The following is a 72,089-nucleotide window of genomic DNA, read 5'->3' as shown; positions in this document are numbered from 1 at the left end:
CAAGAAAAGATAAAATCGCCTCAAGGAACTCAAGTTCCACTCAAACAAAAGACAAAAATAAATGAAAACAAACAGAACAATTCTTGCCTCCCCGAACAGCGCCAAAATTGATAAGGTTGTTTTCAGTCGTTTGCCTTAATCAAAATAAATCCTATACTACTACTAACAAGATAGCTAGCGGTAAGTCAGGGTCGAATCCACAGGGAGGCGGTGATTATCTAGTTTGTTTATATTTAAATCCGTCTTAAGGTAACCAATTTTGGGGGTTTGTTTTATTTGTTATCTAATCAACTAATAACGAGTAAATAAAGACGAATAACAATAATATTAAAGAGTCTAGGGATCGGGTTCACTAGGTCGTCATCAAAGGGTAGAATTTAATTCATTGATTGAGCAATGTATATTGTTGAAAGTCATATGATCGGTCGATTCAATATTTCTTTTAGATCTAATTTAACATGCAGTCGCTATCATTAAATTATCTCTATTCAATTATCGTGGCCTATACTAGTCTTAACCCGGTCGGTGATAATCCTACTTTATGCAAGACTAATTAATCAATTCTGATCAGTAATTAACTAATTAGAAGTAATACGATAATTGAACAACAATCAAGAGCAATTTAACAATCAATTCATAATAACCCTTTTCTAATTAACCTAGATCCCCTTTCTCCCTAGATTATAGGTTTAGCTACTCATAAATCGAAATAAGCAATTACAGATAATAATTGAATGCATAATTAAAATAAAGATAAGGGAAGTACCGTAAATTCGGATGCAAAGAATTATAGATCTGAAAGCTAATGGAGTTTTTACTGCTAAAAGTTCTTGAGAGAAAAGTCTAACTGAATAATAGCGTACCCTAAATTAATTCGTTCGAGTACTTATTATAGAAATTAGGTAAAATAGAATATCCGGAAATAAAAGACACGTCAGCCGGTTCATGTCGTAACTCGATCGAGTTTATTGAAACTCGGTCGAGTTTGTCTCTGACAAACTTCTTTCGCTACGGCGTAAACTCCTTTTAATTTCCCATTCCAAACTAGATCGAGTTTGGTTAAACTAGATCGAGTTTGGCTTCTGGTCTTCGGTTCTTCGAACAAATCCATATCAAATCTTGTCTTTATCTTCCTAGAGATCCGTGCCATGCAGCGTGTGTCCTATATGCCAGCTCCGCGGTGCTCCGGTGTGCTCGCTTGCTCCACAAATGCATGATTCCTGCATTTAAACACCAAAATGCGGTAGTAACTAGATTCTAACTTAATAAGCATGTAAATGGCATAATATAGCACGTAAATCGTCTCAAATAATATAAAGGGGAGGCATAAAAGTGTATACAAAAATGACTCATCAAATGTCTAACAACGATACCAACATCTAAAACCAACTACCACTAACAAAGATAAGTACAAGGAGTATCACTCCTCCTGCTGCTGCTGCTGCTGCTCAAACATCATCTCATCATCACCACCACCCGAAGTACCTGCTCCCGATGACCCGATCCCCGTATCCACTCCCGCTCCTGCTCCTGGGCCCACGTACCATGGAGTCAAGCCACCGTAGGGGAAGGGACCGAGGTGCCCCCACGCCGACCGATCCACCCCGTAGAATGGAAAACCCCCGAGTAGTCCCCAACTCCACTCCACCACACTGGATGCGGTCCCTCGGTCCCTATCCCCCGAGCGTACGCCATCTCGTGCATGTTCCGGAGTGTCAAGGTAGATGACACTCTCTCCGCTGGAAAATCGGATCGCGTCTCCGGGGTGTCGAGGTAAGGGTAGCATGGAAAAGACTGCTGCTGTTGTGGTGCTACTGGCTGTGGCCTAGTCTCCGAGGCCCTCTCCCTCACTCGACGGGGTCCCCTCACCACTCTGGGTCTCTCCACCACCTGAACTCCCGCATTCTCACCCTTCGTCGGCTCCGACATCTCCTCGAGGATGGTGCCGTCGATGAGATAGGTCTGTAGCTGGCGGGGTCTGTCATCATCCTCCTCCTCCTCGTCATCGGAGTCCACCGTCACTACTGTCGGCTCCAAGGGCTCCGTGGGTGGGAGGTGCTCAGGAGCTGAAATCTTCATCCAACTCATCCCCCACACCCTCCACGCTAGGCTACCGTCAGCCAAGGTTCTCAACCATTTCAGGTCGAGATAGTAGTCACGATCCATGGTAGGCACTGGGGTAGCTAGAGGCACGTACGTCGAAGAGGCCTCAAAAGAGGTTAGCTTTTCAGCTAACCGAGTGGCAATAGCACCACAACTCAGGTACCGGGAAGAGGAAGAAGCCATCAAGGCAAGGGCAACACAAATTATAGAAGGAGCATTAAAGACCACTTTCCTGGTCCGCTCCGGGTTGAGGTAAGACATCAGAAGTAAGACCTCATGATTATTCAATTTACTGATATCCTTTCTGTCATAGAGGAGTTTCGAAAGAGAACGGAGAAAGACTTTCAAGGTAATATGCTGAACGTCATTAATCAGCATGTTGCTCGAGGTGGGAGCTTGCTTCCCGGTCAAGCAAGGCATTAGGCGGCGGACGCCGCACTCACCGGAATATCGGTGATGGAGTCCTTGGGAGGCTTGGCCAACCCAATGTGAGAGGCAAACAGATCCATAGTCAACGAGAAAACCGGTATTCATCAATCTAAACTCAACGATCGACCATTTGGGTCATAGTTAAAAGAGCTCATGAACTCCAAGGTAAGAAAAGGGTAAGTATGCTTCCTCAGCCTATACAAACCCGTAAAACCCAAGGTCTCGAATATGTGACGGACATCCGTCTCTATCTCCAACTCCTCTAACACAGTGGTGTCTATACACTTCGTAGGTCTCATCTTGCGTTTTTGTAAGGCTACAAAACGCTCCCTCTCGCTTAAAATCAACAAAAACAATCGTAGGGTATTCGGGACATGCGGGTACCACAGTCCACTCCCCCCCCGTCTCGGGTGGGTTACCCCTCCCCGCTTACTTTGGCGGATTCCAAGGTTCGATCTCGGCATCTCGCTTTAGGCATAAGTTTAACAACTTGCATAAACATTCAAGCATTTATTTCATGTAATTCGAATTCGATATACTCAGCTAGGCATACCAATTTATCAACAACTTTCAACATGTGAAGCACATAATTTACGCCTGTTAGCTTTGATCATTAACTAAGTACACACATTCACCAGCAGTTTCCAAAATTTGACATGTAAGCGCAGATTATTACTACTCATAAGCCATAGTTGTGAAAGAAATTATCATGGTGATTACATATGTTCAACAAATTCGAATATCCTAGCATGCTTCTAAATGTTGTTCCAAACACACTTCTAATCACATGTGAGTCATCTTTACTAGTTCATGGACAAGGATAGCTTAGAACATATCATTATCACCCTTCACTATTATGAACAACAACTCAACTAGAATTTTCAGACGGTCTTTACAGCTGTGATAATTTTGGCATATTTTCATCAATTATTGTTTCTATTTTCATATTGAAGTTCAACTCATACATATAATGTCAATTACAACATCAATTTTCAATTATAAATCACGAATTTCCATTTGAGGCACTTTTAAGACGGAGTTTTAAGGCAACTTTCTAAGGGTAAAATCATCAAAATCTATCCTCCAACATGATATAAACAATACTTAAGGCTCAATTCTACTATCTAACCATTGTAAAACAACCAAAAATTAATTTCAATTTTGGAAACCCTAGAAATTTCGATTTCAAATTTTGCAATTTCTAATCTAATTTACAGCAATCAGTCACCAACAAGCATGAAAAGGAGGCATGTGAATCATATTTCAACCATCAAAACAACAACTTACTCATGTGAACCGAAAATTTCAGATTATTTCACCATTCTAACACATTCAAAGCAATAAATCGCATAAATTAGGAAGGAAAGCATACCTTGATTGATTAACAAAGCAAAGAAACGAAATTAAGCAAAGAAAATCAACCCCAAGAATCACCACTAACCCAAGAAAAAGAGAGATTTGAGAGGAAATAAAGAATTTGAGAGAAGATTAGTTGTAGGTGTGTCAAAATATAGGGAAAGAAGTAGAAGAAATAGAAAGATTAGGGGTTTTAAGAAACCCGTAGGAATTTACTGCACAGTAACCTACTCGATCGAGTACCTGGGGTACTCGATCGAGTACCACCCTACTCGATCGAGTGCCTTGGATACTCGATCGAGTACCACTCTACTTGATCGAGTAGAAGCTATTTCGTCGAGTATCTGTAGGAAATTTCACCATATCCCGACGCCATAGCCTCCTAACTAGATCGTGTAAGGTCTACTTGGTCAAGTAAGCACTCGCACTCAGTCAAGTATAGTTAAGTACTCGGTCAGAAGTACGAAGTAAACCGAGAATACCTGCAAAACAACACCACGTGTCGAGTCCAAACCACGTTCGGAATTCGGCACTAATTATCGTACTTGTTCATGCACTATCATTACTACGCACCACCTCAACTATTAAAGCATGCATTACATTACACCATACAAATTGCCCAACTCGACTCATTTCTAAACACAATCCCGCCATCCTAATACACTCAAACTTACTTTACACGTTGCTACTAAACTCGTGTTTACCTCAATTTGAAGCGTATGATTAACATTAATTCTTTCTTTCACGCATTACACAAATGCATACTTTCAAAACAAATTAATCTACCATGCTTCACATTCTATCATAAGTAATTCACCTCGCACAAATCAAATATTACGCAGCGGAAGAATTTCGACCATCCTATAAAAGCATATATGCATTACTTCATGCTATGTCTCGAATTATAACTCACTATACTATAACTATCATCATAGCAATTACGTAAACTTTCATCACACATCTCATAACCATCATATAAGCTCACTAATCATCCAAAGAGCTTCAATAATCTCATCAATAATTACCATACACGGCCCAAATATCACTATCACATCTCTATTAATTCTAACAAAGACTTAACCGGAAGTAACCCCGGTACACTTAACATACACATCACACATATACACACGGACTCCACATTCCCATACCACGTGACTGGCTTAAGATCATGGGGCCAAGATTTTGAAATGAGGGCGCCTACTCACCCAAAATCTAGCATCAGCCGGGGCTCCCATGACACATACACCAGGTTCATTTTATTAGACTCCCTACGTTCATTATGTTCATTTGTTACAGGTTCCAAAATCGTCGCTCTGATACCACTTTGTAACACCCCCATATTCAGAGGAGCCTTAACTAGGCCTTCCTTAGGATATAAGGGTGTTACCATCTCATTGCTTGCCCGAGCACGGAATAATCAAACGTCAATAAAAGAACTACAATATTGTATTACAAGTGATTTAAACCAACAAGCTATATAAAAGATACAACTCAGAGACTACTTGCTATGACTACCGAATCTCGTGAAGACTCATCCCCGCCTGGACTCCAGCTATCAACAACATCAACACCTGCTAAGACCGACTGCTCACCATAGGGGATCATGGCAGACACATAACAAACAAACAACCATACAAGGTCAGTACTGAGATACGACACAACAATGACGACTATAACTATCAACACAATATGATGCTAGTAGTCTTACACGCACAATCACAACAGCCCAACCAATCTACGCTGAACAACATCACCGGGTGTTTGACGAGGTCCTCGCTGACGTATGATATCCCCAGCCCTCGCAATCAATGGGTCGATGTTCTTCATCATCTTGCGGAGGAAGGCAAGCTGTTTCTTGTCATCCTTAATTTTTTTGGCCTCGTAAAACTGAAACATTAAAGCACGTGCAATCTGCAAATTGACAAAAACAACTAAAACATTATAAACATTATCGAGGAACAAGAAGAAAGTTAAACAATTATTACAACAATCGTAAGTAATATTATTACCTCGGCGGAATATCAAAATCATCATGTGGCGCGGGGGCATCATGGTGGTCGGGATCAATGATGAACGGGTGAGAATTCCCATTATACCAAGCCTCATAATCTGCTCCGTCTCACCCGGAAACTAACTGGTCTCGATTTACGAGAAAGTCAACCACGTGATCCTGCCAAAGAATCCCAAAGATGATCAGTCTCCGCAACCCCAACCCTAACCTCGTACCCTATCCCCGAAGCGGGACGATGCGCTCACTCTCATAATGGGATTGGGTATGATCTCGCACATACCCAAACCGTCGTAAACACCGATCAGCCGTGTACGGCTCCGCTATGTCCATGAAACGAATACAACCGGCATACAAAGTACGAGGATGATACTCCTCCTGACGCGGCCCGTACGGATCCCACCTAATGGAAGCACAAGTAAGCCCATCTAACAACCTCCGATACTCCAACAATTTCTCCGCATTTTGAGCGAAGGGACCAAGGGATCTCCAAGAACACGACCGAGGCCGAGTAGTAGGGTCAATTGCCGAAGGTGGACCGGGTCCGAACATAGGAAAATACTCATAGATCCACGATTGCAACAAAGTCAAGCAACCACCAATAGTCTTCACACCAAAGACGTGAAGCCACCCCCAACTTGTCGGTACATGAAGGCAAGTACACCGCTCCCCCAGCGTAGTCGTGTACACCATCAGCATCATACACTAAAGGAAACAATTGAGGACGTAACCTATCACACGATTTGTCGACAAAAAGTGTCGACCCCAACACCACACCAAAAACCCCGAGCAAAAACAATATCACAATTAGCTCTCGCCGTTTCACAAACTGCATCTACCAATATACCCCCACTCTTGTAAATAGGGACCTTCTTCTTAGAGTTTAACGGCAACCTCAATCGCTCGATGAAATCCCAAAAAAGCCACAAACATACATAAGGGGATCCGCCAACGTCCCGTCATTACTCTCCACCTTACAACAATTACCATCAACCCGAACGCCTAAGATCTACGCAACATCGTGAAGGAGTATGGACATCTCCCCAAAAGGCATGTGAAAACGTTGGTGTCGGGTTGCCATCTCTCAACAAAAAGCGAGAAATAAGGGGCATGTTATAATTCTCGGCCATGGAATCTAATAGGTGAGAAAGACCAGTACCGTCATAAATAGTCTTAACGGTCGGAGGGAGTTGCCAACAACTCAACAACCTCGTCTTACCAAACCGGTGGTAACCCGTCAAAACTGGTCGACCGACCTCATTAGGAGTCGGCCATAAGGTGTTGGCAATGTGGCCCCCAAAGCTAGGAATCACGTGGGGAAAGTCAGGACCACCAGGAACACGATGATCGATCAACCAAGAGACATCCTTACCCGACTTCTTCTTCGGAGCCACCACACTACTAGAACTACCATCCGACCTCTGCAGGAAACGCCCCTCCTCATTCTGTCTACGTGGCACCCTACGCACTCGCTCATAACCCGACTCCTCCTCACCTATCACATCACCAGACCGAACCAGCTCCTCCTTCAACCGCTCATCAGTCCACGAATCGGTACTACCATCTCCAACCTCAGACTCAAACTGGAGCCCCTTTCGAGCTCGAACGTGACGGTCATTTCCTCCACCGACCATCTATTCAAAAAATAAAACAAAGAATTTATAAATATAAGTTTAAGTAATTAAAAATTAAAAAAAAAAAACAAAATAACCCGGAACGGGGTTTATTAATAATAATTAATTAATATTTTACGTAAACTAAACGAGACGCAACAAAAATATATTTACAACAACTTGATTACTTAAATTAATAAAACAAAGAATTTATAAATATAAGTTTATGTAAATTAAAAAATAAATAAAAAAACAAAATATCCCCAAAAAACGTTTATTAGTAATAATTAATTTATATTTTACATCGACAAAACGAGACGGAAAAAATATATATTTACAACGACTTCGCCACGAACGACAATTATTATTAATAATTTATTACTTTATAAAGATAACAAAACAAGACGGAATAAAATTTATTTTAAAAAAAAAAAAAAAAAAAAAAAAGTAACGAGAAATTCTAAAACAAAAAAAAAAAAAAAAAACACGTGAAAATGGGCCAGACGAAGGCTTTCTTCGTCCAACACCAAGCCCAGACGAGAAAATCTTTCGTCCACAGCCCATATTAGACGAGAAAAGCTTCCGTCTGGGCCTGGTCTTGGACGAAGAGGTTCCTCGTCCCAGCCCAGATTCCGTGTTTTCCTTTTTTTTTTTTTTTTTCAATTAATTGTTTCGATTATTCCGTTTGATTTTCGCGTAACACGACTAAATCCGATTGAAATCAAAGCATCTATCCTAATTCCGTCACAACTTTGGCATCTATCCTAATTCCGTCACACATTTACAAACTAAGCAAAATACTACAAAAAATTTTGAATACTAATCACATACCTTGTTGAATGTTTGAATTCGTGACGGAAATTATGCGGTCGATACGTTTTTTTGTTGAAATTTGAGTCGGTTTTTTTTTTTCAAAATTTGGAATGCGAAAGGTAGTTATTGAATAAAAATGAAAATATAAGGGGGAGTGTGAGAGAGGGGCAAAATTGGAAGTTCATTAAAATTGTCGACGATATTTAGTAATTTGTCGACGACCTTTAGCAGCCAGGTTAAAATACTGTAAAATTCTCCTTCATTTATTCTAGGGTTTTTGTTAAAAACTACCTTATATATAAGGGTATTTGTAAAAATAATACCTTATGTTATTTTTCTTGCTTTAGATTACCTTTGTTTTCTGTTTTTTTTTTTTTTTTTTGTCAAAACTACATGTGTTGAAAATAAGACGAGATTTGATCAATTTAACAACATTGACCTATCTCACATAACTTTGTTAAGAACAAACAACAATGACCAACTCCATTGCCTTGTTACTTTGTTAGTCTCCTCCTCCCTCCAACCAAAATGAAGAGTCGTTTTTTTCTTGAATTCACAAAGCTGTAGGGACTTGAAAGATGGAGATACATCACAGTATTCTTTGTATCGTATTTTCGCTGATATAGTTAGTCTTCATTAAAACGGTCATATTAATCGTAAGTGCAAACAACAAAATATTATTCATATAGGTGATACAGCTAGATGGAACAAGCGTTTGTCATTTTCGGGGAATTTTGATTTTTCGTCTCATCTATTTTTTTGACTCCTTTCTTATTCAAGACGGTTAAAGATAATATACCACGAATTTGTGCCGTTCTTGTCACCATTTATAAGAACTTTTCTAAGGGTTTCTCTCCTCCTCAACTAACTTCTCCATCAACAATTGCTAAAATTTAATGAGGAAAATTTCCAAACACAACTAAACTAAACTGTTCCATTTTCTAGAACATCTCTTTCATTATAATTTGCTATGTCATGAAACACTTCACTCATATATTTCAATGAAAAAATTATGACGGATATTACTTACTATAAAGAGAACAATACTTATTAACAAGCAATAGGTCTTGGTATAGACGGGTGGAGCGAATAGACGGGTAAAGAAAGATAAATAAATGGGTAGGGGACAAGGTGGACATCCCCAATGTCTTCCCACTTTATGGAAATGGGTATTTTGTGAGGGGAGGTGGTATCCGTTTATACGTATAGACGGATAGTGTCCGTCTATAATGAGAATTTGTGATTAACAAGTGTTTGGACAGAGCAAAATGGAGGATGATATGGACTGATGGACATGACCATCGTTTTAGATTATACGAGTAGGTTGGATCGTTGGGTGTTCAACTGTTCATGCATTGTAATTTTTGACTTCAAAAGTTTTACTTTCGCGAGAAACTTTGTTAACCCATTTTAATCTCAGTGGGTCCCACAAGTACTTATGAAAGACTGAAAGTCCGCATGTCTGATTTTTAACGGAAATGTGACGGCGTTGGGCAAGAGTTCCTTAACTGGAAAAATTTGAAGTTTAGGTCCTTGATGGAAAAAATAAGCAAAGTTTAGTCCCATATCTTAGACTTGCCTCGTTATTTTCATGTTAAGGACATCCTTCCCTACTTCCTTGAACATTTGTCATTAACATTTAAAGCAGCAAAATAAATTTAAGTCTTTTAATTCTCTCTTTCCCATCTCTTACCTGGAGGATTTGAAAACAACTAAACAAGTCCTCTATTCTATATGTATGATTAAAAGGTATCTATCTAAACTAGTACATTATAATTTGAACCACATTATTTTATAACCGTTCATCATGGACATAAAATCTGGTCGATAACAAAACCATTCCTATCAACAGGAAGAGGCTCTGAGCTTCGCGGGTCGGCAATGAGCAACTTAAATCAAATACGAGTAAGAAAGCAGAGCGTGCAACAGTTACTCATGATAAACACGAGAAACACCGTCAAGTGTCCACCATAGCTGAAAGTATCAGGAGGCAATACAAAATCACTAGAAAATTGCCTCAATAGATTTCCGAAACCGTGAAGTTATAAGTATACACTTGCATACAGCATACTAACCATTAGTTTAAATTTAAAAAGACGACAAGGAGAACAGACCAATCGCATTTTCATTGCACATCTTTCACAAGTTTAAAGAATTTTAATTTGCCTTGTAAGATCCATTTCCCTCAAACTCGACTTTCCTAACCAAAGATGTTCAAAAGATCATTGTCCGCTCATTCTGGCTCTGGCTCTGGCTCTGGCTCTGGCTCTGGCCCTGGCCCTGGCCCTGGCTCTGGCTCTGGCTGCAAAACAGAAAAAGGCATTTGAGATTGATTCAGAACAAACAATTTAGAGAAATGTAAGAGATGATATAACATACTAATTAAAGAATCATAACACAGTAATGACAGCAATCAATTGCGTGACATATGCACAGTCCAAACTCCAGATTGAATATTGAATGAAAGGTAACATATGCACAGTCCAGATTGTAGCTATGAAAGTTAGGAATGCAATGAAAGTAAATGACAAATGTTGAAGGAAGTAGGGAAGGAGTGACAAATATTAAATATTAAATATTAAATGACTTCAAGGAAGTAGAAACGACAATTTATTTAAGTCAGATTGTATCTTCTTATTAAGTCAGATTGTATCTTCTTAGATTGAATATTGAATGAAGGGTGACATATGCACACCTCCTTCCCTCGAACTCAACTTTCCTAACCTAAAATACGACATGCAATGAAAGTTAGGGATATTCGTTAACCTTGATTATTTCTAGACAACAATCTATTGAAGCCCTTGGAAGCATCAACAGCTCATTCCTAATCTTCTCCAGTTCCTCCGAATCCAATTTGCAGCTTGTAACAACGGTCATCTTCTTAAGTACACTCGCATTTCTAAGAAGATACCCGATGAGTAAACATGGCCACTCATGCCCACAATATTCAAGAACTTCGATCTCTTCGGCGTAACATGAAACAGGCATCAACCCAAACCCTATCTCCTCAGACGGTATCAACTCAAGCTCAGACTCAGACTCTGACTCTGACGCTGACAGGTAACAACTGTATCTGCTGTATCTGCAAGAGTCCTGCAAAAGAAATTCACGAATGAGAAAAAACTAAGAACGGTTTACAAAACACGTTTTATACACACTCATAAGAAATTAACATAGCGATTATTAGTTGTGATACTAACCATGTCAAATATGACAGTTTTGAGTTGAGGAGATGAAAGCAAGTTTGTCACATATTCACTCGATCCATAATCCCAGCGACTAAGCACTAATTTGGACAGGCAATGAAACACAGGCATCTGGATCTCTTCTTCGTCATTTAGGCTACGAAAAAGCTGTACCATAAAAGCTTATTTTTAATACAAACACTAAAAATTAGGTTGTAATAAGTGAATAATATGTGGAAAAAATAAATCATATATCTAGTAGTCTAGTACACACCTCTACCATGGCGTCTAACAAAACCAATTTTGTGGCTTTAGAGGCAGCGGCATTTAGGAGTTCTTGGTCAAAACCCCGAAAACCTAGAAAAATATCACATTCACTATACCTGTAATTGAAGGTTAGCTTGGCCTTCACAAAAGACCCCGAATCTTTCCACGACAGAACAACTTTTAGACCCCTATTGAACTTCCAATTCAGATATCCCAAATTAGGTGCATCAATCTCAAAGATTCCATCCTTAAAGTAACACTCTTTCACTTTTAACATTTTGAGTTTCTCAGTTCGGTAAATAGCGTGACCAAACCTGTAACTATAACAAGTACAACAAATGAGCGTCAGATTTTGAAGCATCCCACAGCAAGAAAACAATTGTTCCATTGAACTAAAATCACGGAATTCGATATATTCTAGATGAAGCTCTTGAACACTCTCTTGAAACCCGCTCCTAACCCATCGATTCAAATCTGAAATATCATAGTCGCCTAGACACACTAGAAGAAATTTCTTGATGGCTGGTGCTTGGTGCGATTCCAAAACCTTATCAACAAATTTCTTAAAGAGTTGAGTTGCTTCAATTATCTTATCCTCATCAGAGTCCGAATCATCAAAACAAGGCGTATCATCAAAAGAAAGACAACTCGTCATAGTAGACAGGTAGCGCCAACTTTTTGATAGAATACTTGTTCTGACAGCATCTCTTGTTGGCAAAAATGAAAGCATTTGACTAAGCACCTCATCAGGCAAAGCACTTATCCTATCCAAGGAATTCACGTGTTTATCCATCGACTCTCCCTAAAATGTAAGTGACCAAAGTTACAAACCCAGTTTCAAAAATGAATTACACATCAATTGACAGCAGTCCAAAACGTAATGGACCAGTACAAACAAAACAACAAAAGAAGCAATCAAGGATTCAAGGTCAATACAAAAAAAAAAAAAAAATAAGCAATCAAGATTCAAAGATACGTCTAATAATTTCACTAACTTGAAATCCCCAAAATTAAATCCTAATTTCTCATCCATAAACCCTAATTTCCGCTAACAATTAAAATGATACTTACAATTAACAATTTCACAAATGAATTACACATCAATTGACAGCAGTCCAAAACGTAATCGAGCAGTACAAACAAAACAACAAAAGAAGCAATCAAGGATTCAAGGTCAATACAAAAAAAAAATAAGCAATCAAGATTCACAGATACGTCTAATAATTTCACTAACTTGAAATCCCAAAATTAAATCCTAATTTCTCATTCATAAACCCTAATTTCCACTAACAATTAAAATGATACTTATAATTAACAATTTCACAAATGAATTACACGTCAATTGACAGCGGTCCAAAACGTAATGGAGCAGTACAAACAATACAACAAAAGAAGCAACCAAGGATTCAAGGTCAATACAAAAAAAATAAGCAATCAAGATTCACAGATACGTCTAATAATTTCACTAACTTGAAATCCCCCAAATTAAATCCTAATTTCCCATTCATAAACCCTAATTTCCGCTTACAATTAAAATGATACTTACAATTAACAATTCGGGCGACGTGGACGACGAATGACGATCTGCGCGGTGGTTAACGGTGAACGGCGCGGTGGTTGACGGTGGTGATTTGTGCGTGGTGACTGGTGAGTAGTATGGTGTGTTGTAGTGGACTGGTGTGTTACAATGTAAGGCTGTGTTTATCGGGGGTATGAAGCTGGGTATGAGTGTGGGTCTGAGGGTCAGATTTTTACTGGTTGAAGCTCAGACTTGGATAAAGTAGTGGGTCTGAGCTGAGAGTCTGAACATGAGTCTTGGATTTTCAAGACGCTTCTTCAGACGGATGAATAGTAGATTTGTATTATTCTATTAATATAAGTTGTAGATTTTATTAATATAAAAATCTTCTGCTCAGACGCCTAAAAATAAGACGGATTAAATGTCACCATTTTTTAAAAGAATGTAACCATTTAGTGACAAAATATTTTAGGAAGCTAACATTTTATCGTAAAATGACAACATTTTGTCCGTCTTATTTCATATGGGAGAATTTGCGTTTTTTATAGTAGATTATGTATTGTTTTGCTCAATAAGTTGAGTTGAGTTGAGTTGGGTAACAAAAATTGAGAAAAAACCCATCTTATTGAGTTGAGTTGGGTAACAAAAATTGAGTTGAGTTGTGTAACAAAAGTTGAGTTGAGTTGGGTAACAAAAATTGAGAAAAAGCCCATCTTATTGAGTTGAGTTGGGTAACAAATATAGATAAGATAAAAATCTACTTGACCAATTGAAATGTAGGAAAATCTAATTATAAAATTATATTTATTAAAAAAATCTGTGTAATAAAAAAAACAATTAGGCTTGTAAAAAAAGGTTTATAAATAGCTTGTTATCTTGTATGCTAGTCACATATATTTCTCAACTTAAACTTATATTATAATTCTCAACTACAAAAAACACATTATAAAACTTTTTATAATTATTTGTTACTTATGGATCCAAATCAAAATAAGTGAAGATATTGATGTAAAATGAAATATAAAAGTAAAATAAGTTGAGTTGAGTTGAGTGGAAAGCTGAGGTGGCAAAGTCTGAAATGAGTATGAGGATAAAGTGTATATTTTAAGTGAGTCTGAGAGTGTCTGAGTATGAGTCTGAAGAATGAAAAGTTAGTGGAAAGCTGAGGTGGCAGAGTCTGAAGTCTGAAGATGAGTCTGTGGATAAACATAGTCTAAGGCAGATAAATACAGTATGGAGTATGAGAATTGGTTTTGTGTCGTGTTTTTCTTTTTTTTTTTTTTGGAAAAACCCTACCTACGTCCATAATATGTTCAGGTAACATGCCTACCCAAACTTTCCTACCGCATTGCACCGAGCTAACATGGGCAAGCTCATGTGCGACATTATTATGTTTCCTACTCATAAACGACCATAAAACAAATTCAAACTCATGACATAACGAAAAATATCATCTAAAACTAGGTTTTTTGTCGAAAACTACCTTATATTTAGGGGTATTTATAAAAAGACTACCTTGTATTATTTTTCTTGTATTATACTACCTTTGTTTTGTCCTTTTTTTGTCAAAAACTACCTATGCTGAAACTAAGACGAGATTTGGTCCATTTAGCGACATTAACTTATCTCACATGACTCTGTTTACATCTAACAACAATAATCAACTGCGTCCAAACCATAATTTAACTTCATGTAAGCAAAATTTATATTTTCACATTTCAATAATAACTACGAACATCTACTAAAGCTAAAAGCATAAGTACATCATGACTTCCCAAATTTGGGCCTAAACAAGATTAAAGCATAAAAGAGTCATGTAAGATAGGTTATAGCCAAGAATTAGAACAAGTTTGTCTAGACTCTTAGCGTAGGTAGTTATTGACCAAAAATAAAGAAAATAAAGGTAGTTGAAAACAAAAAAAATAATATAAGGTAGTTTTTTTACAAATACCCATAAATATAAGGTAGTTTTTGACAAAAAAACCCTCTAAAACTAGATGTAAATCACTTTGACCCTTTGATCTCGTCTCCAAAGCTTCAATAAGACCCTTGCAATCATTCTCGATAATTATCTTCGAATGACCCTGTCGTCTTGCCTCCTTCAAACTTTCGAAGACAGCTATGGCCTCCACGATCCTCGGCTCCACAACTCCTCGCCTGTGCTCAGCCATTCCCCAAACCACGCTACCAGTGCTATCACGACAGACCGCTCCAATCCCCATACCCCATCCCTTCTTCGTTTCATCATCAACGTTCACTTTCATTATTCCCTCAGCCGGACACTTCCACATCCCCATCCCCGTATGTTGCTCCACACCCTCATCAGTCCTCGCCCTATCATCCAACAGCTCCCTCCTTAATTCCCCCACCCTTCTTGCGACTTTCTCAACCTCCACCCTTACATTATCGAACACCCACTTATTCCTCGCTTCCCACATCACCCAACAACCAAATAAAAAAGTATTTATCTCACTACTCTCCATCTCCCTCCACACATCCTACACCCACTCTCTCACCCGCTCATACCCATAAGACGACCGAACCTCCAAACCCAGCCTATCCCATAACGCACCCGTCCACCCACAACCCCTTACAAGATGAAGACTAGTTTCTGCATTGCAAAGACAAATAGGGCATTTGTCCTCTATCGACGGAATGCGAGCTGCCAAGTTTTACTTAGTGGTTATCCCATTATTGCATAGCTGCCACATAAACACTTTCACCCTTGGGAGGACATTAGCTTTCCAAATACGATTCCACAAAGACTTCTCCCTCGCATGAAATGAGGATTCAACTTCGTCACTTGACAAAGTCATCACTCGATATGCTGACTTGACCGAATAGTCCCCTGATTTTTCGAGGTCCCAAGCCCAAGTATCCTCCGATTTTGTCGTGCCAATGTGAATATTCACTATCCTATCTCGTTCGAAAGGGAGGAAATTTTTACGCACCTTATGCATGTCCCAAGAAGTACCATCCGGTGTCCACAAATCCGCCACAAGCATATCCAGCCTCTCGTCATTTCTGGGTGAAAGAACCATCCTTGACTGTGTATACGGTATCCATGGGTCAGTCCATACTCTTGTACTCAAGCCATTACCAACTCGTCTTCTTGCTCCCAGTTTCATGACCTCTCGAGCCTCCAAGATACCACGCCACGTATAGCTAGGGTTGGGTCCCAATTCAGCCGTCATAAACGCCCCATTAGGGAAGTACTTTCCCCATATCACACGCACCATAAGGCTTGAACGGTCGGTTAGACATCGCCATGCTTGTTTACCCAGTAGAGCCATATTGAACTTATGGAAATCTCGAAAACCCAGCCCACCCAAACATTTTGGTTTGCATAATTTCGACCAAGCGATCGAAGGAATATTACCTTTTCCATTCGCGGATCCCCACCAGAAGCGAGATACAAGAGTCCGTAATTCATCACAAAAGTTGGACGGGAGGTTGAAGATACTCATTACATAAGTTGGGATTGATTGGGCGACCGTCTTTATCAATACTTCCCGACCTGCCTTCGAAAACAGTTGCCCCTTCCACCCTTGTAGTTTTTTGCACAGTTTATCTCGCACCACACTAGCTACGACCTTTCGCGAATGACCTACCACTGTAGGCAATCCTAGATACCGCTCCTACACCTCCACAACTTGAACACCAAGACTCGAAACCACCTGCTCCCTGTCCACCATACGTGTCGCACGGCTAAAGGATACCGTGGTTTTCTTATAATTAATAACCTGCCCCGATGCATTTGCATAGTCTTGTAAAATCGATTTAACACAATTAGCTTCCATCACCTTCGCTTTTACAAAGAAAATACTATCGTCGGCGAAAAGCAAATGTGTAACAGTAGGATAATTAGGAGCAATACGAATACCGTGTATGGCTCCAACTTCCGCAGCTCGTCGCATCATACTAGAGAGAACTTCCGCGCAAATAATAAAGAGTTTGCGATAGCGGGTTTCCTTGGCGAAGGCCTCGACTTGGGCTAAACTTGTCTGTGGGCTGACCATTTATCATCACCGAGAACTTAACAGACGATATACACTCCATCACTCTCCCCACCCATTCGACTCAAACCCCATCCGACATAACACCTGCTCCAAAAAATTCAATTCTACTCTATCGTATGCTTTCGACATATCAAATTTTAGAGACATGTGTCCATTTTTATTCTTGGAATTTTTCAAAAAATGAAACATTTCAAATGCCACCAGAATATTATCCGTGATGAGTCTCCCAAGCGTGAATGCACTTTGGTTCTCCGACACGATATCTCCTAAGAAAATTTTCAGCCGGTTAGCCAAAACCTTTGACACCAATATATATATGACATTACACAAACTGATCGGCCGGAAATCACTCATTTTATCTGGAGCTTTCTTCTTTGGAATTAGGACTATATGGGTTTTATTAATCCCTTTCGGGAAGGGTGCACCACGTAGAATACTAAGGACTGTATGGACGACCGCCTTCCCCACAATATGCCCATACGTTTGGAAAAACAAACCATTCATCCCATCCGGTCCCGGAGCTTTAAGTGGGTGCATTTGGTTTAAGGCAAAAACCACTTGTTCTTCCGTATACTCACCCCGTAGCATAGCATTCATTCTTTCGGTCACTCTGCCCTCCATGCCATCCAAGAGATGTTCAAAATTATCAGGTTGTCCCGAGGTAAACATCTCCTCAAAATACTCTCTTGCAATCACTGCAGTGTTGTCACGCCCTTCCCAGACACGCCCTTCATTATCAACTAGTTTTGAAATATGGTTTCTTTGCTTCCTTTGTCCCGCTTTCCTATGAAAAAATTTCGTGTTCTTGTCTCCCCTCTTCAGCCATAAGGCTTGTGAGCGCTGTCGCCAAAAGATCTCTTCTTGCTTTAGTAACATCGCTATCTCCTTTACCAACATCCCCATCTCCTTTACCTCTTTTTTACTCCGCCTTCCTTCATTAAGCTTTGGCCACTTCTTTCTCTTAGCATTTAGATCACGCATAATCTTGGCTTTCACGGTATCGCGCAAAGGTTTTTGAACATCATGTAAAACCCTAATATGAATTGCTAGCTCTATCTCAGGAATCGACATCTCATCAACACCTATATAGTCTCCGAGCTGCATCCCAAGCCTACGCACATTCTCTAAGTTTGAACGACCACGTAATGGCAAATCATAGACCCTTGCCCACAATGGAACCCTAAACAACGGCGTATCTGATAGTTTACTATCGCATGGATCATTAAAACACCATATAAATTTATCGAAATGCCATGGTTGTCCGTCGACGATTTTTGTTTTGTCAAATTCCAGTTCAAATTTAAAGACAAAAATCTTGTTTTTGGCATCAATTAGATTTCCAATAACCGTACCTTTTGTATTCCAAAATCTTGTCATAGTTTCGATGGCCGCTTTTGCATTAATAGACTTCGACGACCAAATCCGTCCTACCAGCATAACCTCATCCTTGTCCATGTCTCTCGCATCATGCCCAACCTCCCACACGAAGTCATCCTCGTTAAGCATGATCCATTTTCCTTTATCGCATCTCGAATTCTGTGATGTTGACATAACTTGCAAACCCCTAGCACGTATGTTTTCCTTAGCACCAAACAAGTCCATGACTCCCACTAGAGCCGTAGAGATCACCCTTCAGATAACAAGGAGAGATCTAAAGACAAAGATTAGACGGGGGCTCTCATAGGAAAACCCTAGAGAGAGTATGGTATGACTTGTCTTTTGTATTCTGGTTTTGTGTCGTGTTTGGATACTTAGGCCCTGTTCTTTCTAGCTTATTTTCAGCTCACTTCAGTTCAGCTTAGCTCTATTCAGTTCAGCTTAGCTCTATTCAGTTCAGCTTAGCTCTGTTTAGTTCAGTTCAGCTCAACTTTATTCAGTTCAGTTCAGCTCAGATCAGCTCCATTCAGTTCAGTTCAGTTCCACTAAATTCTGGCCATTTCAATTTTACACATCTTAAACTTAATAGTTTTTATTAGTATTTTTAATATTATTTAGGGTTTTTTTTGTCAAAAACTACCTTATATTTAGGGGTATTTGTAAAAATACTACCTTACATTATTTTTTTTGTTTTCGACTACCTTTGGTTTCTTTATTTTTGGTCAATAACTACCGATGCTAAGAGTCTAAACGGAATTGGCCAGATTTCTTGCTTTAACTATCTCGCATGAGTCCTTTATGTTTCAAACTTGCTTAGACCCTATTTTGGAAAGTCATGATGTACTTACGCTTAACTTTAAGAGATGTTCCTAGTTATTATTGAAATGTTAAAACATAAATTATGCTTATTTGAAGTTAAATTGTCGTTTGAACGCACTTGATCATTGTTGTTTTATGTTAAGAGAGTAATGTGAGATAGGTTAATGTTGTTAAATCAACCAAATTTCACCATATTTTCAGCATAGGTAGTTTTTGACCAAAAAAAAAGAAAATAAAGGTAGTCTAAAACAAGAAAAATAATATAAGGTAGTCTTTTTACAAATACCCCTAAATATAAGGTAGTTTTTGACAAAAAACCCTATTATTTATTTATTTATTATAATAATTATTATTATTATTGTGACACCCCCATATACCAAGGAGCCTTCATAAGACCTTCCCTAGCATATAAGGACATCACCATATCTGTTGCCCGAGGAAAGTAATCATCAAAGGTCAATAAGAGAACATTTCTAATTATTTTACAAGTGATATAACATTATAACCCAACTAATAAAACAAAAGATACAACTCGTCAAAACTATATAAACTACTTCTGTCATTACTCGTGTAGACTCAACCCGCCAAGACTCCAGCTACCATCCAAGACAACACCTGCTAAGACTGACTGCTCACCATAAGGGATCACGACAGACACAACATAAACAAACAAAAGACAAACCACACAAGGTCAGTAACTGAAGAGACACATTAACCGCAGGCAAAACAATACAGAACAACAACATACACACAAGCCACAACTCCACCAAGCAATCATCGTCACCGACTGTCCACTGGACCAGCCCTGCCAGTGGGGGACCGCAGCCGTACCCACCAAATCCCCGCTCATCATACCGAGCGATAACCTTATCCCATTAATGTCCACATCCCCTATAGTGGCGGGTTCCACGGAGGGCGAAACTAGGGCGTGAAGCCACTCCCGCAAGTGACTCCACTCAGCCGAGGACGCGCCCCGAAGATCACAGACATATACAAACCAATCAACAGTATGAAATCAACAACCGTCTAACAACTTAACAATATAATCAATCTTTAATCACAATAACCATCACCACACATTATGTAACTAATACTGAGTAGGGAAACCCTACCTGGAAAGAAACACGAAATCAGACGATCAAACAGCTGACTCATAATCTCTCCTCAACAAACCCTCCTCCTATACATACATACATATTATTACTAGCATAATCACATAACCCCCAAATCACCCAATTAGGGTTTAACCGACATTAACCAAACGATATGAAAATGATATGTAAGGCTTACCCTCGACGCAAGGATCACGAATATGTAAAGAACGACAAAAACCGACACTCCTAGCTTCGGGATTTGATAATAATGCGGCGAGGATGATTCAACGTAAGTTTTAATCTTCTCTTGAGGGTTTTAGGTTTAGAAAAGTGTTTTAGTAAAAGTGACGAAGGCCTTATATATCAATCCCGCATTATTAACAAAATCCGTCAAATATCACCCGTTAACCGACTTACTCGATCGAGTAAGTCACTTACTCGATCGAGTGTTACACTTACTCGATCGAGTACCCATCAGGCAAACTACTGTTTTGCGTAAAACCAAACTTACTCGACATAGTAAGCCCCACTCGATAGAGTACCCCAAGACACATAAAACACTAGTATTACAAATACACAAAGCAACTGTCTTACAATCGATTCATCACCACTTGCTACTGATTCATATAACATATATTTCGTTCCACTCTATACTTTTAACCACACAGCACAATTCGGCCAAAGATAACCCCACTCAACATCCAATCTCAAGCTAACATAGCGACTAATTACTGGAAATAAAGTATACAACATGCTATTTTATTCATCAATTATAAATTCTTACTCAATTGCACCATAACCACTATGAAACTATTCAAACAATCATATAAAGCTATTCAAACAATTGTTCACATACTTTAAAGGGTTTTTTGATAACTGCTACCACAAGTAAACCACTTTTTGAGAACTGCTACCAAGGTAAAAAAAAGTTTAAAAATTGCTACCATATTCATTGGTTCGGTTAAAAGTTAGTACTAATTCATTAAACGAGGCTAAATGAAATCATCTCAACCATTCATTTCAAATCTTTAGATTAAGTTATATTTCATATTGCTATTATACCCTTCCCCCCTCTTTATAACATTCACTCTTCCTTACACATTAAACTCTTCAACTCCATTAATCCTTCTTCAATTTCTCATTTGTTTTTCCCTAATTCTTATTTCATCAATTAGAGCTATTCGTTCAATCTTTCACTTTGAATCTGTTATCAGGTAACATTTTCTTTCAATTCATTCATTCTCTCCCATTCTACTCCATTAATTCCGGTTAAATCCTTCCTTTGTTTTCAAATTAGGGGTTTACAAAATCTGGGTTTTTGTTATTTGAATCCTGCAACAATGTTTAGGGCTTTTTATGCTGAGTCCATCTACAGGCTGTTAAGTGTGGATATTGGTTTTCGGTAGCCTTATTGAAGTCATGTTCAGAAGAGAACTCTGGGAGAAGGTTCATTAAGTGCAAGTTTTTAAACCCGAATTCAACTTTTGAATGTGGATATTTTAGATGGTATGATGAAGAACAAATAAGTGGCAAATAAATACAATAAATCAGTTGATGTTGGAGAAGAAGGTACTACATTGTGATTTGATGATGATTAAGTGGCAAAGAAACCCTGCCTCCTAAACCATATAAAGACACTCAAATCCCGACTCACCACCTTTTTGGCTGATAGAGTGATGAAGTTGAAAATTTAAAGAGTGATGAAAGTGAATTTGATAGAGAAGAGTGATAAAGTTGGAAAGTCATATGTCTGGGTAAGAAAGGAAGGGAGAAAAGTTAAAGAAGAAGAAGAAAGGTTGAAGAAGGGGTAGTCTTTTCAAGTCAAAATTTGGGCTTCGGTGTTAATTGGTACTGACTTTTAACCGAACCAATGAATATGGTAGCAATTTTTAAACTTTTTTTTACCTTGGTAGCAGTTCTCAAAAAGTGGTTTACTTGTGGTAGCAGTTATCAAAAAACCCTACTTTAAAATATCACAAAAATACCGTAAAATTGTTATAATTACATCATTTTTCTTTTGCGACATTACTTTTCCCCTCTTAAAAGATTACAATTTTCACCCAAATACTAAGTTCTTTTCTCATACAAGTCTTTTTGATTATTCAATAATTAGGTTCTAGCCAAGCATGAGATTGGTAAGAAGGGTGGTCTTTAGATCTTCAAACATGTGGATATTTATACTCTTGAGCCTCCTTTTTAGGTCACAAACAAATAGGCTTTCGGAAGTAGGAAAAAAGGAAAACACATCGTAATGATCAGGGGAAAATCGCGGGCTCCGGTGTGGGCCGCAGGCTCCGGTCTTAGCCTATACCACAATCTCGCGAAAGCCATATCTCCCTCGTTTCTTGGTCAAATAAAGCATGCGACCTACCGTTGGAAAGCTAAGATCACAAGCTTTAACCTCCACTTGGTCTTGTGTCGATACGAGGTCTGTAACTCGAGATATACTCGTTTGAAGTTGACCCTTCTGAAACCGAGTTTTCAATTCTTCATTTTGGCTTTTGTTTGTCTATGACAAGGTATCAAATCTTCCATTAACTTACTTTTCTTGACGTTGAACTTATTCCCTTGGCTTATCTTTTGCTCTCCTTCTTCACCTTGGTTGACCGTGAGTCGGGTTTGACTTGTGAGTCGGCTTGTACAAAATGATCCATTAATCTCAACTTACTAATGTGAAGTATTTGAATTACCTTGAGATGTAAATACAACAAGTTCAAATGATCCAAATTACAACCAAAGTGGATTCACCGGAAAATACAACGATTAACACTCAAAATCGGCTTTATAACAAGTTTAGTGTGTGTTTGGCCTAGTTTGTAAAATGGTTTTTGGACTCAAAAACACTTTTTGGCCAAACACATCGTTTTCCAAAAGTTAAACAAAAATTCTTAAAAGCTAAAAATCTATTTTTTTTGCCTATAGAAATAGAAGCAACTATTTGTTGTTTCTGCTTTTAAAAAAAAAAAAAACACTTTTGAAAAATTAAGTTTTAAAAACAAAAACTCATTTTTGATAATGAAAGCCAAACATGTTCTTATTCAATTAAAAGTACCTAATTAGACCGACACTATTTAGGTGCTGTTTGGCCAAGATTTACAAGTGCTTTTACAACTTAAAAAATAGAAACTAGGTCAAACACTATAAATTAGACGCGTGTAAAACTATTTTTAAAAAGTTAAAACTTATAAAAAAGCCACTAAAAGCAGAAGTAGCAAATATCTACTCACAAATATTACTATACAACCAGTTGTATAATAAACATTGTACAACCCTATACATTAATCCGAGCTTATGTGCAATTTTATTGAGTTTTGTAAGAGTATTTTTTTTATGTTTAAGTGTGTGAGTTCAAAATTTTTAAAGCATAGCTCAGATTCTTTTAAATAAAACTCGAAAACTTTAGTACACAACTCGAATTCTACACCATACAACCGTATACAACTGGTTGTATAATCTATCAATTGATATCTACTTCTACTTCTACTTCTCACAATCCCTACTAGATAGGCAATTGTTTTGGTTTTTTTTTTTATTGTTTGTACTCTATAATTATAATATTTTTCACTCTATTATTTTCTATTTTTTGTTAATCGGTTGCTTTTAATTGTAAGTTCTTTAAGTCATGTAGGCATTGATTATTGCTATGTACTCCGTATATTGCTTATGATTTATCTTATGGTATTTTTTAAATATAAGCTCAATGTTAATTATATAAAAAGGAAAAATAATTGACGGTTTGAGATGAAAAGAGTATGAGACGATTCTTTTAACAATGTATAAGACCGTCTTTCAGTGTGAGTCGATCCTTTATATGTAAAAATTGAATGTTTGACTTATAAAAGAAATATCTCATAGTATATAAGACTATAAGACGTTTTATTTTATAATTATTTTTTCTTTGGCTAAGTATGTAGTAATTGTTCCGTAGTTCAAGTACCCACCAATATAAATGCTTAATGCTTTTGTTTATAGTTTTGATTAATTGATTATATTTGTAGGTGAGTTTCATCATCTTGCAACATAATAAGTTGATATTGCAACTTTCTAATCGAGGATATAACATCGGCTATGAATATCATGATTATGAGTATTACACAAGATAAAATTGCGCTTGTAACTATTACATTACATAATTTTTATTAGAAAAAGTGCGCTTAAAGGTGAAAAGTTTAAAAGTGTGACAGACCCAAATTATATAGTAAACAAAAAAATCAAAAAAGTTGAATAAAAGTAATTGGGCCAAACACATCAAATTTGAAAAAACTATTTTTATAAAAGTTAGGCCAAACAATCACAACTTTTTCAAAAAATAGTTTGTGGAAAAACTCATTTTAAAAAATAAAAACTCTTTTAAGTAAACTTGGCCAAACAACACCTTAATTCTATCACTCCTATATCAAAACCTGGAATTACAAGTTCCATCTTCTCACCACAAGATCACAACCAAGGTAATTTCAATTATATCTCATTTTTTTTTTCTTTTTGGAAATTTAGTTTTGTGTTATTCTACAACTGGGTATAGTATGTGATTGTGAAATTCATGATTTGGGTAGTTCAGCATTTGATTTTGTATTAATGATTTCAATTGTTTGAGACTTCATTCGCTTAAATGATGCTTTGGGTAGTTCAGCATCTGATTGTATATTGGTAATAATATGTGATATTATTCTTTTGGTTTGAGTTTATGAATTATTCCCTCAGTCCCGGTCATTTGTTAATCTTTGATTGATTAAGATATAAAAAGAAAACAAATGGTTGGGTCGGAGGGAGTATGTGACATGCTACTTGAAGCCTGAAATTAATTCAGTGATTAGGTATTTTGTTACTCCTAATTCCTATAGTAAATGCTGGAATCCGTTCATCATCAGGCTTTTTGGCAAGTAAGTTAGGGAAGGATTCGAGATCCTTTGTCTAATTTTCGTGTTCTAGTAGACAAGATTCATTCGTATAATAACTGCTTCTTGTTGGGACTTGGTAATGGGTATCAAACCCTTGCCTCGTAAATCTGTATAAATCAATGTACATTTGTACGGAGTACATTACTAGCTTGGTTATGTGTTAATTGAGCCTTCATTGCATTTCAGGTAGAGTTTTGTAAAGACCACGACACGACCTATGAGAAACGTAGTAAACATGTACAAGGCCCGGTAAGTGAGTATTGTTTGGATAGGATCAGTAGTTTACCTGATGAACTGCTTGGTCACTTGCTTTCGTTTCTACCAACAAGGTTTGCTGTTAGCACAAGCATTCTATCAACAAGATGGCTGTACCTTTTTACTTTGGCGACTTGTCTTTCTTTTAGGGTCCGTTTGGATACAATTTTAGGAGGGAAGGGAAGGGGAGGGGGAGTGAGGGGAGGTGAAGGGAGGGGAGAGAAGGGGAGGGCAAATGGGATGTGGATGTTTGGATAACAAAAATTATGAAGGGAAATGGAAGGGGAGGAAGGAGGGAGATGAAGAATGGATGGAGGATTGAAGGATGCTAGTGATATAATTAGAGTTCAAATAATGTTTTCTTTCCAAATCTTGCCACCATCGGAAAGATTATAGTTTGTTCTATAGGAGAGAAAATAAGTCCTCTCATTTCTCTCCCCCTCCATTTCCTTTCTCCCATATTTTTTATCCAAACAAAGTAAATTAAATCCCTCCCTTTCCCTCCCCTCCCCTTCTCTCCAATTCCTTCAATCCAAACGGACCCTTAAAGATGCAGATATTGATATAGAACAACATGACAGAACAGAACTTACAGAAGTAGCTCCAAGGTCTAAGGAGCTTGTTGATAAAGTTCTGGAATTGCACCAGGTCTCACCCATCAATAAATTTAGTTTACTCTGTCAAAGCACCTATGATAATTCAGATTTGAATCGATGGGTTAGTCATGCGTTAAAAAAGGGTGTTCAAGGGCTTCATTACGAGCTTGATATTTGGATCGATTGTGTTCCTGATATCTTCTTCAGGTGTGAAACACGAGTGATTTTGAAAATGGGAAGTTGTGGGTACAATAAAATTGAATCAGCCTATCTGCCTAAACTGAAGAGTCTTCATCTGAATCGCATCACGTTCGTTGATTTTAGTTCTATGGAAAAATTGTTTTCTAGTCGCGAATTGCTTCAGAAGTTGACTCTTGAATATTGCTGGTTTGACACTGACGGTCATCCTACTCATCGTACTGGAATACTCAAAGTGTTAACAATAAGACATTGCAATATTTTGGAGTGTACAATTGAGATTGACGCCCTAATTTGGCATATTTGAAGTACAGTTCAAATGAGGGCGTGAAAATAGTTCCCGTCGTGAAAAAACTCGTGCAATGCACATGATGATATTGGATATCAATGAAGATCCACCCAAGTACGACTGCGAGCTTCTAAATGCCGCTGCCTATAAAGCCGCTGAATTACGCTTTAAAATGCACACAATATAGGTATGTATGTTTGTATCCCTTTATATTTCGTATTTATTGGGACATTATCCAGTGTCTCCAGGGATCTCGTAAGGGGTGGTAGAAGGGTTGTTAGAACGTTACCCTTGTGTCAACAACACATAGAAAGAATATCTACGGATGATCCAGAAATTGCATCCAGAATTACGTGCAGTGACTGTTGCTTCATGATTAAAAGAAGTTCAACTACTTAAGTTAAATGACCCATTTTATTTTATTCTATCATAATTCACCCCTATTTGTCGAAGCCCCTGAGCTACTGAGGTATCGTTGTTGCCTTTATTGTATAATGATATAATCTGAAGCCAAAGAATAGTGAGTCTTTAATTTTAGCGGATATGGTTTCATCGTTTATAATATTTTAATATTGTTCATTGTACAGCTTTTTTTTCTCAACTTAATGAAGACGAGCATAAGCATGATTTCCCTAGCTTGTTAAGTGTACAAGTTGATAAGTGTCCTTATAATGCGTGGGAATATGTGACAAGCTTGATGAACAAATCTCCTCAACTTGAAACTATCGTCTTTGAATCGGTTAGCAATCTTTAGCATCACCTAATATTAGCTTTGTCTTTTCATAACCAACTCAAGTTCTTGTGAGAGATCACATTACACAAGAGCGTGTATACTACTGTTTTTTTCAGTTTTCTCACTTCAGGAATTTGTTTTCCAGTGCTTTCTTGGCTGGGATTGTTGTGCATAATACTACTATCCGGATGACTGCCACTGTTACTCTCAGTCACCAAATATACCTCTGGTCCCTTTTTCATGTCATGTCCAAGTGATTGAAGTGCACAATTTTTGTGGGCGTGATCCGGTGTCAATGTCACTTATGGAGCATCATTTTACAAATGCGAGTCTCTTAAAGAGGTTCTTCGTCCATATGGATGGCGGTTATGGTCATGATTTGGAGAGGGATCGGAGCTCGGTAAGTACTTGTTGATGCTTCCACGGGCTTCAAAAGACTGGCATGTAGAATCTAAATTTCGTACCGGGAACACCAGCTTAATTATTGTTCCAGATCGAGGATAGAATTTGACCTTTCATACCGACAAATTTGGAGGGAAAGGGAGGGTATAATTTCCCTTGGTCGGAGGATGTAGAAGGGAGCGAAATGGAAGGATTTATATATCTCACTTGATCAAAATAGGAAGGATGTAGAAACAGAACTGTATTCCTATTTCCTCTTATCTTGAAATATTTGGACATCCATAAATCCACACAATGACCAGTTTATCTATCCTCTCGTATCTATTAACGTTGAATCTTTTGCTTACTTTAACCTCTTTTCTTCTTTTTCTTCTTTGGTGATTAGAGTTCACCGTGTATAAAAAGTGGTGGAGAAGAATCCATTATCTATTCTTCCTTCTACCAAGTATGATCCCGGGAGTTATTTCTAATGAATGATGTGTGAGCTGTGAGGGTGTCACGGTAATTTATGTAAAGTGGATCATTTGACAGAAGTTCCGGGTGGGGATTTGATCTACTTCTGAAAGGTCTAGATTGGAAAATTGGAAAACCCTCCGTCTTTAGTTATCTGGAATAATAAATAGGTAAATGGTGGTGTTCCAGTCGTGAAAATTTGGATTGACTGTTCTTCTGATGCTGTTCTTCTCATGGGGTACACAGTCGGTGTCGTCTCTTTTCATTACTGCTGCTTGTGCACCTGAGTATGTGCTCCGGACAAAAGCATCATCTGGGAGGTATAATGCAAAAAGCAGCTTAATAGAAGCTCTTACGCTGCTTTTTATAGAAAATTGAAGGGACAATAACAAGAGGAGAATTCTCAGGAAAGTCTCTCTTTCATTGGGAAAAAATTGTGGAAGTTTTCGGGTCCCCTTGTTTGATAAATTCTCATCTGGGGAAAGGTATTGATCTTGTGCTCGATTGCTTTTTCTGTGTTTGCGAGTTCACCCGTAGTCTTTGGGCTGGTTGTGTACTTGTGTTCTTGGCGTTAATAGCAAGACTGGAATTAATTGTAGTATTAAAACATAGATCATTAATCGGAGACGCTGCCTTAGTGAACCGAAGGATGATAACATGACTATTTTTTCGGTTCTTACACATGTTATCTTGGATTTGGTTGCTTCGAAATGGAACATTGTTTAGAGGAGATAGTATTCATGGTGGAATTGCGGAAAGAACTAATGCTAGTTTCTATGTAAGGGCATAACTAATACTCAAAGATTCAAAGGTAAACAAATGATTGTGGCGGATATAGTATATTATGGGCGTGTCGAAAGTTTCTGTCTGAGGTAGTTATGAGTTGCCCTGCATTGTGTTGGATGACACTAGTTTAATGCGGAGTATTCTGTCAATTAGTTTAAGATCAATGGTGATCCTTCCTTGAGTCAAGAAGCGTTCGCGATAGCCGTTGCTGCTATTCTGTATGAGGGAATAGGATACAAGCATTACATCTTCCCCTGGAGCATAATCAACACCACAATGAGCTCCACAACTGGGAATAACTACTAGACTCAATGCTTGCACAAATAAAGACATTTGTGCGAAGTTGTACTTGTCTTGTTTTGATCGTCATCATTATCAATGGCTTCCTTCACGATCTCGCATTGATTTTCAACGGTATTTTTTCAGTTACTCCTCTATTTCATTTTGCATAAAACTATGACTTCTCTTATTTCATTTCATTTTTCCGATTTCATATTGCCAATTTATCTCCTTTTATGCAGTTTTCTAAACCCTAATTTGTTAATTTCTTGTTCGACTATAGTTTTAAGTTTATTTTAATCCGATTACTATATGAATGAATCAGATTGTTACTTTATTCAAGTGCACGGCTAGGCTTTATTAGAAGTTGCCTCTTTATTTGCTGAGTTGCCGTAAATTGTGAATGATATGATTTTTTTTATGTTTTTTTTTTGTAAATTTGATACAGACATTTTCCTACCAGGAATTTATTTTCCGAAAATGCTCCTTAGGTGTTCAATGCATTGTCACACCTAAAAAAGAAATGCTCTTTCCTTGGGTTATGTTGCAATATAGGTTAGTTTTGTCTAAGGCGGAATACTTTTCAAATGATTCAGATAATAGCTGTATTCAGATCATATAGAAGTTGCCTACTATTGTGCGTATCGTAACTGCTGTACAGTGATTTTTTTTTTTTTTTACATTTTTTGGAAACTTGGTGCTTCATTTTCTTACCATGACTTTATTTTCTGAATATGTTCCATCGGATGTTCGGCGAATTGTTGCTCCTGAAGTTCTAGTGTTCAGGCCTCCGTAAGCAACTTCATAATTTAAATGTTCCCTATTCTATGCATAATTTAAGCCTTCTTAGATTTCATTGGGAGGGTATTCTTTCCCCTGCTGGTTAGTAGTTTGCTATTAACGCGTTAATGACTCTTGTCGAAGTTTATCTTGCTCGCTTGATCTTCAAAGGTTAGGACACCAGTCGAGGTTATTAGCAAAACTGTAGGGTATCAGAGTCAACTCTGGCCTATCTTTAATCGAGTCATTGTTTGGAGTTTGGACTCTCGTAAGACGACTCAGCCTCTTATCACAGATTCACAGGTGTATCAAATACTACTCTGTATTTGGTAAACCCTTTTTTGGATCAGAGAAACACTTTCTTATACTGAAATACGGAAAGCTTTTGCATTTAAAGTTTCTCACTTTCTCTACTAAAAAAAAAAACTGTCCTCTTTGCTTTCTTTTGGTTGCCGCAATGCATGCAAAATATTCGGTTGCCTTTTTCTGTTTTTTTTTTTTTTTTTTTTTTTTTGAATTAAGGCGTATTAGATAAATCTAACATATATTAGTATATGATCCGGTAAGATACCATTAGAGATAGAATTCAGTAATTTGTTTATCTTCTTTTTTACCGGCTCATACATACAATAACACATTTAAAAGCTTACTTAAGTCAATACTTAAACTGCCTTTATAGTTTATAGTGTTTGAGTGAATTCAGGAATGCTATTCCACATTGCATTTTTCAATAATGTACTTTAAATAAATTCATCCAGACTGAGCAATGCTTAGGCCTTAGATGTGTATGCATATTGAACTTGTCTATATGTTAGGCCCGAAATTCATGTTTTGGAGCAAAAAATTTACAACCCTTTCATAGTTTTGGGTGAAGGACAGCCGCTAAGAGAGTAGCTGGGTCTTTGTAAATACGATATAACATACTAGCATTATTCTACAGATTTTGGAGTAAATAACAAGACTTCAGCTTTCAGTTTACTTTAGCTGAAATGGCAGTCAAATTGGATAGATCTTACTCTTATCATTCAGTATGCATTTTCGATTTTTAGTTCACGTGTATTTCTCACTAAACGTTCCCTCCTGCAGATCGTGATAGGTTCAACTCAGCAACACGCGAGAGTTACAGCTACAATGTTTGACACTACTCCAGCTAAAACTTTGCCACCACAGTATGTAAGTCGAACGTTCGCTAACGACACATGTTATGCCAAATAGATTTGTAAACATCAGATCAGACTGCTATGTTCTATCCCGCCTACAATAAATGGCCGTGTTTTTCCTTGTCATTTTTCTGTTTTTTTTTTTTTTTTTTTTTTTTTTTTTTTTTGGGTGTACTAAGTTTCCTCCTTCCCTATTCTTGTATCCTCATCATCCGCTGCCTTTTTTTGGTGTGTGTTCTTGTAATGCTTGGAAACACGTGATATGCTTGATAGATAAATCCCTCCTCAACTTAAAACTGTCGTCTTTTATTCGGTTAGTAGCCACTTACTAATAGTATTAGCTTTGTTAATTGCCACGTTATACAAGAGTTTGTATGAATCTGTATATTCAATTTTTTTCACTTCGAATTTGTTATTCAGGGCTTTCCTTGCTGCATTAATTCTTACCAGTGTTCGGATCACTGCTACGGTGGCTTACTGCCCTTTTACATGTCGTGTTGATGTGATTGAAGTTTATGAGTTTTGTGGTGAGAAGGGTGCATTGTTACTTATGGGGCATCTTCTTTGAAATGCAAGTGTCCTGAAGAGTTTGGTCGTCTCTACTGTTTATGATATCAATCTGAAGAAGGAATTGAGGATCCGTAAGGAGCTGTTGATGCTTCCAAGTATTTCAAGGGATTGTTGTGTAAAAATGAACAAGGGTAACAAAAACATCTCTTTAACTCGTATTCCATGTCAAAGATTACGTCTATATTGACAAATTTGGTGGGAACGGTGTAAGACAGTTACCGTCGTTCACAGGGACATGGAAAGGAGCGAAACAAAGGGTTCATTCCATTTTCCCCTGTCCAGCGGAAATCGGTTGGATTTAGATAAGTGGCGGAGAAGGAATCCATTCTCTATTCTTCCTGCTACCATGTATGATCCGGGGAGTTAATTCTAATTTCTAAAGAATGGTGTGTAAGGGTGTTATGCAAACCAAAGTACTACATAGGCGTGAAGCCCTTGTGTTACCTGCGGGTAAGGAGACCTTTTTATTTAAAGCTTTTTCTTCTCTTCCTTTCTTCGAACCTTTTGGTATGTATTGTCCCCTAACTATAGACCTCTGAATGGGAGAAAGAGGTTATTAATTAGAGATGCGACTTTCATTTCAAATAATTTATGTAAATATAGTCATATAGATGTAAAGTGTATCATTTAACAGAAATTCCGGCGGGGATTTGATCTACTTTTGAAAGGTCTGGATTGGAAAAACCTCGTCTTTAGGTATCTAGAATAGGAGTAAATGGGTAAAATGGTGGTGTTTGAATCCTGAAAACTGAGAACTGACTGTTTTGAACTTTTGATGCTGTTCTTCTCATGGGAATGATGTGATACACAGACTGACAGAAGGTCTCTTCTCTTTCCATCACTGCTGCTATGCGCCGTGCATGTGTTCTGGATAAAGCGTCGTCTGGGAGATAATAATGAAAAAAGCGGCTATTTGGAAGCTCTCAACTCTCCTGTCACATCTTACAGAAAATTGAAAAAGGGCCAAGAACAAGTGATTTTCCTCAGGAATGTCTTTCGTATATTGGGAAAGAACTGTTGAAGTTTCCGGTCCCCAGTTTGGAACGAAAATTCTCATTTTGAGAGAGGTAATGTTCTTGTTCCTGATTGCTTTTTCTTTGTTTGCGAGTTCACTCATCATTAATGGCACATACACTACCTTAGTGAACTGAAGGATGATAACATGGGTATTTTTTGCTTCGGAGATAGTTCTGGGACTGCTGGAATTGCAGGAATATATGTGAGGGCAGATGATGTGCAGTTGATTATCACCTTACTTTCCTCATGAACGTGACGTATAGTGGTTGTATGGTTAGTATGAAGGTTGATGGATCTTGGATTAGCGATAAAATGGTAGCGTTTGGATGGATTGTTCTTTTCCTTAGAGGATTGAATGTTCGTATCTTGGCAGCCTTTACAAGCGAAAGCTCTTGGGAGTCAGGAATGTTCTCTATTGCTATTTTTGTGAATTTAAAATCGAAGTCACAAACGAAAACAGCAATGCCTTGCTATTTTTTCGCCAATAATTAAGTTAAAGAGGGTAATTGCTATTTTGGCTACTAAATTGAAGTCACAAACAGAGACAAAAAATTGTGTTTGTATGGAATACATAATATTGATCTTTATTATATAAAGTATATGAAACAAACATCACTTGAAATTAAATAAACAGCAGCTGCTTTGTAATTTGTAACTAGTGTACTTTTGAATCAATCATCTTAATTTTTCCTAAGTAGCTGTCTCACATCTTTAGAAGCATAGTTGTTTTGGTTGTTATCAAAAAAATTTGTATGAACATTCTCCAAGATACTCCAAACCCTTGCTAACTCTTGATCATCGTCATCATAATCAGGAGGGGCGGCCCCATTTTGGAAGAAGATATAGGATTGAATTTTGATGACGTTACGTTGATCTTGAGGCGCCCACATGTCTGCTACATCGTCAACAATTAAGGTAACATGTTGATGGGATAAGACAATGTTGAGAGATTTTGTGTTGTCTTTGGCAGAATACTCATTAGAGATGACGCTTGAAAAGCGAACTGAGTCGGATTCGAGTACTTTCACAATCTCCTTAGCGTAATCTTTCTTAGCCATTGTGTACATGCTTAAATCGAACAATTTGGAAGCCTTTTCAAGGAAATCACGAACACCGGGCCTTAACTTGACGGAAGTCTTCCCTTGCAAGATATTGTAAACATCATCATTATTAGACGATGAAGATGACTTCTTCTTCTTGTTGTTGTTTTTCTTCTTATTATTGTTCTTCTTCTTGACATTGACATTGACGTTATTATTACTCTTTTCAACTGCGTGAATTAGAGTATTATCAAGATCAAGAACGAGATGGAGCTTCTTACGGAGCAAGAGTTTATCGAGATCAAGGTCACGGAGATGTCGAATAGCTTCGGCGGTGAGGGATAAACCGCAAAAGAGGTACCCAAACGGAAGAGTAGCCGGAATTTTAAAGTTGTCGGACTTCTTACAAAGGGCGCATACCTTTTTTTCTATCAAAGCCGTATGTACACATGCTTGCTCCTTTTTACAAACGGCGCATACCTTTTTTTCTATCAAAGCCGGATGTAGACATACTTGCCCCTTATTAGGGTTTTTCTCACCATCACCATCGATTAGAGATAGAGATGCTAATATATCTTTCATTCTCTCTCTAAACTCTTATTCTCTCTCTTTTTTTTTCTTAAAAAAAAAATCACAAAATCACAATTTTGGATGTATGCCTTTTCCTGGGTACATGTTTGCTTTATATAGGAAACGATCAAAACAATAGTGATTGTGTTTTAGGAAAGTTATTAGACAAGTTTTCTGGAAATTGTTAACCTCTTTTATGCTTTTAGGAAAGTTAGATAAGTTTTTGAAAGTTAATTCTCTTTTTCTACGCTTCTAGGAGAGTTACACAAGTTTTTGGAAATTATTAACCTTTCTACGCTTTTAAGAAAGTTAGACAACTTTTTGGAAAGGGACGTACTTTTTCACATACGCATTTTACTCTCACATACGACTTTTACAATGTTACCCTTGTCATTTTTTCATTCCCTCACTCAATTACTTTTTTTCCTCTCTTCCCTCATCTCCCATCACCACCTCCGTTCACCACCTCTGGTCATCACCTCCGATCAGCCACCGACAAATTTTGCTCCGGCCAACATTGGCTGCACTCCCCTTCTTCCGATACTTCTTTTGAAAAAATTCAAGGTAAAATCATACTGATTTTGGAAAGCACGTGATTTTTTTTTTTTTGGTTATAAAAAGGTAAAGCACGTGAAATTGAAAGCAAATAGAATTGGTATGCTCTCTGACAGTTAGTGGCAAATTCATCTTCTAAAGTCCATTTAATCACTTGCTCCAAAAATGTTCTACGTAGTATGGAAAATTTGGATCTATTGCAACACAAATCAGCAGATTAACTTGTTACTCCATATTTATTATACTCAATTCGTCTCTTAATTTCTGAATTAATAAAGATAATAGATGAATCGAAAAGACGGTATAGTGAATAAGATAAAGATGAATCGAAAAAACATTAGTTTTACTAATTTATAAACCCTAAAAAGTAAATTATTTCGTTAATTAGACAATTTTAATCCATTGTTCAATTTTTTTTTGAGCAATTAGATTCGATTTGAGTGAAAACCTACATATAAAACTTACTTTGGTTAGGTTAAGAAAAAGGGTATACTATGGTAACTTAATCTACGCACCCAAAGGTGACAATCGTGTTTGATCATATCGGATTCGAATTATGCTGGGTCAGTGATGGGTTCGGGTCGGGTCGTTTATGTCAGGTCATCTTCAGGTTGGTTTATCAGCATATATTTTTTTTGTTATATTTTTAGTTTTGTATGATAATTTTATAATTAAATAATGGATAGATGTATTAATTGTAGTTTTAAGTGAAAATTAATTTAGATGAATGGCAATTTGTTGTTATTTAAACCATTATTAACCTAACTTGTAAATGTAGAATTTGAAACTTATTTTTTATTTCTTTCTCAAATGTGTTAAAACAACAGGTGGCAGCATCTATGAATGGAATGGTGAATTACGAGAATAGGTAATTGACAGCAAATGCGAATTCAGAAGAGCCATCAACTATCTGCCTTGTTTCCTTCCCTCTAGGTGATTACCCCCTTTATTTCCTTATCTCCGTAATTTAGTTTATATGTGATATATTTGATACTTGTAGTTGAACTTTTTGTAGCTTTGATTATGAATTTATGATGGGTTTTCAATCTAGTAAGACTCTTGAATATAAAAGAAAAAAAATAAGAACTTGTGACTTACGAGAGTTGAATTCATATCTTCTAGATGTTTTCTCTACAAATATTTACAGAGTACTGTTGTTTTTAGGCTATTAGGATATTGTATTCATATCTTCTAGATGTTTTCTCTACAAGTAAATCTGGAAGTCTGCAGTTGTTGCTATGGTGTTTGAGAGTTGTGAATAAGTTATAGGTGTATAATGGATGATGTTTGCTTGTGTTATACCTGTGTAGTAACTCTTCCATGTTCTTATTATTTTGTAATCAGAAACTATCCTTCTTTACATTTAACTGACAGGTTGATAAAGATGATGATTGAGTATTATATTGCCTTTGTAATGTCCTTATTTTAGAAACTGTGGTTTGCTATCTTTATTAGATTTGTGATTGTATATTCCATACTTTCTCAATAATGGCATTGATTTGTTAAATGTCAATTATGAAGGTGAGACGACTTTAAGCAGAATCACTGCCAGAACGTGATTGGAGCTAAGAAGAAGGCATACAAGAAGGTAAGCTGATATAAGTTTCTTAATTGTTTGTTATACAACTTTATTTCTCCTGCAATTGATTTGACTATAAGTTGATTCATTGTCTTTGATGAACTTCATAAGGTTATTGTCAAACTATTTGCCTGTTACTCTTTGCCATGTGGATGAGGAGTCGGGTTGTAGGAGAAGGAGAACCGCAAACAGGAACACACACTGATTAGTCTTTTAGTCTTGGGGCGAGGGCTTTTTAGCGGAACATTAACGCTTACGTAGCTGAGTGTTTCTCTTAAATGCCCTTGATGTTTAGGATGGTTGATAGGAGTGTTTAATATAGATGGAGTAGTGAAGAGAGTAATGAGTGGAAGGTAGAACAGTGAGCGGTATAATAAAATGGTGCTCAAGTCTGGTATTATATTAGTACCCATCTTCTGACATCTTAAACCGGGATTGCCTAATTAGATATGACCACGTAACATTCAACACACACTATGCTTGTGCACAGATGGTCTAATCTATTTCTCAGTCTATCTGTTTAGAATTCCGGCAAACAATCCCTCTACTCCTTGATTGCAATGGTAATTCCTTACTCTATCGTGTTTGCTTGCCTTTTGATCGATCATCTTCTTCCCTGCAAGTGCATGTATTCTAAATAAATGGCAAACTCAAGGTATTTAGTTTAAGTTACATTTGCTGCATATATATCTGACCTGATAGTCTTCACTCTATAGAACTGCAAAAATTTCCAAAAAAGATGCTACAAAATAGTACATGGTAACTCACAATAGCACTGTGTGTTAATTCTACAAAATTTCCAAAAAAAAAAATGCTGCAGTATCCCTCGCAATAGCTAAGGTAGTTTTACAATTTAGTGCAGACTCTCTCTGCTGATCATCATACAACATTTACTCCATAGCCAACGTTTCAACAACACCCAATTTCATGGCATGAGGAAATATGGGTGCAGGGCAGGTTCCATATGCATCCATGCATCCAGGCATGAGAAATGCAGAGGTTAATATATGAGAATGTCAATCTGTCATTCAGGCAATGTACTCATAAAATGTTCCAGAAAACCAATGCAGGTTAAATAGCCAAGCAAATGTCTGCAGTGTCATGTACGATTTGTAGTGTCTTCCTGTATGTGTGTACGCACTTCTCCATGTGTCGGAATCGAGGAGTAAAATAAAATAATTTAAGTCTTTTGACATAATGTTGGAAAGGATTTTCATTTTGAGTATGGATTATTGTTCGTGGAGGTGTCCGATCTTTGAATTTAGTTAGCTACCTTTGTCTCTTTGTTAATGATGTTGTGTGGTTCAGAGTTACCATTATTCTGTGGTTCAGAGTCACCATTATTGAATCAAATATTGTAAAGCATTTTCATTTTTCTGTGCTTGGATCATTGTTGTTGGAGGCGGCTGACTTTTGTAGTTTGGACAGTTTCAATATTTTTATTTGTAAATCCCTTATTTATTGTTCTTATACTTGTGATATTTTTTATCATCGTTTTTGTAGTTGTAGGGTTGAAGGATAGAATAAATAACAAAGTCCATAATTTTTTTTTCAGGAATCAAGAAGAGGCAGTGGAATCAAGAAGAGGGATGTTGGATATAGCACCTGTTGTGATGATTACGACAAAGATGATGGTTAACATTTGGTTATTTTCTCTATGATTGTGTCTATATGAGGGTTTCGGACTTTCGAGTGTGATTTTGGACCTCTTTTATTCTGTTCGCTTGTTTGGCCTCCGTTCTCTGTAGAAGCTGGAAAGTAAAAATGCCACCTGAGCACCATAAGAAGTTGCGAAAATGGTGAGAACGCTCACCTGTCCCAGGCTTTGCACTGTCTTAATTACAGAGTACCAAATAAAACACTGTCTTAATTACAAAATGATATTACATATTTGAAACGGCCTAAATTTCAGTATCAGATTTAACTTGAAGTGGGTTTACTTCCATATTGGTTATGAACAAACAATATGTAGTGGAGTATATCTTTCATAGATGACTTGTGGATATTTTTTAATCACACAATTGTTTTGGCATTGTCACATGATTGTAGGCTGAGTCTGAAAGAGAAGCAGGAAAAAACAAAAGGGGTTTCAGATAGGCCTATTTGATGTAAGATTTTTTTCCATAATGTTCTTAATCTTACACTTATTATTGATTTAGCTGTATCACCAAAGTTCCTGTAGGAAATCAACCCTACTAACATATAAGATAGAATTAGGAAGACGATCAGGGACCATATTAAAAATTGAATTATGTTGCCAGTTAGTCCTGCGAATTCGGATTTGTTCACCTCTGATGCCCTTCATGTTGGGGTGGCCAATCCAAGTCCCACATTGGAGAAGAAAAGGAGTATTGCCTTCTTTATAAGAGACCCGCCACTCCATTGGTATGAGGCCTTTTGGGAAGGAGCCCAAAAACAAATCTGTGCGGGCTTGGCCCAAAGCGGACAATATTATACTAATGTGACGGTGTAGTGGAAGCGGCAGTCCCAACACTTCAAATGTCATAAGTAGCTGACCCAAAGGGTACTTACAGACAACTATAATGTAAAGTTAAGCTTAGCTGTTTGTTACATGATTTAATTACTCAAACAACAAAGAGATTTTAGCAAACCATTATAATAAACCATTATATTAGGCATTTAGGCTGAGTTTATCCCAAGTGGGAGTCTGAAGCTCAGACTTTGTTCAGATTCACCAAGTTTATGCAATAATGTGGAAGGCACTATTCATTTGTCTCAACTTGGGTCTTGGATTTCAAAGACTCACTTTGAGACAAGTGAATAGTAGTTTGTGAGTAAAAAAACGTACTCAAACGGATCCCACTACTTAATTTAGAGTTTTTTTGAGGAATCTGAGGGATAAACTTGAAGAAATAAGGGAGGATGAATTAAGTCTTAAAAACAAAAAATTTCACTGTTGTTAAGACTTGTATTAAGTCTAGGGTTAAACATAGTCTTAAATGATTGAAGTCACTTGGATGATTGGAGTTACGTATCGCCCCCATTAAACGTTTTCTCACAATAATCTACTCACCTTAACAAAAAAGTCCCCAGGGAAAGTTACTGTACTCGAACGACGTCGTTTTGCAGTTTCACCTTTTTTTTTACCTGTTTTCTCATATTTGGTTTCTCTCTTCGCTATTCCCCACTCGAATCCTCACCTTCTCTTTCCATTATGCCCTACCTTTTTCTCTGTGTTCCCTTTCCTCTCTCTATTAGCCCAATTTTTTTAGGGTTCTTCGCTCGACTCTCAACTCACTCACACTCAGCAGTTCTACAGCAATAATGGCTGAGTAATTCAAGCATTCTAATTAAGTAGTCTGAATCTTTTGTTGTCTTTTGTTGTGTTGCAGATCATCATTAATCATCATTAAGTCGCCTGGCATTCGTTCTTCATTGGAACTCAATTCCATTGAGATTTTGGGACAAGACCTGGAAAACCATCTCCTCTGTTTGTAGGTGAATATGTTTCTATCTTTTGTTGCGGATTCTTTACATTTTGCTTCATCGTTGGTATTTTTAATCTCAAGTTGTTTTGTTTCTGATAATCGTAGTTGTTGTGTTGGCAAAAAGTTTAAATCTTTCATGATTGATTAAAAAAGATTACGTCTGATCAGATGTGTTTTAGTCCCACATCTATGTTAGTATGTTGGGTTCTCCTGTTTTAGTCTTATTTTAATCTGCCTTTAGATCAGGTTATTCTTAATTAATTTCTATTTTGCTTGAGAGACTAGGTGGCCGAAACCTCTCCGTTGCCAACTTTATTAGCTAGGAAACTATGTCGCTTAACTCAAAACTTGGGGAGTGTCCGAACAGCAGTACAGGACTATGAGGCTCAATTAATTGGAGTTTAAGAAGCTTAGAACAACACAAGTATTTTTGCTTCTTTGTATCATTATACATAGCAGGGATTCTAGAGTCTAGGGTACACCTGATAGGGAAAAAGAAAACGGTTATGTTCTTTCTTTTGTTTGTCCTGCACTCCTGCCTGCATGTTTTTACTACTAATAGTTCAGTAGTTTCATTCTAACCATCACTAGAATGTGCTTAACTTAGACTTCTAATCAATTTATGCTTACGAGATTGACGCAGGAAGATGACATCATTTGATCTCGTCTATTTTCAGGAAAATATTGAGGATAGTATGGAGTTAAACGTAAACAATGGGAGCGCATGCAGCCAAGAGGCTAGATGGATATTTATTATCAGGTTTGTTTTCTTTTGTGATAACTAACCGTGTTTGACGAGTCCATAATTGTGTGAATCAGCAGATGAATATTGCTATGATAATTGATAAGCATATGGTATCGTTCTTTTTTGCTCCTTTGCAGGTTTTGCACTATGCCTTCAAATATCAAACAAACCCAAAATTGGCTACATATGAAGCTATGTATTACAATGGGTAAGGTTTTGAGCTATGTCTCTTTTATATCTACGTAACAAATGTACGACTTGTGTAGTTGTATATATATATTATTGTTTTAGGCTCTGTTTTAATTTCTTCTGAATTGCTGTTGCTCTTTGTCGAGACAGCTTTTAACTGCTAAAATGAGAAGTAAACCCAATTGATGGTCCATGAATATTTACTAATGTGTGTAGTGATAAAGAAACCATATTGGACATGACTGGCATGTTTTTTTTCCCTTACATATGCTCTCAGCATCTAAGAAAATGCTCCATCTCCATGGTTTAGTAATAATACGCAGTTAATGTCTTCTTATACACACACATCAATACGAGGAACCATATTCTGAGGTTCTTGAAATCAACAGGGGAAAGAGCCTAAGAAATCATTGTACCAAATATACTTTCTTTTTTGAGGAAATGTTGAGAAATTGGTTACTTGGTCTGATATTGTTATCCACTTGTCTTGTATTCGAGGATAAGGTTGATCTCTTATTGGTGTTTCGATAGTTACAGGTTGATGTTCTTCAAGGCCAGAAAGCAGATCTTCTTCAACAATGTATTACTATTATCTGCAAAGTAAGTCCTGAACTCGCACATTCTTCCTCAAAGCCGCTGCACCGTTAATTCCGAAAAGCCACATTGCTTTTTCTCCGATTAGTTGACATTCCTTTGTTTTTTTTTTTTTTTCCATTCTAACGGCACAAGGCAGAGCCTTTAGGTTCCTATGAAGGCAACGAATGCTCGTGTATAGTGCCAAGTTATGGTGTGCCCCGAAGTTCGATTCGATCGGGCTTTCCAGAAGAAGGGCTCCTAGCACAGCCGCTCCTGAGACGCATTCTGCGGCGAGCAGGTAATAAGGGGTTTACATCTCGCCCAGAAAAGCATAGAAGGGAGGGGCTTAAGCTGCAGAATGAATCTTTTACCATAAAAACGGGTTGGTTAATCTGTTTTAAGTTTTTTTTGACAGTTTATTTTATAGAGTTTAGTTTTGCACATTATTACCAATTATATTTACAATTTCTTCTTACAGAAATGAAGAGGCCGGGGAAGAGGAAAGATTGCACATCCAGCGCGAGTGTATCAGTGATACTGCTGCAGAGGTTTGTACTTTAAAGTTTCAACTTTATGTTGCGAAGGATAGCAGAACAAGAAAAAGAGAATGTGACTGAAAGAAATGGACAAAAAAATCGAAGCAGAGAGATTTCAAGATTTAGGTCTTCATAACTCATCGCAGGTAACTTGCATTTGGTTGTTTTCTCAAGGCTATTACTCCTGAGAAAATGTAGTTTACTTGATCTAGGGTTACGTGGTAAGACAGAAACTTGTGTGAGTGGCAAACAACTGGTGCTAATCTGTTTCTCGAGTATCAAACCAAACCGTAAAACCGTCATGACTTGCCTTCCTACGATGAGCTTTTCTCACGATGTAGCCACATGTCCCACATGGTTAATGGCGGAGTCACAAGATTTTGTTTAGGGTGTTTCGTGAAAATTTCAAAGTTAATGTTATGCATTCATTATAATTAAGGTTTTAATTTTTTTTAGCAAAATTGGTTTCAAATACACAATAAATTTTGATTTCGGTTGTTCCTGACCCCGATGTAGTTGAACAAGTATCCACTGATTCACAAGCTGTTGACGAGTCAGTTTCCACGATTAATAGTCAGGACTATTATGTTTCAGCTACACTGGTTGGCGCTTTACCACGGGCTGTTTATCAGTCAATTTCCGAGGGTAAAAATCCAGAAACCCTTACAAATGGTGGGCTCAGATGATTGTGTATATGTGAGTATGTTTGACTGTGGGAGTTGCCATAATAACAGTGGTACAACTGGACAAGGCTTGTCCTATTTTTGTATCCAAACTCCAAGGACACTCTAGAGCTGGTTTGGTGGAGGAGCGGTTTGGAGGGAAAGGGACGGGAGCTAGAAGTTAAAATTTCTTTTTTTGGTTAGCAAAGAGAGTTACAAGGAGGAGCGAAGGGGGAAGGGAGGACCGGAGGGGAATGAAGGGATCTATTTTCTGTCCTGTCCTGACCTCCCTTTCCTTTCCCTTCACCCCTTCCTCTCTCTTCGTTCCTAAAGTTATATCCAAGAAACCTTTTAACATTAGATGAAATGAGAAACAACAGGTAAATTCATGGACACTAGGAATCTATCACAATCAGTTGTACATCTCATGAACTTTCTACATGAAGAATGCTTATATACAATGCCCCATTTGCCAACCGTTGGGACCATATCTATGTACATAGTTTCTGCATGCACAACCCTTTAGTAATGGGAAACAGACACTATACTCATGGAGTGGTGCAATGTAGGGGTAAGGTATACTCTCTGTTCCTATGATGTCATGCCGTTACTTAAAATTTGTGGTCTGATATGTCCGAATCGCAAACTATAAATTATGTTCTAGATTGGGTCGACGATTACATTATAATCACTTTCTTCCTGTTATATTTGTATTTTCTTTTCTTGTGTTTAGCCTGGCTTAATAAGTAAGTTGAATTTTTGCTGATTCGTTGTGTGGAAAAATCGTCTTTTGCAAAGCAGTATCTCGTCTGTTAACTAGAAAGAAATAAATATGCTGAGGTTTGACAGATGATTGAGAAGTGATAAAAACCTTCTGGAATCTTGGTTACAGGTGTGCTCCCATCTCGAACATGGAGCAGAGGACCATAATGTATGACAAAATGGCAAGGGATTTGAATGAGAATGCGGTAGCTTTCCTAAAACACGGCAAACTTATCAGTCACTTTCACTTAATGAGCTTTTTATTGTAAAATTGGTAGTGTAAGTTGTAACCCCTAATCAAAGGTAGGATCTTAAGGTGGTTGTATCTTGTGATTGTTTTTTTTTTTTTTTTACCCCTACTTGTTCCTTTTTCGGCAAGTATGTAACAATTCAACTCCTATTTGCAGCCCGCTAATCTGCCAGTGCGAGCAAATATTTTGTATTAAGATCCAGAATATTCAGCACCACTATCGTATGTATTATTTGGATTAGTAGTGTCCTCCTCCAGTAAGGCAAGATATTGTATTAGAGTATAAATAACGATGCTGATTTTTTAATGAAAATAGACGAGAACTTGAGAATTTATAAGTGTCTTAAAACGATGGGGTTGCAATCGGTTAGAAACTGTTTGTTTAATGCTTTGCTTACACATTATATTATCATTGTTATTCAGGGTGTGTTTTTCATGATACAACTAGTGAAATGAATGGCAATGGAGTATTGGTTTTACATTTGAGTTGCTTTAAAAGGGAAAGCACCCTTTAATTGGATGTATAATATGGGTAATATTAGATTAGTAAAGACTAATCATTTAATCAAGATGCACATATACAACACACATACTATTACAATTTTATGAAGTCAACCATTGACATAGGACTTAGAATTTGGGACATGGACATATTTCGGAATTTTAGTAGTCGTAGGTACGATGTACGGCAGTGGGTAGTTAGTGAACACAACAATTCGATCACTTTTGTTTCGTATAAAGGTTTGTCCTTATTTTCGTACAATTTTCAACCGGAAAATGTCTCCAGCCTTCAGTCTAAGTTACACTAGTTAGCAGCCATTTCTACTTTTAAGATTTTGTAAGTGGACATATCTCATATACAGAAAATGATGTCAGGTTAAAACAGAGTTAAAAAAAAAAACTGCATTAATGACGTGGCGCGCTGAGAATTGAGTATTGTCTTTTGTATTAATATAGATAAGATTATACCAGGAAAACAACACAAGTAAAAATATTTGTCCTTTAAATACTACAATAGTGGACCCCATAGTAAAAGTAAGAAACTAGGTAATTAAAAGTCAAAAGAAGAATAAGGGCAGTGGTGGCTTACACGCAACAAACCCCGTGGAAGTGTACATTTTCCCCGCGGATATATCACTACCCTATATATAATAACTCTAGAACCGCCATCTCAATACTCCAGTTTACACACACAAAGGGAAAGGTAAATATCACACTCCACACCTCACCGTCGACTCCGCCGCCCGCCGCCCGCCGCCCGCCGCGGATATATCACTACCCTACATTGTAACACACCAGTCCACTACAACACACCATAGACTACTCACCAGTCACAACGCACAAATCACCACCGTCAACCACCGCGCCGTTCACCGTTAACCACCGCGCAGATCGTCATTCGTCGTCCACGTCGCCCGAATTGTTAATTGTAAGTATCATTTTAATTGTAAGCGGAAATTAGGGTTTATGAATGGGAAATTAGGATTTAATTTGGGGGATTTCAAGTTAGTGAAATTATTAGACGTATCTGTGAATCTTGATTGCTTATTTTTTTTGTATTGACCTTGAATCCTTGGTTGCTTCTTTTGTTGTATTGTTTGTACTGCTCCATTACGTTTTGGACCGCTGTCAATTGATGTGTAATTCATTTGTGAAATTGTTAATTGTAAGTATCATTTTAATTGTTAGTGGAAATTAGGGTTTATGAATGAGAAATTAGGATTTAATTTTGGGATTTCAAGTTAGTGAAATTATTAGACGTATCTGTGAATCTTGATTGCTTATTTTTTTTGTATTGACCTTGAATCCTTGATTGCTTCTTTTGTTGTTTTGTTTGTACTGCTCGATTACGTTTTGGACTGCTGTCAATTGATGTGTAATTCATTTGTGAAATTGTTAATTGTAAGTATCATTTTAACGTAATTTATTTTCGCAGTACTTTTTTTACTCATCGTAGTACTATTTCCGCAATAGTTTCCATTTGATACCCCCTCACTCCCATTAGACTAGAAAGAACAGTAAACCAATTCCTCTCAATTCCAAGCAATTTTGCCATCTCAAATCAATCAATTTCTTCAATTATAGATGGAAATTAAATATAGAATAGACTCATACATATCTAGTTTCTTGATTGTAAACTTTTGAACAAACAAACTGATGCTTTTTCCATAATAATTTTAGTAAATTATTGTTTTATGGTTATGGTGTTAATTAGGGTTGAGGTGACGGTTGTTGAAGGGTTTCCACCGCTGCTTGGTCGCGGCAGTCGGGGTGAATGAATGGGGACGTCAGGGCGGTGGGATAGGAGGGAGTTGCGGTGGTGCGAAAAAGTGTAATACGGATTTGAGGGATGGAGGGTGTTAGTTTGTACAGGTCGGCTAGTGGTGGTCGAGGTAGTACGATGACACCCGTCAGGGGAGGTGCTGGTGTTGTTCACTGGAGAAGGGAAGGCTTGGTGAAGGCGGCATGGGTGGTTGATGATTTTGGCGATTTTTTTTCAAGTTTTCTATTGCAGTACAAAGTTTGGTAGTACCGTAGAAATGAAAGGGGTAAAACCGTCAAATGTGTACTGTAATGAGTAAAATGTGTACTGCGAAAATCAATGCCCTTTGTTTATTGATGGCTTTATACTTCATTGTCTGGATCCTAATGCAAATAAATAAACAAGACACTAAAACAGTCCACGCGTCCCACCCTCAGCATAAGGATACTTACAGTCTTACACATTTGCCTCAATCTTGGCTTAACCTTTCTCTTGATGAACCCGACATGGAAATAATGCTCTTTGGTGATGATGAAATTGGTATGTTTGATGGTGTTGTAAGATTTGAACTTTGGTTTGTAATTTGGAATATTTATTTATTTTTGTAAGACTTGAATGTTTATTTAAATTTGGGTTTGTAATTTGGATCTTTGTAATTTGTAAGACATGTTTGATTTTGATGTATAAGACAATAATATTTGTGTTGTTATTTTACGAGTTTGTAGCCTTCAATTGACCAAAGTTTAGATGTTGGTCATAATGTTCATCAAATTCCCTTTATTTTAATATGTATATTGATTTTTTTTTTTCATTAGTGTCCGTGTCCAAAAAATTTCCAAGTGCCGTATCCCCGTGTCCGTCCGCGTGCAACCTAGCTCACAACTTCTTGGGAAACTCTCCAAATAAACACAAAAAGTGACCTATATTTTTTGGGAGACCTCCCCTAAAAGTAAGATTCCCAAATGATGAGAAGGTTGATGTAACAAAGGGGAGCCCGATATGAGAAAAGAGAAGGTATATAGTGAGGCAATCGATTGCCTTTGCGAATGCTTTAACAACCCATTTATTTTAAAGGGTTGACACACACGAGTGAGTCAGTTTGAGTTGAGCTTATTATCACAAAACTGAATAACCTAATTCTTAAATTAACCCGAATTATTCTCATCACTCGTTAATATATCTACACTTTCCAAACGTTGAAAGACTTGAAAATATGTTACTGACATGACCTGAAATTAACGAGTTCTGAAGGAGTTTCATTGGTAAAATTAGGTCGAGACGAATACACAACAAAAAAAATTGTGTAGTAATTTGATGATTTTACATATGCATTTTAAATAGTTTTGTAGTAAATCTCACCAATTATATTCAAACTTCTTTTGCAGGATACAGGAGCAGCAACATACTACATACTACCACTAAACCCTCATTCTTTCTAATCTTTCTGTTTATCTTGTTTTATTCTCTGTTAACTGTTTGTTGCTAGTTTGTTTTTTCTTTTTACAGGTCACAAATATTTGGAGCCCCCATTTTTTCCGAGCCTGAAAAGGTAAGTGTCTCACCCTACATTTTAACTAAATATTTTTGCATAGAGTAATATATATAGTAACTAAATTAAACAAAATAATTACATATTTCTATAATGCGGGTAATGTAAATAAAAGGGCAGCAAAATAACGAAACGGAGAAACATATGAGTAACTCCCGCTATAGCAAGTACTCGGGTACTCATCATATCATCATATTTGAGTGTGTCGCCACATGGATGAAAGCTTTGTCTTGCTGAAATATCCCAAGAATGGCATGGGACGGGTTCCTGAAACCCAAAATGAATCTCCGTGTCAAAAAAGAACTGAAAGAATAAACATTAGAAAGTGTCTAGTTAATATGTTGAGAATCTACGATGCTCAATAAAGTAAGGATTTGTATAAAAATTACCAGTGAAAGAAGTCACAATTGATTGATTGCTTTACCCAAATAACAAGGACAAATGATTCAACACTCGCCATATTAAACTTAAAAGTTTATTATAGCTTCCGCATAACACTAACACCAAGAAGGAATTCATCGTGTGTGCAAAGAAAATCATAGATAGATAGAAGGATCTGCCAATAATATCAAGCTTTCCGCTAAATCCCAATCATTACCATGAACTATCAACATACCCTGGTACGTTTTGAATTGTGAAGCCCGGATGATTAATAGAAAGGTTATACCTTCCAACTGGTTGTGTATGGTGGATGTCTAAGCCTAACTGGGCTGTTTCTTTATGGAATTCATTGTATGATATGCAGACAGATGTATGGTCCTTGAGTGGTGATGGGGGATTAGGGATTTTAACAATGTCCTTGCAATGTGTGAGAATTGAATTTGAAGTTTCTAATGCTGAAATGAGAGGCTTCGAGGAGTATGTGGATTAATGTGAACTGACACATATACTTGCCCAACGTACATTTTTCAGATGGCCTCTGTTGATGTTGAAGATGAAGAAGATAAGAATCTAAAGGAAGAGCAAATTACAAAAATCATCCAAAGAGTGAAAAATGCAAAACCATCAAAGAGTGGAGGCTTTGCAAAAATTTGGACTTTCAAAGATGAAGGCTTGGCGGTGAAAAGTGTAAGCTGTGACTATAAGGATCAATATGAGGTAATACATTATTGCAATTTTATTTGTTCTACAATTAATTACAACCTCCACATCGTACTATACTCTTTATTTGGCAATACTTCACGTTATTTGCATATAAAAGACTTCCAAGATCCAATTACCCATCTTAAACCTCTTAATGATAGCTTGTGCATATTTCTTTTGTGAAATAAAGATACCTTCCCATGCTTGCTTCACTTCCAAACCCAGGAAAAAACTAAGGCCTAATTAGTCATCTCAAATTCTTTTTTCATGTTCCTATTAAATCCAACGATCATAGCTAGAATGTTTTTGGTTATATCATATATATAGAGAAAGGATCATCAATTCTCATTTTGTTTCTTCACAAATAAAGTAAGTTGGAGCTACCCATAAAGGGCATTATTGAACCTATAAACTAGATTTTCCGTAACATATCATGATTCAAATGGATCTTCAAACCCATGGGAATAAGACATTATTGTCGTACAAATTAGCTACAAGTCTTTTACCTTTTGGTCAAGTAGCATTCATAGGAAGGGGTTTATGGTGTTCTGGGAGAATTTGGGAGGGACACATTGCAAAAGATACTCAATAGGTTTTAGCCTTGTGAATTTTCATATTTCTGCCTAAAATTATCGTTGGTTGTTGTTTCACCGTCTTTTTTATCACATAATGTTTTACCTTTGCTCTATCAATTTTTCTCAATATTATCTCTTTTTGTAGATTCCCAAGGTGGAAATTTCCTTTCATTTTTTGTTATTTTTGAACAATTTTGAAAGAGATATAAGAAGATGAAATGAAAAGAATTAGGATACAAAATTAATTATGGAAATTAATGTTAACTTGTTAGTGCAACCAAGTAACGGTACAATTCTTACAAATTGGAATCTTATAGGTTTATATGGACATCAATGTGTCTTATAAGTTTTTACATAATATATTCTAGCCTTTTAATAGTATTTTTCCTAAATATTATTAGTCTTCTTGTAGATTCCATGGTGGAAATTTTCTTTCATTTTTGTTATTTTTGAAATTTTATGACTTCTATTTATGTTAGTTGTTTTTGAAATATTGGGACTTCTATTTATGTTAGGAGGCTTGGCTTGAAAAGCTCTTTCCACCGAACCTATGTTTCCACGGAGACCCTTTGACTCATGGGCTTGTAAGGACAAAATTCTCACACAGACAATTATCAATATCTACCTTTTAACAACATTACCCCAACTTTAACCTAGTGCCTCACCCTTGTATTAGCAACACAAAGAGGATCTTTCCGAGTGACCCAAGATGAAAATTGCGTCAGAGAATTGCATCGAAGGACCACTACTTCACAAGAGAAAGAAGAGCAGCCACTTTAGTGAGCCATTTTGCTTTATTCCCATCATAATCCATAACCAAAGAGTAATGAATCTTTGGCTCCATTAGAAATATGGAAATAATATCTATCTTTTAACAATAAAATTAAATTTGCTAAGACTACAAAGAGATTTATTAACTATTTTCTTGCCGGAAATATCATTAACTATTTTCAGATGATTTCATTAATAAATGTTCCAAACCTTCTTAAGTTTTGAATTTTATTAGCACTTTCTGAGCCTTGGAACTCCCCCTTTAAGTTAATAATTTAAATAGCTCTGAAGAACTCCCCCTTAATTGTCTCCCATATTTGTGTTGCCGAACTTGCCGAAGATGCATTGACGATTCGTGAAAATTTTTTGTCGAGCTGTCAATCTAAGTATTTTAAACCCGTGTTTGATAATATCTAGCTTAGAACCCAAACTTCATCTTAATACACCCACGTAATTTTCAACTATGAAAATTTGTGTGGAAGAAATAGCTCACGCTTCAATATTTTTTTAATTTTTCTTTTTTTGGGGGGGTGGTGCATTATAACATATGTTTGATATATCTAGTCTAGAAGATTTAGGTAGTATAAACCTATGTTCCATAAAATCTATTCTAGAGCACAAACTTCATCTTAATACACCCAAAATCGTATTTTTCATCTATGAAATTGGTGCGGAAGAAATTGTCGACGCTTCGACATATGAGCTATTTATACTAGAAGAACTTCTATAAAGCACTTAAGACATAAGTCTAAACCCCCCTACATTAAACTTACATTAAACTTATTAGGACTAGTAACAACATTGGGTTACTTTGTAACCTTGCTAAATTATTAGTCATATCTTTCACCATTTTTATTATTCTAATTTTGCTAACTATATATTTTAGTTATTTTAATTTTGTTAACTATGTATTTTAATTATTTTAATTTTGCTAATTATATTTTCAGGCCGAGCTGAAAATCATTAGAAGTCTCAAGCCTCACACAAACATAATAAAACTCTGGGGAAGCTTTGAAGATCACAAATATTCTTACCTATTGCTAGAGCACTGTTTATGGAGTTTAAAGGAGGTGCTTGATGGTAATTACAAATCTTAGTCATTCATTTTACTCCTCCCATTTCATCTTCCCTCGCTTCGAAACATTCTACCCAATTATCCACTCTTTTTCTTCAGAATCGGATTTATGTTTTGTTGCAACATTATTCGTAACCTACAAAATTGTAGGCTACAAAAAATTAGCCCTACTTGGATTTGTATCTAATTAATTTGATACAAAAAACCTGATGGATAATTGGTGAAATCAGAATTGTCACTTATTTATTATGACAATTAAGGTGCGATAATAGATGATTTGGTGAGAGTTTAATTAATTTGAGGAAAAAGAAACTTTTTTACTCTCTTAGAAAAAGAGCATGTTAGGGAAACATTATGGGAAAAAAAGTATATGAAAGAGTAAAACACGTACATGGGAGAGCAATTACGAATTTAAATACGTAAACAAAGATAGTCCGTCAATGTTGGGTTTAGAAACCGCGTGAGAAAAATAGAAAATATAGGAGTTTTTAAATTATATGATACACAATCACACTAATTAATATTTTTTTGTGATTTCTAACCAGATAATGAAAAACTAAAACTGCTCAAATGGGAAGAAACAACTCAAATAGCAAGAGGAATAGCAAGAGGCATTAACCACATGCATGACGCAAGAATCGCACACTGCGACTTGAAACCAGCAAACATCATGCTCGCAAAGGTTCGATTTCCACATTCATTGACATTAATATAATTAATATAATTCTAATTAAGGAGTGAGGGAAGGGATTGAGAATTATGGGATGACAAATGAGAGCATGAGAGACAAATTTAGGCTTCTATTTAAGCCTTTCGGGTCGTTGGCATACTTTATGGGTCTTTAAAGTTCGGGTATTTGACCCGCGATGATGTTAAGGTGAACCGAAACCAAACCGATTAAAGTATATACGAACCGCATTCGGTGAATTAAACACAAAAAAAGAGCGATTTTGGGTATATACGACCCGCATATAACAAAGTTACATTTCGGTAACTTACGGCAATGGAGAAGATGATTTAAGGATGTCTATCGTTTATAGTTTTAACAAATTGATAGATTGATTGATAGGTCAGGCATGCGAATCATCGAAGAGTTAATACTCCATCTCACATTGATCTTCCCACTTTACCTTATTTATTTATCCTCATGTAAACAAGGTAATTACACACTCCCCCTTAACTTGTGTTCCTAAAACAGAATTCGAACAAAATAAAAACATTCTCGTTTATATCCCCCCTCCCCTCAACACTCTACCCTCCCAAGTAGTAGTCCCCGCACCTTGCACGCCAACCATCACCACCTACAGCCTACCGTACTTACATCACCATGAAACTCTACCAATGTCGGCAGTCCATGTGCACCCAAAACTTCCATATGTATAGTATTTGGTTTACAATTTCCAACAATATTTCTATTTTTCAATTTCATGGGCAAACACCATGAAAATCACTAATGATGAACTCTAAAACTGTATTTGTAGCAATTTAAAACAAAAGCTCAATTAAACCATTTGCTATAAAGACTAAATTAAAATATTAAATTACCATTTGCACTAAACGTTGTGAATTGCCACAACCTTTTTCCTATTGAAGATGCCGCAACGAACATAGCCCTAGATAGCACGGACACTTCTCCTAATCGGCCTTCACGTGTCGGACACCTCACCATTCAGACACGCGTCAAAACGTGTCGGACACCTCTAAAGGCGTGTCTAACTTTCATCTTTTATTTGGGCACGTGTCCGTCCATGGTATTTGTACACTTTCAAACGAAATCAAGTTGAATTTAAGGTAAATAGAGTGGATTGTTATACGGTTGAATTTGGTAGGGAAATAAGTTGAATTTGGGGCAAATGATATTCTTTAGACGAGTAATGAGATTTCGAAATAGATTGATTATAAGTTGGATTTTGGTTTTGGAAATGTGAATGAGTTATAATTAACCTCAAATTTTACAATCACTTATTTAAATTTAATATCATATACTTTTTCAAAAATAAAATCACACATATATAACTATGAAATATATATTTATTAAAAATAAATAACGTGTCCCGTGTCCGTTTTGGTGCTACCTAGACATAGCCACAAACTATTTCCCATAATAGACTCGGGTGACCCAACTCATGACGACAAGAGCTTGAGGGACTACAATGAAGGCGGTAGAGGAACTCATGGTGATGGTTGTCATGGTGATGTTTGTAGTGATAGAGCCGGGTAGTGAGTTAGAAATGTTAGTTGGGTTGTGGATGACTGAGAGATTACTAGCGGTGGGCAGAATTGTTCATTTACGGTAGAGACCGTTGGTTGAATTTATTTATCTTGTTCATGAAAGTCTTTAACAAAACCGTGCAAATCTGATCCTAAACAAGTTGTTAACAAGCACCCATACACTCACGGGAATGATTGGCAGCAAAACAAAAAGCCTCTTATGATCAAAATTAACATGCTCACACATCATCAAACATCTTATCTGCACATACATTAACATTAAACAATTTATCATTGAAAATTTTGAGATATGGCGAGTGTATGAGGGGTTGAGGGATGAAGAGTCGAGGGTGGCTGAACAACCCAACGGTGGGTGGGTGTAATGGTGGGGGTGTCTAGTGAGGAATATTGAAAGTTTTATAACTGGATTTGCCGATTAAACAAATTATGTTCACTTAAATAAAATTATTATTCAAGAATGAGTGCCATATAGAAAGGGGGAGATCAAAAAGCAATGGAGGGACTACTAAATAAGGAAAAAAGAGCATAAAAAAAACATCCCAAAAGGGAAATTTAAAAAAAAAATGCTAAAACTTGATTGAAACTTCAAGTGTGATAGGAAGTTATGCCAAAAAGAGAAAGAAACACAAGACGCACAAAGTCTTGAACATTAGGTGGGGAGATTAGAGACACACTAGCAAATCACTACTAGACCCAAAATTATAGTCTTTGCAATATGAAAAATTCTTAGGTCCTCCTGGAGTACAATTAATGTGTCCTCCGTAGCCAATAGAAGCTTTCATTTCCAATATTTTACTTAAATTTGCCTTCATATTTGTAACTTTTAAATTGAGATGAAAACTCCTATTGGCTAGAGGAGGACACATTAAATGTCCTCCACGAGGACCCAAGAATTTTTCTTGCAATATCACCTCATAATGGATGCTCAATTAAGAGTTAAATACCTCGACGTAGGTTTTCTTCAACCTCAAAAAATGACCCAGTTACTCCTAAATCAAACATATAAATGAGTAACAAAGTGTTTTGACAATGTGTGAAGTTGGGCACCACAAATATACTTCTGAAAGGCAAGGGAGACAGCGTGGTACCCAAATTAGAGTTGAGAATCGGTAAAACAACAATCAAAACAAGGCTCCTTAAATCAAATATATCTTCTCTCCTCTCTATCTAACTTCTGAAATAAATAAAAAGAAATAGTGGGCAGAGCTAAGTGTCACGTGAAGAAAGAAAAGGAGTCTTCCCCTCTTTGGAATTTACATCTACTTCCTATGTGAAGATGCTCTCTTCTTTCCCATATAAAGAGCATCTTTCCAATCTACTCCCCTAGATTTTTACGTGGTACCCTAATTCTACACCAATACACCCTAGACTTTTCTATCAAACTCAATTATGCCGCTAAGTTATGTAAAACATTACGTAATCTATTAGTTTCATAAATTGTGTAGCTCTTATACCCGCCTTTAATGCTTGATTCCATTATCTTTCCTTAATCACCAATGTCAATCTTTCCCTTTTTTAAAGCCATACGTGAGAATGCTAGTAAGCTAAAAGAAAAATCCTCGAAAGCGGCATTTGATTAGTAAAAGGGTAAAACAAAATATGGTATCAACAGGGTGAGAAAAAAAGGAAGGAATGAAATACCATTTGATTTTTTTCTTCGATTGTTTAGAAAATGCAAGTAATTGAAAAGGAAACCATAATACTCAACAAAACCCAGCCCTCACCATCAATCATCAACATCAACGACCATAAACATCACCCACGTAGGCAACATAACACGATTGTTTGCCGCAAATTTGACGTCATTTTTCGCCCTTGTAATCCATAGCCAACACCATAACCCCATAACTACTACTGAAAATCCCCTCCTCACCACACAAAACACTTTGGTGTTATATTTTGAAGAAAAGGATTCACCCATGTACTTTCATTGTTTGTAATTAATTCATTCGATCGTTGAATTAAGGTTCGTTTCTGTGTTATTTACACCCAATATACAAGATTTCAAGGTTCATTTATGTGTTATTTACACCCCATATATAATTTGCAACTAATATTATTGGATTCGTGAACATATGTAATGATATTTTGCCTTAATTACGAAAAAATACTAATGTGCAATATTGTGTTATTTTTTAGTTAGACTTCATTTCTAACTAACTTAACAAATAAGACCTCTTAACTTCCGGATCATTTCCACAAATGTTAAAAATAATATACTAAGGTTTGTACCACTTGAATCATTAATAAAATTAATATAGTTTTTCACTTTTTTGTACTTAAATCATTAACTAACAAAATCTTCTTTTTTTTCTATTTCTTTTTACAAGAACGACAATCCGATCATTGAGGACAATGTAAGGATCATCGACTTTGGAGCCTCATGTTCTTTCGGCGAAGATGTGACAATAGCGACAGATGCATACTGCAATGAAGGTAAATTAGTTGTTTGTTATTTAAATTCAAAATTTCAATATGAAATTTCTTTTCATTACTACCACTCAAAATGAAGCATTTAGAATCCACGAATATTTTTTTATTAATACAAATGCTTATAATGCTTACCTAGAAGTGTCAACTTTCGACCCATTTTTTTTAAGGTAAGATAAGATCTGACAGAGTCCAGCCAATTTGACCCGAACCCAATATAAACTTTTGAAACTTTACCTTTCTTCATACAACCACTAGAAGCGTCAACTTTCGACCCATTTTTTCTAAGGTAAGATAATATCTGACAGAGTCCGGCCAATTTGACCCGAACCCAATATAAACTTTTAAAACTTTACCTTTTTCCATATTACCACTCAAACAAAGCATTTTGAATCCACGAAAGTTATTTTTTTATAAATACAAATGTTTATAAAGCTTACCCTAGAAATGTCTCGACCCATTTTTTAAAGGTGAGAAACGAATACTAGGGTGGAGTGACCCATTAAGTCGAAGATAATTTATTAAAATATTATAAAATTAATATGTATATACTATACTATATACGATTCAACAAATTCTTTACGTTTATTTCTTTGCGATGTATGGCTGGCCATTTTACTTTTTTACTTTTTTGCGCTTTCCTTTACCAATCCCAATCACCCCTTCCGCAACCAGTAGACATCCTTGTTCTTTACCTACCCAACCGCTTAGCTTTTCAGTGGACCACCCTACAGTAATGGAGCCTAACTCAGCCAAACTCGACGAGAAACAACCACATCCACAACCACAATTGTACACCAACTAACACCTATTAGACCACACCAGACCGGGCGCCACCCTTTCGTCTGGTTTCTCCTGTCTTCAATGTCGACATGGTCGTGTTTGTTGAAGAGTGAAATGTAATGGTAGATGGGGTTATGGACAAGAGTAGGTTATTAATTAGATCGGTAAAGAAGTTACCTAAATAAATACGTAAAGAACACGTTGAAACAACCAAAAAGGAAAACGTAAAGATATAGAGTCGGAAGGAGTATTTCACAGAATCATAATAAAAAAATTCACTTTAATATTTTAAATTACAAAAATAATTAGCAAGTCATTTAAATATTTAAAATTAATTCTTCAGATATAAGTAAGTTAACAAATAAATATGAAAGTATTCATATTACATTAATAGTGGTAAATAAATAAGGTTTGTGATAGACGATACATCTCAACCAAAACGTTAAGACCTTAGGGTGATGGTTTAGGTCCAATCAATATTTCAATATCCTAATACACCCACTCACTTGAATGTGCACACTTCAATGTGCCCAGGCTCCTCCATAAAACTCATTCGTGAGATATTGGGGGCTTCAAGGATTTGAACCTGTGACCTCTAGTATAATTTAATATCTTAATAGCTTGACCCCTAACTCGAGCATATCTTTTGACTAAACACACTCAACCCATTCCAGAAGAATATTTAACATTATAACTTTAATTTAATTACAGGTGAGCAAGAGCAAGGAGAGAAAACGAAGGCTAGTCCACAACGAGACATCTATGCATTCGGGTCGATTCTGATCCATCTTTTGTGCCGCAACTCTGAAGTACAGAAACGACAGAAACGCGGAACAATAAGTATTCAGAAATACGTCTGCGCAATCAAAGATAGCCAATTCGTCCATGGGAACTTGAAGAAGAAACACAACAGGACCGAAGTCGAGAAACTAGGAAAGCTGGCAAAAGATTGTGTTGCAGAAGACCCCCAATCAAGGCCCTCAATTAAAGAAATCCTCACTACTTTGGACAACTTATCGAACTAGTATTTCCTTGTTTTATTATTACACATTTATTACAATTTTATATTTGTTATTTTTTATGGATACTTGTAGATGCTCCCGAGGAAATGGTGTGGGTCTTTCTAGACACGCAAAAAGTGTTCAACTTTCCTATTTCGGATATGTTGAACCACCATTTCTTGGGTAACGGCTTTTCCCTACGCGGTTTTGCCTGCTGAGCTTCTATTTGTATTCACCACTTTTTGATTATGGATACATTTTGATATAGTTTGATAATATGATAATATCTTTGCTAAAACATTTGCGTTGTACTCCATATCTTTACTTAACTTTGGAGAAACTAATGGTCAAAATGAGTTCGTCGACCACCAAAGTCAAAGAGGGAATGAAAACTATAACTAATGGAGATAATAAATTGAAGAGTAAAATAAAGAACCCTATACAAAAATTCTAGAAATACGTAACGTTGAAGCGATTATGTCAGATTTAATACGCAAGAATCATAGGTTGTGCACCATACAATGAAGACCACTATTGATTTAAAACAAAAATTGCACATGGACACAAAAATTGCACATGGACTTAGGGGAGAAAAAAAAAACATAAGAGAAGTAAAAAAGATCACAACTTTAATTGAATTCACTCGACAAAGTGGAAAGTGGAGAGAATACCTGCAAAATAGAACGATCCCATGATGCAACAGAGCAAATCCGCGCACATCCTGAGATTTTGCAACAAGATAAAAAGGATTGGAATTTTATCATATTGGTTCAATCACGGCATAAAATTCATAATAAAATAAAATCTTCTAACAAAAAAAACTTAGAAAGTGAAGGAAAGAAGGTACCTATTGAATCCAAGCCGGCAAATAGTAGCCTCATCGGCAGCACAAAAAAAAAAAAGATAAATCAGATGGGGTATAAGAGCATTAAAGCTTGGATTTTTTCTTATCCTAAAATTGATTTAACACGGAAATTGTTTGAAAGAAGCAAATTTTAATTGAATTCTATAAAATCCAATGATGCAAAAATCCTTTTTTTACGCAAGGGACTAGTTTTCGAGAGTGATAAAATCTCAATTGACACAAATCGATAGTATTAGCTACCCAGATTTGTATAAAAGCATTTGAATTGTTTCCGTTGTCGATAAAGATAACAACTTTAGTGATAGAAAACCATCTGATTAGATATACAATTGATAAAGTTGACATCTTTGGAGTCGGCGAAACAATGAAAGCATCAATACGAACCTATAAAGCAGTTTTGCTACAACCACCGAGAGATCCGATGACTCAAACCTGCAAATAGATAGATTCGATGATGCAGAAATCTAAATAATAATTAAAAAAACAAGGATTTAATTTTGGCAAATACAGACGTTAGATAGATCCGATGACACTAACCTGCAGAAGCAATCGAATTATTACCGTTGTTGTTGATAAAGGTAACAACTTTTGTGATCCGACAACCCGACAGCCTCCCTCCTCTCCAACCGGTCTTCGTCCTCGTCCGGATCTGCCAAAAAGGCCGGATCTGCCAACCCGAAATACCCTCCCTCATGCCGCCCTCCTTCCTCCCACATCGTCACCGACAACAACCTGTTTGATGTGCTGTTTTTTCAATTTTCAGATTTGTTGTGTCGATGCCCTTATCTTTGTTGTTTGTAGGATTAGTTTCAGATTGGTTTTGATATAGTTAAATGCCAAGATTACTATCTTTTGTTTGTGTTGGTTGGTGTTGGTGTTGGCGGTGGATGGTGTCTTAGGGTTGTCTTTGGTTGGTGAATGATAATATCTTTTTTCCTATCTTTTGTTTTCGGGAAACAGGAAATCAACTCGCCAACAATAATAGGATTTGTATATATTTCATACTAGTTTGAATGCTTAATGATAATCTTGCAAGCGTTGAACGGTAATAAACTTATTTATAATGCAAAAAAAAACGTTATAAGGGTTTAATGTTTACATTCTATGTCTAATGATTGGTTTACATATTATTAAAATATCTCTTACAAAAAAAATAAAAGATTAATATATACGTGGGTTAACTCTTATTTATAATCATATAATTACCATACCTTATACTAATCTTTCGATGTGGGACAATTATATGGTAGTTACGTAAAAACATTTACAGGTAGTTAAATGTTATATCTCCCGTTCAAACTATAGACGTGTCTTTGAATGTGAACCAAATTCCAACGCAATACTACATGGTTGAGGCTGCTTATGACACCCCCTATAACAATAGTCTTGCCCCCATCTTCTCATTTGAAACAAAATCTTTCACGCAGATCCCTATTTTTCTTCCCTATTCACACACATGATCTAAAACAATCTCATCCCTTGAAAGATCGATCCTTGTCTTCGAAACTTCTCTCAAATTTATCCAACCAAGTGAAAAACTAAACCCTTGTTCTAGAAAAATCCACAATCCAATAAAAACTAACCCTTGCTCTCGACAATGTTGTTAGAATTAAGATTTTACTTTAATTTGGATTAATGGGGTCAAGATTAAGTTTATCAGTATGATCTTTTGAGGTTTCTTGTTATTATTCATGTTACCTATATGTTTTAATGCAAGCGATATTTTGCTGATAAAAAACCTTATTTATTATCACTATCCTCGTTAAACTCAACACCCTCCACAAATAACCCTCCCTCCACCCCACTAATTTCCCCGCAAAATAAAACATCAGCCACTGTGATTAGTTCTTACTACTTGAAACAACCTCGTCCAATCCACTATTACTATCACTACTTTTCTGTCACGTTTTACATCTAAGAAGTCATAAATCACATTCACCTCCATGAAACACCATTCTTTACACAGGGCATCCATGTCACCGTGCATTGACACATCAGAAAGTCTGTCATCAGGAACGTCCAACAAACCGGCTAAATCCGAACCACAAGTTAGATCCGTACCAGTTTGGGCCCTCTTAGCTGGAGGGCTGGTGGAAACAGGCATCTCCCCGGCAACGGTGGAAGCAGACGGTGGGTCCTTCCTCTTCTTCGGAGAAGGGACCTTAGCAACGGTCAACTCCTCCTCAGTAATGTTGATCACCTCCACATGATCCTTTTCGACCCCTGGGGTCGAAGAGGGAGTTGCCGTTGATACAGCCGCCGACTTGGACGCTGCCTTCTTTGATATTTTCGGCACGCCTCCGAGAACCCGTGCATGGGCCGTCTCCTGATCCAACCCCCTCGTCTGCTTTTCCATGATTTCGTTGGGGCTAGCTCGCGATCCTTCAACTCAGCCGTAGGACGCCGCTTGACAACCTTCCCGTCCTTGTCAAGCCCTAGCCTCTTCAAGTCCTTCTCGGACGGATCCCGCCAAACCGATCTGCAAGAAATCAAACAAGAGTTACATAAAGGAAGTAAAACAAGGCTCTGAAAAAGGAACATAACAAGCAAAGGTGGGCCTCACACCGACCCCACTCACCCCGGTTGAGGGCCGGTATGAGGCCGACGCGCATAGCGACTCATCCTGGAGAATAATCGAGTCGGGGCAGCCATCCCTCCCTCGGATCAAACAGCCCGCATCGCCCGCTTCTCATCCACAGTAAGGGGGACAAACGAAGCGTCCATCTTAACCTTGCTACCCCGGGAGATGTGTTTCTCATACTCTTCCCGGGTCTCACACCGTAAGTAAACGGGGCTCTGGAAAGACCGAGGCAATGGGTAGTCCTCCGGCACTTGGACGTACACCCATCGCCCTTGCCGCCTTTGCAAGAAGTAAGTTTGTTCACGAGACGTGGCGAAGCCCGGCTCCGTCTCGTACGCCGTACCACCCCACTTTGCCGGATTTTGACGGCCGAAGACTATGGAGGCGGCGAAACAAGTTAACCGATGGGGCCTCCCCTAAAGAGACAGATCCATACAAAGTCGACTATCGTCCTCATAGCCAACGGATGCAGTTGGGCCACGGCAACGTTCATAGCTTTGATGATGGCCATGACGTGTTCATTCAAAGGAAACCGAGCCCATACTCCGGATGCCTAATATGCACGCCGATATGACCCGGGGAGGACAAAGAGACCGCCCGACCCTCCTCGGGGATAACAATTTTATACCCCTCACCGAAGGAGAAATGACCTCCGAAAAGAGTCTCTCCTGAGTCGCTTGCGAATTTATTTGTAAATGCACGGTCGAGGCTACGATCGTGCGGGCCTCACCATGATCCGGGATAGTCGTCCTTCCACCATCAACGGGAGCCCTCTCATCATCACCATTAACAACATCAAGATCATCCTCATCCTCCAACTCCTCCGGGAGGGGCGGATCAACTACGGGAGGAGGAGACCTAGGGCCCCCTAACCTTAACGGAATAGCCTCTAAAGATCCCCTCCTCGTCAAAATACGACGGGAACCCCCGGCGCGAAGTACTAGTCCCGGCATCAACGAGAAGACATGTTCACAAAGAATTACTAACGAAATAAGAGGTGAGAATTTGTTTGATTACCTTGAAGAAATACACTCGCCGGATCAAAAACTCTGAAGATTAGAAGAAATGGAAACCCTTGAAAGTTTAGAGAGATGAAGATCTTGGAGGAAAAATTTGAGAAAATGAATTTGGTGGCCAAAATCACGAAATAACTGCCCTATTTATAGGGAAAAGCCCACAAAGAAGGACCAATCAGGGCACAGCCCATGAAGCGTCAACCAATCAGCGAACAGACACGTGTCAGACATGCAACCACGGAATGTCAATCGTTGCAACAGTTAAATGTCAATCAATGCTACGTAAAAACATTTACAGGTAGTTAAATGTTATATCTCCCGTTCAAACTATAGACGTGTCTTTGAATGTGAACCAAATTCCAACGCAATACTACATGGTTGGGGCTGCTTATGACACCCCCTATAACAATAGTCTTGCCCCCATCTTCTCATTTGAAACAAAATCCTTCACGCAGATCCCTATTTTTCTTCCCTATTCACACACATGATCTAAAACAATCTCATCCCTTGAAAGATCGATCCTTGTCTTCGAAACTTCTCTCAAATTTATCCAACCAAGTGAAAAACTAAACCCTTGTTCTAGAAAAATCCACAATCCAATAGAAACTAACCCTTGCTCTCGACAGTGTTATTAGAATTAAAATTTTACTTTAATTTGGATTAATGGGGTCAAGATAAAGTTTATCAGTATGATCTTTTGAGGTTTCTTGTTATTATTCATGTTACCTATATGTTTTAATGCAAGCGATATTTTGCTGATAAAAAACCTTATTTATTATCACTATCCTCGTTAAACTCAACACCCTCCACGAATAACCCTCCCTCCACCCCACTAATTTCCCCGCAAAATAAAACATCAGCCACTGTGATTAGTTCTTACTACTTGAAACAACCTCGTCCAATCCACTATTACTATCACTACTTTTCTGTCACGTTTTACATCTAAGAAGTCATAAATCACATTCACCTCCATGAAACACCATTCTTTACTCCAGTTGATATGGATCCTCGTCTACCTTATCGAAGACAATTTATTTCTCCTTCAACAAAGAAAATTTTAAGAAGCGATCTTCCCTCTTATCTCTCTCCCTTTTCTTTCTATTCTTTTTCTCGCCCCTCCCCTACCTCCGTTCCAGATACTCAAACAAAGTGTTTGGGTACTTTGTTTGTAAACTAAATAAGTTTGAATATTATATATATATATACACGAACTTTGCTATTTATTTCATTTTGCATAAATAAATCTAACTACCTTCATCTCATTTTTATTGTCATTTTTTCTTCAAATTTTATTATCTCATAATTATTATCCTCTTTCTAGATCTAGTAAGGAAAAACTTTAGTCAACTAACTCGTCGTAATCAACCGCATTCCCACTCGAAACAACTTTTAGCCCACTACTTAATCCCATCGGTTCACACATAAAACGGTCTAAAATGTAAAGCTTTCATCTCTCTCTTGAAAAGTCCATCTAACTAACAGAAAACTAACCGCTACTTTCTAAACTTCATCATTTATACATCCCGTTAAGATTAAGTTGAACATGACAAAAAAATGCAGAAACTTAGGTTTTGTTTGATAACGACAGATTGAACATTTTTTTTTTACCATTTTGAGAGTTTTTACACTATTTAAATAACAAATGTGCTACTTTGAGTGTTGATCATCAACATATTGAAATAGTAGATTGTGGTGTAATTTTCTGTTTTACATTATGACCTTTAATTAGTATATTATAAGGAAATAAAATTTGATTTTTTTTATCTCTGAGGAAATTAAAGATCAAACTTTATTTTTATCATATTTATAATTAATATTTTTCACTTAAAATATACTTCCTCCGATCCAGACAAATGGTAACATAGGGAAAAAGTGGTTATTTAAGAAAAAGGTGGAAAAGTAAGGGGTAAAGTAGGAAAGTTTAATTGGGGCCACATGAGTTTAAGTGAATTAAATAAGTAGTTGGTGAGTGGGTGAGTGGATGATAAAGTTGTAAATAGGTAGTGGATGTAAGGGTAATTTAGTCCTTTTTCATGCCAAATATGGTATGTTACCATTGGTGTGGTTCATCCATTTTAGGTAAGTGTTACCATCTGTCTGGATCGGAGGGAGTATAAATTTATGCAAGTTCAAATAAGTTAGCTAAAAGTTATAAATCACAAATTGTACGAAGCAGTATAATCATTTTTTTATTAATATGAAATAAATGTCATAAACTTCATGAGAATATTAATGCGGTAGAGAACTATATAAGAGTTGGCAAGTACGTGACCCCCTTTTAGGGTTAAATTTTTTCATTTATTTTTTTATTTTTGCCTAAAGGTGGTTAAAGCATCGTATTATGTATGACGAATATGTCTCACCCTTCTCCAATTCGTATCTCTCCCTAAATTATAGTGATGATGTGCTCAATTTACAAAAAAAAAAAATATATAGCATCAACATTAATTAGTTTGCTCCATATAATTGAATAGTACCGTTTTTTATGCATGTAAAATTGCCAGAAGAAAAGCTTGAGAGAGACGGTCTTCACTATGTTAGGAAAAGACTACTCTTACTCTTTTATGTGTTTTTCATGACTTTTTTTTAATGTTGGTCGTTGCTGGAATTGAATCTTAACCTTGTACATATGTCTATAATAAGTGTATCTAATTTACCTTCAAGCCTCATTCAAATCTATTTTATTACTTGTGGTACCATTTTTACTTTAAATTGTAAAACAATTGCACAATAAAGTTTTTCAAAACATTTACTCATTTGTCATAATATGATATTTCGATTCGCAAATTAGCAGCAACTTTCTTTATCTTTTAATACTCCTTGAAAAATAGATACCAAACTTTGTACTTATCAATAATTTGTGAATATCTTATTTAAATTTTGATTAATATACTTTTATATAATGACAAATGAATTTAAATAATATAATAATAAATCAATAGAAATTGAAGTGTTTTGTGAGGGAAATAACTTTAAAATTAGTAGGAGAATACATATGATATTTGAAAAATAAACTTCGTATTATGTATAATTAAATATGACATTGACAATAACAAAAGACGTATGGACATATTTCAGCGTTCATTTTACTCTTTACATGCGTAAATTCCATGTAGTACGTATTATGCATGCACATTTGTCACAAGCCGGTTCGCCATATGGCCTTTTAGCCTCATAATACCTCATTTTTTTAATCGGAAGTTGTTATAAAATTGGATATTATAAATATATCAAAGGTTTTTTTCCTTCTAATTTAATAAAAAGTGAACAAATACTAATGAATAATTTTTTAATATTAATAAATTGTAGATAATTAATTTATTTCCTGTTTCTAATAATAAAATTGTAAAATAATTAATTAATTCTCATTTCTTATAGGAAAATCATATTCCTAGTTATAATAGAAAAAAATTAAATAATTATTATCTCCTAATTCTAATAGTATAAAGGGAAAAAAAAGCCTTAATAATTTGTTAATTTATTTCCTATTTCTAATAGGAAAATGGTAAAATAATTAATTAATTCTCATTTCTAATAGGAAAATTATATTCCTAATTATAATAGAAAAATTATAAATAATTAATTATCTCCTAATTCTAATGCCAATAGTATAAGTAGAAAAAAAAAGCCTCCTTTAGTTATATATATTGATTGACAATTTTACCCTCCTCACTTTTACACCTCTCTTATCTCTCAATGTACTACATTGATAAAAATAAAAAAAAGTGTACTGCATCGGTAGTCTAGGTTGCACCAAAACGGACACGGACACGACACGGACACGTGACACGGCATCCCATGAAATTTAGGACACGAGACACGACATTTAAATTTAATAAAATATATATTCTATAGTTATATATGTGTGATTTTATTTTTGAAAAAGTATTGAATATATATTCTAAAATCACGTGATTTATCACTTCCTAGGCAATGCAACTTCCTACATGCAACCAAACGACCCCTTATAATCAATCTATTTCGACATCTCATTACTAGTCTAAATAACATCATTTGTCTCCAATTCAACTTATTTCTCCACCAATTTAACCATATAACAATTCTCGCCATTTAACTTAAATTCAACTTGATTCCGTTTGGAGGCCAGGTGTGTCCAAATACCAAGGACACGGCTCAAAATACCATGGACACGTGTCGAAATAAAAGATGAAAGTTAGACACGGCTTTACAAGTGTCCGACACGTTTTGACGTGTGTCCGACGAGTGTCGTGTCCGACATGGGAACGCCGATTAGGAGGAGTGTCCGTGCAACCTAGTCGGTAGTACATCAACCCACCCATACCAACCATTAACCACCCTGGCTACCACCACCCCATGGCCACCTACCTCACACACAAACTACCATTGCCTGCCAACCACCCTTCCTCCTCCTCTAGTCCTCCCATTCTCCTCCTCCGACGCCGCTGCAGCCTCCCCCTTCCCCTTACCGTTGACACCGTCGCATCCTTCCCTCCCTCACCGGCTGCAATTTCGTCCCCCACCCCCGATGCACCTAACCCCCTCCCCCTCTCTTTCTCTCTCTCTTTCTTACCATTGAATCCACAACCACCGCTCTTCCTGCCCCGCCTCCGCCTCCATCACCAACGACCTTCCCCTGTCGTCCTTTTCCTAAACCGATAATTCACCAGCAATAATGAATCCCTACAACAATAGTTAGTTCAACAAAAACTAACCCTAAATTAAACAACAACTACTAAAAAACATTAATTTGATTAATAAGTATGCGATTAACAAACTAAATATCAGATTTACATTCAAAGTACTGTTATAATTGAAAAAATGCGATTAATCGCAGGGGTTGTACAATTAGCAATTGGGAGAAGTTGGTGTAGAGTTAATTTTAACAAAGGATATGCAAATGGAAAATATCACGCAAAAAGTACTGTATTGAGTAAAATCTGTACTGCGAAAATAAATTACGTTAGATAAATTACTCGAATTTAGGAAAAATTAAGGGAAGTACTATAATAATAGTTTAACCCGTCTTGCATTTTAAATATATACTAGTTTTAAACCCGTGAAATTCACGGGATGTTTTATATTCTAATTAAATGATAAGTTATGAGTTTAAGATATGACTAAGATATAAGCCTGTCAAATTTCGACCCAACCCGACCTCATCCATTTTTTCCAGGTTAAAACCTGAAAATCTTGAATCGTAACTCGTTCGATACGGTACCTGATATGTTCATTTGATATATACTTTTATCCCTCATTTTAGCTCGGTTTCTATTGTTTATCGTACTTTAATTAGTATGATGTGAGCTAATCTTGTGTTCTAGGTGTATTGTTTGCGCATTTGTTACCTTTTGTAGAAATCTAAGCATTTAGAGGCTTTTTCCTATCACATTAGCATACACCAAGTTCACTAAGCTAAGTGGAAACAAGATGGACCAAGCATGACAATGAAAGGTGTTTCCAAGCCCAAGCAAGTGTGTGTGAGAAATGCAAAATGATCATACTAAGAGCCCAATAAGAAGTCCAAAAATTAAGTGGAAAATATCAAAGCTTAGGATGCTCATTTGGATGCTCTTAGAAGGAATTATGAAGCATTAACCGGGTGCATTAAGGATCATTTATCGCAAATATTGGATTCCTTCAAGCATTAAACAAGAATTTAAGCCAAAGTGCCCGGATAACCACGACCCCGATCGGGGCCGCATGCGTCATGAATGCTTACGTTTCCTCTACCTCTCCTATAAATAGGAGAGGCATTCCAAGGCTTGAGGCATCCAATTTTACGTCTCATTTTCACTTTACAATAGCCTTAAGCTTTATATTTCTCTCATTAGTTTTCTCATTTTAGTTTACAAGCTGTTAAGCTTTCCTTAGTTTAATCCTTCAACATTTTATTCTACAAGTTATTGTTCACGCATTTCTTATTCAAGCATTTGGTTATTATTTGTTCTTCCATATAAGTTCATCTCTTTAAGGTATTTCTATTTATAGTTTACATTTCTATTTAGTTTATATTTAGTTTATAATTAAGCACTCATTTTAGATTACTTTAGTTCTATTTCTTTTACATGTTAAAACATTTAGTTCATATAAATCACTCAACCATGTTTATCATTTCTCTTTATATAGTTTACAATTTGCACCTTAACATGAGTAGCTAAATCTTTTGGTCTAAGGCCTAGGGGAGCCATGCAAAATCAAGTATATAACATGATAAAATAGGTTAATAATAATATTGTTTAAATTGCTTCTATCACATGCTCGTGCCATAACGTTTAATCTTTGTTTAAGGCCTTATTCAATTGATTAAGTTTGTTCATTCGTTCTATAAGTCGAGAGGCACGGAATTGAATTAGACAAAGCATGTATATTAGGACGACCTAGTCATGGACGAGAGTTTCTCTAGAACCCGGTCTATGGTTGACACTAATATCGTAAGGTGAGTGTCTCTAAGCCTACGCAATTGACAATGTTATTAGTACCGAATTTATCATGATCGTATATTTACCCTTGCATGTGTGACCCGAACCCCTTAGACTCTCTTTTATCATATAATTTACATTACAATTTTTATTAATCATCAAACAAACAAATTAAATCAAAATTGAAATCGACCTTGGTAAAAATCTACCCATAGCAATTCACAACGTAATTCCCGTTTCCTTGTGGTTCGACCACTATTACTACATTTATTTGTGTTTAGGGAATTTATCTTTGCATAGGTACGCGGTAAGCCTATCAGGGACACCAGCGAAACTGTTCTTGTTCGCAGGGTAAAAATGCACTAAAAGAAAACAAGACAAAGGCGATAGAGAAGCTACAGTCGCCAATTTGGCGACAGAAAAAAAAAAACTCGGGCGACGGAAAACAATCGCCAATTTGGCGACTGTACCTTTTTATCCAAAAATCTGTATGAAATCCACGGGCGACCGAAAGTTATCCAATTTGGCGACCGAAAACAGTCGCCAAATTTAGCGACCAAAACCCGTTGCCAATTTGGCGACCAGAAACAGTCGCTAAATCGCCTGATATTTTTTTTTTGCCAATTTCTTCACCCGTCATCCTTATTCATTCTATCAACAACCAAAAAAAAAAAGCTACAAGAACCCGACGACCCGACGCCACCATCAACTACCACGACCACCGGACGCCACCACTCGCCGCCGCCATCCGCACACCACATCACCACATCACTACCGACCCTTTGTTTTTCTTTTTAATAAAGGTTTGTTTCCGACTCAAATTGATTTAATTACTTCAATCCTTCATATTTTGTTTAAGTTGTGATGCTTATTTAGTATCTAGTTGTAATTTATACATTAGTGATGCTTATTAATGTATGTAGTTGTAATTTAATTAGCATTTTTGTTAATTAATTTGAGTTAGGGTTAGAAATTGGGTTTTTTGTTAAATTAGTAATGTGATTTGATTAGGGGATGTAATTGAAGGTTATCTTGATAATATTAGTATTATTGAAGGTAGTAACTTAGTTTTAGTAATATTGAAGTAGTATTGTTGAAGGTAGTATAGTTTTATGAAGGTAGTATAATGTTAGGATTGTATAAATTTGCCTTATAATTAACGAAATTAAGTTAGAATGAGCATGATGTATAAATTTGTTAAATTAGTAATGTCATTTGATTAGGGGATTGTATAAATTTGCCTTATAATTTTGACAACTTGTTTAATATATAATGACCTAGTACCCGTTCAAGAATTACTCATTAGGAGCAATTCTTGAATAGTCCCCATTTTGGGATTGTCTTTGTACGTTTCAAGTCACTTAGGTAGTAAACACATAGTTGTGATTTTATTAATGAGAAAAGAATTTGGTTGCAATTTTCTCCAATGTTCTCTGAATACATATGTGGAATATGTATCTATTCCACATTGTGTATTTGGAGAACTAAGGGAAATTGCTGCCGATTTTTTTCTCAATAATAAATCACAAATGTGTGTTTGCTAGTGACTTGAAACGTACATTGATGGGTTTAGGTTGGAGTGATAAGGACCCAATTGAAATCTTGAAATTAGCATAAAATGGAGGATGAGATAACCATTGTTTTTTTGTTGAAATTAAATATTATTACTTAAAATGGTTAGTTTGCTATATATTGCTTATAGATTAAAATGAAGAGATCTGAACGTAGCTGGATGTACGAAGAAAGAGTAGATAAGAAGAAACGTCCTATCGCTAGATTTGTAAAGGGAGTTCGTGGATTTATTGAATTTGCTAGATGTAAAGATTCATATGATTTGGAACAACATAAACTTAGGTGTCCTTGTACTAAATGTAAAAACTTAAAATATTTATTTGACATTGAAGTAGAAGAGCATCTTGTTACAAATGGTTTTTTTCCAAACTACTACAATTGGATCTCCCATGGAGAAAAATATTATCCCGAAGAGCCTCAAATCCAACAAAATGAGAACCCATATAGAGAAATGGTACTTGATGCCTTTCAGTCTAATGATTTCATTAATGACGACCGTGTACCAATGATTGATGAAGAACAACCAAACCCAAGAGCAAAAGCCGTTTTTGACATGCTAAGTGCTTCCGAAAAAACATTATATGAGGGGAGTAGAATGACATTGTTACAAGTTGCATCCATGATAGTTTCTTTAAAATATGAGTATAATATGCCATTTAAAGCCGTTGATAGTATTGCTACGTTGGTTGAGGATGTTATACCCGATAATAATGTTATGACCCGAAATTTCTATAATACCAAGAAAGTGGTCAAAGGTCTTCAGCTTCCACATGAAAATATTGATGCATGTCCTAAAGGATGTATGCTTTTTTGGAAAGATGATGCTTTGCTTGACAAATGTAAGAAATATCAAAGGGATAGATATGAGACAAGTGAAGGAAATATTGTTTTGAAGGGGAAGAAGGGTAATAAAAGGAGTGGAAAGAGAAAGAAACCAATATCAGAAAACACATTAATTTATTTTCCATTAGCTCCTAGACTTCAAAGAATGTATGCCACGAAAAATCTTGTCAACCAAATGAGATGGCACAAAGAAAATCCTCGTACACCAGGAAAGATGTGTCATCCGAGTGACGGGGAGGAGTGGAAGCGTTTTGATAGGTTATATTCCGATTTTGCCGAGGAACCTCGCAATGTGAGACTTGGCTTGTGTACGGATGGGTTTGACCCTTTTGGTCAGTTTGGTAGAAAGTACTCGTGTTGGCCCGTAATGACCACGCCGTACAACTTACCTCCTTGGCTTTGTCTGAAAAGACAATTTATTTTCCTCTCTTTACTTATTCCCGGTCCTGATAACCCAAAAAACCATCTGGATGTTTATTTACAACCGTTGTGGAAGAACTGAAGTATTTGTGGGAAGTTGGTGTAGAAACACTTGATGTGTCGAAGAAGCAAAATTTCCAACTAAGAGCTTCATTGTTATGGACTATAAATGATTTTCCCGCATATGGTATGCTATCAGGATGGGCAACCGCTGGGCGAAAGGCATGTCCTTATTGCATGGATAGGAGTAAAGCATTTTATCTTCCTAATTCCAAAAAAATTAGTTGGTTTGATTGTCATAGATGTTTCTTACCGGATGGACATATTCATAGAGAGAACAAGAAATCTTTCTTAAAAGGTAAGGAGGTGCGTGACAATGCTCCGGTTCGACTCCAAGGGGATGAGATATGGGAGGTTGTACGTGATTTGCCATCAACTATCGATGGGACTGAAGAAGAGTTTAAAGAGTTGAAAAAGAAAAAAAATGGTTGGTTTAAAAGAAGTATTTTTTGGGAGCTTCCCTACTGGAAAACAATGTTGATCAGACACAATTTGGATGTGATGCACATAGAGAAGAACTTCTTTGAGTTACTTATTCATACGATTATGGATGTAAAAGGAAAGACACGTGATGATATTAATTCAAGAATAGAATTGAAGAAATTTTGTGATCGTCCTAAACTTCATATTCGTAAGGA

General features: G+C 36.7%; 2 protein-coding genes and 3 long non-coding RNA genes across 20 annotated transcripts; 3 read left to right on the top strand and 2 right to left on the bottom strand.

Annotated features, from left to right (window-relative positions):
• Window positions 1-10,255: 10,255 nt before the first annotated feature.
• LOC141591451 (F-box/LRR-repeat protein At3g58900-like) lies at window positions 10,256-13,459 on the bottom strand. The gene is made up of 5 exons (XM_074411763.1): window positions 13,321-13,459; window positions 11,782-12,576; window positions 11,523-11,675; window positions 11,089-11,415; window positions 10,256-10,624 (listed from the first exon to the last, which is right to left on the bottom strand). The coding sequence occupies exons 2-5, from the start codon at window positions 12,565-12,567 to the stop codon at window positions 10,556-10,558; spliced, it is 1,335 nt and encodes a 444-aa protein (XP_074267864.1). The 5' UTR covers window positions 12,568-12,576; window positions 13,321-13,459; the 3' UTR covers window positions 10,256-10,555.
• An 11,450-nt stretch (window positions 13,460-24,909) lies between these two features.
• Window positions 24,910-44,172, top strand: LOC141591457 (uncharacterized). 16 transcript variants are annotated; one of them, XR_012520868.1, is made up of 22 exons: window positions 24,911-25,050; window positions 25,687-27,025; window positions 27,426-27,577; window positions 27,717-29,626; window positions 31,358-31,444; window positions 31,852-32,132; window positions 32,233-32,451; window positions 32,813-33,068; window positions 33,190-33,291; window positions 33,833-33,933; window positions 34,302-34,497; window positions 36,011-36,116; window positions 36,705-36,771; window positions 38,318-38,561; window positions 38,812-38,870; window positions 40,116-40,221; window positions 40,889-40,971; window positions 41,094-41,164; window positions 41,683-41,745; window positions 41,875-42,103; window positions 42,200-42,403; window positions 43,812-44,172. It is a non-coding gene; the product is annotated as an uncharacterized LOC141591457 (long non-coding RNA). The 16 variants fall into 16 exon arrangements; XR_012520862.1 differs by having other exon boundaries at window positions 33,190-33,520; XR_012520864.1 differs by having other exon boundaries at window positions 24,910-25,050; window positions 31,358-31,440; window positions 33,190-33,933.
• Window positions 44,173-45,107: 935 nt separating this feature from the next.
• LOC141591450 (uncharacterized) lies at window positions 45,108-46,926 on the top strand. Its single transcript, XR_012520854.1, has 2 exons — window positions 45,108-45,360; window positions 46,147-46,926. It is a non-coding gene; the product is annotated as an uncharacterized LOC141591450 (long non-coding RNA).
• Window positions 46,927-47,554: 628 nt separating this feature from the next.
• On the top strand, window positions 47,555-57,991 carry LOC141591447 (cysteine-rich receptor-like protein kinase 25). Its single transcript, XM_074411762.1, has 6 exons — window positions 47,555-47,743; window positions 48,656-48,841; window positions 51,120-51,252; window positions 51,793-51,929; window positions 55,810-55,915; window positions 57,404-57,991. Exons 2-6 carry the CDS (start codon window positions 48,656-48,658, stop codon window positions 57,715-57,717), a joined length of 876 nt encoding a protein of 291 aa, XP_074267863.1. The 5' UTR covers window positions 47,555-47,743; the 3' UTR covers window positions 57,718-57,991.
• LOC141591449 (uncharacterized) lies at window positions 47,792-59,540 on the bottom strand. Its single transcript, XR_012520853.1, has 4 exons — window positions 59,096-59,540; window positions 58,541-58,990; window positions 58,365-58,414; window positions 47,792-48,010 (listed from the first exon to the last, which is right to left on the bottom strand). It is a non-coding gene; the product is annotated as an uncharacterized LOC141591449 (long non-coding RNA).
• Window positions 59,541-72,089: the final 12,549 nt, after the last annotated feature.

The sequence above is a fragment of the Silene latifolia genome, chromosome 7 (genome assembly GCF_048544455.1).
Source record: "Silene latifolia isolate original U9 population chromosome 7, ASM4854445v1, whole genome shotgun sequence".
Classification (NCBI taxonomy): domain Eukaryota; kingdom Viridiplantae; phylum Streptophyta; class Magnoliopsida; order Caryophyllales; family Caryophyllaceae; genus Silene; species Silene latifolia.
The sequence above is the reverse complement of the archived record's forward strand: the minus strand, read 5'-3'. Positions and strand labels throughout refer to the sequence as shown.

What these genes read in the sequence shown, in the direction of transcription:
- LOC141591451 (XM_074411763.1), bottom strand. Translation starts at nt 12,567, where the DNA reads ATGGATAAACACGTGAATTCCTTGGATAGGATAAGTGCTTTGCCTGAT. An exon ending in TGTTAGACGCCATGGTAGAG is followed by an intron (nt 11,676 to 11,781) that starts GTGTGTACTAGA and finishes TTTATGGTACAG; the next exon opens with CTTTTTCGTAGCCTAAATGA. An exon ending in AAACTGTCATATTTGACATG is followed by an intron (nt 11,416 to 11,522) that starts GTTAGTATCACA and finishes TTTCTTTTGCAG; the next exon opens with GACTCTTGCAGATACAGCAG.
- LOC141591447 (XM_074411762.1), top strand. Translation starts at nt 48,656, where the DNA reads ATGGCCTCTGTTGATGTTGAAGATGAAGAAGATAAGAATCTAAAGGAA. An exon ending in ACTATAAGGATCAATATGAG is followed by an intron (nt 48,842 to 51,119) that starts GTAATACATTAT and finishes TTATATTTTCAG; the next exon opens with GCCGAGCTGAAAATCATTAG. An exon ending in CAAACATCATGCTCGCAAAG is followed by an intron (nt 51,930 to 55,809) that starts GTTCGATTTCCA and finishes TCTTTTTACAAG; the next exon opens with AACGACAATCCGATCATTGA.